Source organism: Lactuca virosa, chromosome 2 (genome assembly GCF_052849685.1).
Source record: "Lactuca virosa cultivar CGN04683 chromosome 2, Lactuca_virosa_CGN04683_v6, whole genome shotgun sequence".
NCBI lineage: Eukaryota > Viridiplantae > Streptophyta > Magnoliopsida > Asterales > Asteraceae > Lactuca > Lactuca virosa.
The window spans coordinates 233,628,449-233,700,537 of record NC_136427.1 but is presented as its reverse complement, the minus strand read 5'-3'; the positions used below and the strand labels follow the sequence as shown (position 1 = coordinate 233,700,537).

The following is a 72,089-nucleotide window of genomic DNA, read 5'->3' as shown; positions in this document are numbered from 1 at the left end:
TTTCTGTTGAGTTTGTGAAATCGCAACAAAATTTGGCAGATCACTTGACTAAAGGTCTGACAAGAGACTTAGTGCACAAGTCTGTAATCGGGATAGGATTAAAGTCCATTTAATTCTATAATGATGAGACACCCAATTCCCTCCTAATATAATGTTAGGAGTTGAATTCAATGTGGAAAGATCATACTTATAGATTGGAACACATGAAGTATTCATCCCAGGTATGTGTTCAGTTCTGCATGTTAGCCAGGTTGAAGTTTGACTTCTTAATAATTCCTTTGATAAATGTATGTGCAGATACATGGAAAGGAGTTACCTACGTGATTGTGAAGTGTAGCCGCATTTCAAGAGGTTGTGGACTTGACCTTGATACGATCATGAGAGGATTGGAACACACGACTTTATAATAGTGTCAAGTTGTAATTTGCTAGAAATTCAATAAACTAGTATGTATTTTACTTTCTGGTATTCAAATGGGTTGATGGGTTCAATTCTTAGAACACCTTGATTCTCGAGTATTTGCAAATGTATGATACTAAGTGGAAATTCAATCGTTTCGATATTTTCATTATGTAATAGTTTGGTTTGTTTGATAAAGGTTACGTTTGTTCAAGGGTTACACTAAAATAGGGGAGGATTGTTGGTGATTTTAGTGTCACCATGTCATTTTAAGTAACTGGAACTAACATGTGAGCTAAGGGGCTTCATAATTTGTACTCTATTATATGTACGGGGTTGTGCGGAGTGCACGCATGTATAAGATCGAATTAGAAGCCGGTTCGACGACTAGTCGGGGGTCCGTGGGCAGCGCCCCCGGGTCCGGGGTTTCCAAAGGGGCAGCGCCCCTTTGGCGGGGTCTAGGGGCAGCGCCCCTAGCGGGGTCCAAGGGGCAAAGAAACTCGTTAGTTTTGGTAACCCTATATCCTCATTAAATCCGGATTAACATTACTTGCTTCCAAAGCAACTAATGACGACCCAACCTAATAAAACCCTAATATCGTTTATTATATAAACGACTCTTCTTTTCAGAAGAGGGTTACGATCTTAAGCTCTCGTTTTTCATCATACTTTCACAGAATCCTCTAGCATTTTGGCTTACGATTTCTGTGCCTAGAATCGTAAGTGTCCACTTGGATTATCCTAGGCTGAATTTCTTGTAATCCAGGCATAGGGTAGAAATATCAGTTCGGAAAGTGATATCACGATCCAAGTCGGTATCCAGATCTCCACCACAAACCCTATTCTTCCCAACATATATATATATATATATATATATATATATATATATATATATATATATATATATATATATATATATATATATATATATATATATAGAGAGAGAGAGAGAGAGAGAGAGAGGAATAATCATTTGAGAACCTATAGTTTCCCGAGAACCCGAGAACTAAAAGTAAAGCGTTAGATCAAAACTTTTAATGGCCTTAATCAAAGATGACATATATATAATTATCAACAATTTCAATGGTATATATATATATATATATATATATATATATATATATATATATATATACATACATATATATATATACACACATATATATATATATATATATATATATATATATATATATATATATATATATATATATAGAGAGAGAGAGAGAGAGAGAAAGAGAGAGAAGAACGATCATTTGAGAACCTATAGTTTCCCGAGAACCCGAGAACTAAAAGTGGAGCGTTAGATCAAAACTTTTAATGGCCTTTATCAAATATGACATATATGTAATTATCAACAATTTCAATGGTATTTTAGGTTTTTACAAATAAACAACAAGGGTAAATCTGGTATAGAAAATAATCAACAAAAACTAATTTACCAATTAATAAAACTATCCCTAAATTACTCTTTTTCTCTCTATCCTCGTGTTCTTCACTGTATCTCTCCCTTTTCCATCCATCACCTCTCTCTCGCTGATCGACTTCAATTCCATCACCGCTCTCAATCATTCCACAAAAATAGGTGTTCTTCATCGATCGATCGATGTTAGTTGGAGGAGGCATTCAGTTTTATCGATTGATTCACCGTTCCAAACCCCTGATATATATCATACGTATGTCGCTGTAAGGATTCAATTTCAAAATCTAACTTGCTCTCATTGATCTCCTTCCTCCAAATCAATATAGTTTGATGAAATCAAAAACACATCAATCTAGTTTGGTGAAATCACTATCCATTACACCAATAAGGAGCAACCATAAGTTGTATGATTCGTTTCTGTTGACCTGATGCAAAACGTAGCCGATGAGAACAACAATCTATCTCACATACATGTCCGATGATAGTATGTATTTCGAAATTCATATCTCAATTAATCTTCCTTTTCTTTTGTCTCGATTCGTTTTTTGTTCATGGAATTCACGAGGTTCTTGCACTACCAAAGCGAGCAAAGGAATTAGGTGATGGCGACGGATTTGATGATATTTCAGTTGGTACTGTGCTAATTGGTACTGTTCCAGATCGATCTGAGTTTTAATCGAATCAACTTGTTGAGAAATTGATTCCAGGTAACACTCGTAGATTGATTCTAGTCATGACGTAAAGCTATATGTAGTGACCCAATTATGATGACATATGCGTAATAGTAAAGATCAAAGTGAATCAAACAATCACAAGGAACACAAAGTGTAAATAAAATCGTTTAAACTCCATTAGAATAGAAAGAGTTTACAAAGTGGGTCTTGTCATGGTTTCTCTCTCTAAATAATCTCACATAAAATGGGTTCCATAATGGTTCTTACATAAATGGGAGTCACTCACTTCCTATTTATAGGAAAGACTCAACCCATTACACATCACAAGAGGGTAAGCCACATCCAATGAGAACTTTGCACCCTAACATTCTCCCGCTCAAATTTATGATTGGATGTCCCGACTTCAATTTCCAAATGAGCTCCAAGCGATCAAGACCAACTCCCCCTCGAAGCAACATCGGTCTTCAAATCCGCTCTGAAAAAAGAATACCCGAAAATCTACGAATACCCATTTCCACATTCTCCCCTTTTTATAATCAACAAATGATTATAAACCCCAGAAAGGATTAGAAGCGCTCGAGGAATAAACGTGACGAAACTCCCCCTTGATGTGTGACAAAAATACAACCTCGAAAATCTTGCACGAAAAACAATCACGAAAAGCCGAGAAAAAATTCCAAATTTTGTGAAAATTTCGACTTTTGGGTGAGAGTTGCAAGAAATTGGAAAACTGGGTAATAACTGTCAATTTTGCAAATTCTGCAGGGACCCGTTGCGACAAATCAGCTTTAAATGCGAAACTTTACCCCAAATGCGAAACTAGTGTCAATTCGCATAAGGTTCAGGGACCAGTTCGAAAAATATTTCCACTTCACATAAAAATACCCCCAATTCGAAACTGGGTGTTTTCTGCCAAAATACTGAAAGATTAAGGACCAGATGCGAAATAGTGTTTTCTTCCCCAATTGGATCCCAGTACGCGAACACCAGTAGTCGAATTCAACCCCAAGAAAATACATGTTCGATTCCAAGGCGTTAGACTCCAAGGAACTCCATCTGCTTTCGAGTTATGTGAGTATCGATTTCTTTGACACTCGACTCGAATTACTCAACATGATACCGTCGAAATCGATTTCGACTCCAATATTATTTTTCATGTAGACTCAATAAAGTTTTGACTCCAAGCAACATCAGTCGAAAGCAATCCTCTTGAAATAAATCAAGTCTCGACGCGAAACCAAAACATCTCAGGTAACCAGTTGAAATACTCACTCTCGACTTGAAGCAATACCAGTCGATTTCGACTTTGACTCCAATTAAGGGCTTTCGACTATTAACCCAAAATACGTTCCTGATGTGAACGACAACAGTCGAATTCGACCTCAAACCATACCAGTCGAAATTGATTTTGTGTTCAAGCATAAGCTTTTGACTTCAAACAGCAAACATCAGTCAATTTAATCAAGACCAAAACAATCGAAATCATACTTTTGATCCTTAAGACTATCACTTTCGATTCCCAGTTCCAATTCCATCTTTCGATAATGAAGCTTTGATTTTCAACTCTTGAACTTTCGATTTCACAGTCAAACTTTTGACTAATCCAAATTCCTTTGTCGATTCAAACTTCATTAACCATCATCGATCTCAAACCTGCAACTTTTCGTTATTCCCTTCATAACAAACTCGAAATCCTCAATCAACTTTGAACGTTCGTTACAGATCGATTTCAATCAATTGCTTTTATATGATTTCGAATCCAAAATCAAATATGTTCAACTCCAAAATCATACGTTACACATTCAACTCTAAAATCATACATATCGAATACAACCTTGATTTCCAACCCAAGCAAATACGTTCGACTTGAAATCACGAATTAACAATGTTAGTCGAAATTGATTTCGATTTCAATCATATATGTTCAACTTCAAACAATAAGAATGCGAGATAAACGAATAGATGAGGAAATCGAATTCGGTTTGAGCTCAAGTTTTGAACAATATTCAAATAATTTTTGGCTCAATATAATAAAAGATGAACAGTAACAGATTTGGTTTGGGCTTTGAAGTTTGGATTAGATGAACAATACCAAACAAATTATTTTGGTTTTGGACTTGATCAAAATTTTTTTTATTGGATCATCAATGAGGCTTGAAACAAATTAGATCCAACGAATCAAAACGATCAAAAAATCAATAACGAAAAGCACAAATTGAAAATATAATTGAATTCGAATTTCAAGAAAACCTGAATTGTTCATCATTGGATCTTCAAGAACAATGTATCGATCTTAACATGAATTTTTCGGAATCCATTTGAGAATTTGAGAAATCTTCTTGATAATCCTTTTTCTATTTGCAATACTCGAATCGATCATGGAATATCTCGGTTCTTTGGTTGGAACAAGAAAATTCCAAATTTCACATTGTACAATCCATGTAATTTCTTCTCATTTTTCCAAGATCTAACTTGATCTTCATAACAATTTTGAGAATCTTAAACAATTTTGGGTTTGGAATTTGAATTCATTGCAACATTTGATGATTGTTGCTTTGGAACCCAAATTTGCTTCATTGATTTCGGCTTCAAGACAACATTTGAAGAATTTTGTTTAGAAACCCAAATGTTTTTGTTTTTGATCTTCTTTTTCTTCTTCTTCTTCTTCTTCTTCTTCTTCTTCTTCTTCTTCTTCTTCATCATCATCATCATCATCATCATCTTTTTGGATCTTGAAGTTTTGGATTCAAGAACAACATCATTCTTGACAACTTCAACTTTGCAATTTTGAATCAAATCTTTTGGAGTTTGATACATTTGAACTTCTTGGATTGAAGGCTTTCTATATGACACCATTCCTTCAAACGAATCATAAGAATTCAAGCAATCATCGGTTTGAACTCCAATTGAACGAAAAACTTTCACATATTCATGAAAATCACATTGAATTCCCTAGTCTTGAATATCAAGATCATGACCATGATGAAATTCTTCAAGAACATCTTCAACAAACTCAAGAGCATGAAGATCATTTGGGTCTTCAATAAGAGAAACATATTCCTTTTTGAATAATTCTCTTTCTTTTCCTTCCTTTTAATTACCACACCAACACAACATATTCATGGAAATTTGAACCAAACTTTCAATCTTACAAAGAGGTTGAAATATCAATTTTCCACGATCATCTTTTTGTCCCATAAGAAATCAAAGTTTCCCATGTAATAAACCTGCCTTTCAACAATAATCCATAAAATTGTTTCCCATTGACTTTGTATTTGACATCTTTAATCAACACGATACAAGAATCATAACCCAAATACACCATCTTTGATCAATTAACAACAAAGATCACAAAACTTGGATATTTCTAGAGAGAGAAAGTGATTATGAATGAAATCTCTAGAGAGAGAAAGTAATTTCTAACTTTCTAGAGAGAGAAAGCGAAATTGATTAAAATTTTAGAGAGAGAAAGTGATTTCGTGATGAATTCTAGAGAGAGAAATGAAAATCGCATGAATTTTAGAGAAAGAAAATCTAATTTGAATGAAGAATGAAGAACTAATTTGATTTCTAGAATCAAAACACTCTCAAAGATGAAGAACTTACAACCATTTGAGATTCACCAAATCATGTTGTCATCATGGATCAATTTCTTGAAGACTTTAAGCACACTTGAAGAACACCCGCTCTGATACCAATTGTAGTGACCCAATTATGATGACATATGTGGAATAGTAAATATCAAAGTGAATCAAACAATCACAAGTAACACAAAGTGTAAATAAAATCGTTTAAGCTCTATTAGAATAGAAAGAGTTTACAAAGTGGGTCTTGTAATGGTTTCTCTCTCTAAACTAAATCTCACATAAAATGGGTTCCATGATGGTTCTTACATAAATGTGAGTCACTCACTTCCTATTTATAGGAAATACTCAACTCATTACACATCACAAGAGGGTAAGCCACATCCAAGGAGAACTTTTCACCCTAACACTATATCGATTCATCTGGTATCAGTTCATATGTAGATGACTGTGAAGATAATTTTCTTCTAAACGTATGAATTTTCTAGTTTTTGTGTAGTATCAAGTTGCTAGTAATTATTTTCGTTGGTTTAAGTTATCTCATTTTTGCAATTAACTTTATTGTATATTTAACCACTCATTATCCAAGTTTTTTTCCAATTTGATTTGGAAGCCATGAAATCAATACAATTTATATAATCATGTTATATAGTATTATTTCGATTTCAGCAACAATTTTCTTTTTTTGCAATTAGTTGGTATTGTGGTACATGGTTGGGGACTTGAGGTGGATAAAGAGAGTTTGGGCAGATGCCATTGATACATGCCCTATCTATAAGTTGTAACTGCCATATACATTTGAGTTTCAAGTCTGACTCATGTTTAGAGAACTTAAAGCAGAAACCACATTTATCTATTTATCTGCACATTCTTTCAACGGATTATCTTTATAAAATATATTATATGATTATAACAGAATATATGTTAATAAACATTAAATCTCTAACATTAGTACAATGCTACCTGAAGGTTCTCATATCACAAATAGTTGGGTATCATGAATTGGGATATGTATGAATTTGGATTTGAATATGATGGTTGTAAGAGGTCAGGTTGCCTTGCTTTGCTTTGGGATTCTTCATTTTCTTTTAACTACTTCTTTGAGTAAGTGGTGATGACATGGCATGGCTCCCTTTTTTATTTATGGCTTTTCATTTAATCTTTTCTAATATTTATTTTCTAGGTACAAATATAATGGAACTTTTCTGGTGTGAGTAATTTTGGTTTTTTATTTTATAATGTAGTTTGTAGCTGCATCTCAACCGATGAATGCTATAACATTTGTTTTTGATGGGCTATACCATGGAGTTTTGGATTTTGGATATGCTTCATATTACATGGTATGATTCTATTTATTTACATTTATATGCAACCTCTCTTTGTATTTTTTTAATAGAATATTTTAGAGTAAACTACAAATTTGGTCCCTATGGTTAATAAAAAATTATGAATAAGATCTAAAAAAATTTAAACTTACACAAATATTCTAAAAACTGAAACTTTCCATGGGTTTAGTAATGTTTTTTATTTTAGTCAGACTCATATGTAATAACTTTGTTGTGTAAAATGATTGGATAGGTTCTAAAGTTCAATGTTGAACTCGAATAAAGAACATTCATCATATTGAATTCATATTCATTTGATGCACACACATATTTTCCTAGGAAGATGTATCTGATTTGTCAAGCAGGGTTGATTTCATAAAGGTAGGTAAGTTATTGTAATATATTTATTTGTTATTTTATCCCGAATACTCACATTTAGTCTCATATTGATATATTGGTATATGAATATACATGGTATTCACATGTGATTATTACATGGTATTCGACTATAAGTGTGTAGTGATTCATATGTAAATCAGAAGTGAATCACATATGAATTATATGTGATTCATATGTAATTCATATATGAATCACATATAATTCACATGTAAATCACACGTGAATCACATATGAATTACATGTGATTCACATGTAAATCACAAGTGAATCACATATGAATTACATGTCATTCACATGTAAATTATATGTAATTAACATATGAATAACATGTAACTCACATGCAAATCACATATGAATTACATGTGATCGACATGTAAATCACATCTAAATTATGTCTATATGCACACATGCATTTTGTGTGAGTGTTCTTCGTTAATTGTTTTTTTTATTTTCTTTTGAATTTCATATTTGAATTTTAAATCATATAATCACACGTGCGTATCACATTATATAATCAAATGTGCATGATATAATCACAAGTGAATCTTACATGATGTATATATGTATGTATTCTTGTGAGTGTTCTTGCATTAATCACATTTTTTATAAATATTTTTGTAGATTTGGAAGAATTTGTGGAAAATATTGAAGAGGTGAAAAGTGATAAATTGAAAAAAAATATGACAATCTTGACATGAGGAAATAAAAACACTTTGAAATTTTGTAGCATTTTTTGTTTTTTGTATCTTTTTTTTTTGTATCAAATAAAATACTCGTACTATTTTATTTATAGATTAGTAAATAAAGTGCATTTTTTTATGATTTACTTACACATATTATATTATAAGAAACATGCATATATGTACTTGAAAAAATATGCATATATGCACCTGAAACATTGGATTTTGGTTAAAAAAATTATAGTTTTTAATTATTCCAGTTTTTAAAAAAATTTATTGATTTTTAAAAATTTAATGTTTTTTTCAAAAAATTGAAGTTTTAAAAAAAAATTAATTTTTTTAAAAAAAAAATCATGCTTTCTAGAAAAAATTAAAAAATATGCATTTTTTTAAATCCGAAAATTATTCTTTGTATAAAAAAAATCCAAAATTTTGATTTATTATGTTATTTTTTTTGACTTTTTTTATTAATTTTTCCAATAACACAAAAAATTAAACATTAAGTGATATTCGTAAGATGACGATCATTCCCTTAATGAGTTAACTTTGATTTAATGTTCCACCTTTAGTTCTCGGGTTCTCGGGAAATTATGAGTTCTCAACGGATCTCACACACACACACACACACACACATATATATATATATATATATATATAGACACACACACACACACAATAGGAAGGTTCAATTGAAAATAAAAAAGGTTGAAAACGTGAGAATGAATCCGAGAACTAATCATGAGCATACAAATGTAAAGGTATTGGTGACCACAAAATGGGTTGTATATTTGTATTTTTAGACACCCAATCGAAAAAAATTAAATATACCAAAATTCACGATTGTTCGTCCTATTTAAATTAGATATCCATATTGATATATAAAAATATTTATTTTTTCTTTTTTTGTTACTTTGTACAACGATTTTAATCAAATTAACATGTGAATATGAACTCAATTAAATTTTTATAGAAGATAATTCACATATCAATTGTTATTGTATTTGGTTTTTTTTTCAACAATTAGTGATAATTCACTGATTACTAGTGATAATTCACTGATTACTCATTAATATATAATAATTTTCATGGTTAATATTCTATGTGAATGACCATCATGTAAAAACTTGTTAAAATCCATCGAATTCTTAGTCCACATTCACACTTTCAAAGATGAATATTACTTAATAATATCTATGTGAATGATTGTTAATATAGATATATCAAATTTACATGTGAATTTGAACAAAAATTCACATTCACATTTGAATGGCTTGTGCCACTAAGGGATTGCCGCTTATTTAAGTGACGGGGCAAACGCCCTATTAATTGAATCTAAGTCAAGCTTATCCTCTAATGCCTACGAAGCTATTCCATCTGTAGTATCGCTGGAGGAAAGCTAATAAGTACAGTTGCAGTCCACTTTAAGCAGTTGGTTAGCTATTATACAATTTGAAAAAGCTTATTAAAGTGTCCCCGTAGTTCGAGTGAGATTGTCATGGCACAAAAGCAGATATGGTCCGATATTCCCTTGTTCCCTGTATTGGTTATGTTCTTTATTTCTTGCCTAGCAGAAACTAATCGAGCTCCGTTTGATCTCCCAGATCTAACTAAATTAAATATAAATCTACATAAATTCACTTGATTTTTTTACGCTTTCAACATTTTAATCATACATACATAAATTTACTGATAATCATAGGTGAATTTACTCAAGTTCATTTATAATCATCAATATCTGTTGGAAAATCGCGTGCAATAAATATTTATATGTAGATTTTTTATAAAAATTCAATGTAGTTAAGATTCACATGTAAATTTGAACAAAAATTTTGAATTTCTTTTTTTATATCCATATGAATTTTGTGACATCTCCAAATTCACGGCCAAAAAAGACCGGTTTAATTTATGCTTTTAAAATAATTTCAGAGTAATCCTTTGATTAAAAGAGTTGCGAAATTTGTTCCCAAAACGAAATATGATAAAATAAGATTTACCAAAGCATTTCTTAAAGAAATGTATTTTCATTATATAACAAAACTCGGGATGTCATGTTCCGATACAGACCAAAAGCATAAACGACACATTATAAGCCTTACAACAGTTATATACACTACAGGCCTATAATCAAAATATCTTGATAAGTCGTCCAACTTATGCTCTCGCGTCACTACCTGTAATACAAAGAAAACTGAATGGGTCAGGCTTGGGAGCCTGGTGAGCATATAGGGTTTTCAACCCACAATAAATAATTATATTAATTTCATCAACCAACAATAACCTAATTCCCATTCCCGTTATCCTCACTTTACGTCCCTAAAACAACTATCACAAGGGACCTAGCCTATGGATTTTCATCGGGGCGACAACACATGCTTCGGGGTTTCCTCAGCAATATATGTCAAACAAGGCAACCATGTGGGGGATGGAGTACATCAATTGAACACCCAAGTTCAATAACACCTACAGGTGGCGAGCCTGCCAGCGTTCCACTAGACTGTCTAGAAGAGTCCGTGGTCGTCATCTAAACTCCGCTAGATGACTAAATCAGCAACAACATCGAGGCCTCTCATCATTTTATCACACGTCAACTATCTACCCATGTTTTACCCAACATTTTAGTAGATAACAATATACTTATACATTCTTATACAGCTTAAAACCTGTATAAAATATTCATTCAATACTCACTCCAAATACACAGATAATATATATACACATAGCACGTATTCTAAGAAGATACTTCATACCTATGTGTTAGAAGAAAGGGATTATACACTCTCTCAAAACGTATACTTAATACATTCAAACAATACTTGTATTAAAATCGTGTTTATGAAAGAGAATATGCACTCACTTGTTAAGACGATTGTCAGACAACACTACGGCTCTTCAAGTAGTAATTCTTCGATGAATCTGGGATATCTTCACCCACCGGGGTTCTCGCGGGTAGAGCTTCGACTCGAAAACTCTTTTCTTCTCGGGATCTTCGGAGCGTCGGAACTTGCTTCGGGTTTCGGGATGATATCGGGGATTCGGGGGTGCTTCAAGAGGGCTAGAGAGGGTATCGGGAGTGAGAGAGTGAAGGAATTAGCAACCATGGTCGGCTGCCCTTCGGTTTCTATTTATAGGGCCATTTTTCTGGATTCACATCGTGAATCTCAAATATTCACGTCGTGAATCTCAAATATTCACGTCGTGAGTTCAGTCGTCATCAGGTGCGTCATCGCAACTTGGGTCTGTCAGGCTCCAGGAGACGTCATTACTGAGTTCACGTTGATATGTGCATATTTAGCTATATATTTAGTATAGATTTTTATTATTTATTGGCTAATTATTTGCAATTTATGGACAAAAGATGCTTAATTGTGTTTAAATTGTATTTTCAGTCCAAAAGATATGCTCGGAAGCAAAAGGACGCATGAGATGCATTCGGAAGCTCGGGAATTGAAGAAAGAAGAAAAAAAGCCAAATTCATAAAGTACTCGGCGAGTAGGGACGTCTACTCGACGAGTAGGCACGAATGTTCGCGAAGCAATACACAAAGTCCTTGCCGCATACAGATTCTACGAAGGGACTCGGCGAGTCGGTGTGCTACTCGACGAGTAGCCTCTGTTTTCTGAAAACTATAAATAGAGGTGAATTCCGAACCAAAAACTCTCTCTGGATTTTGGGAAGATTACTTGGCGACTAAGGAGACTGCTATAGATCTGAAGAACGTGAGAAGAACCCTAATCCTCAATTCTAAGAAGATTAAGGCAACTTAGGTTTAATTTTCCACTTTACCTTTGAATATAACTATGTTAAGCTTGTTTGAATTCGTTTTTAGTTTTTTATCTACTGCAATTATGAACTAATTTCGTTAGTTTCTGTTTAGGATAGACAAGTTTGCTCCTATGGATTAATTTACTCTTTTGATTAATTGTTATGTGGTGAATCTTGTTAAATTAAGCTTGTTAAAGACCCTTATGCATTAACCATAACTATTTTCTGTTAATTGCTAAGTAATTAAGCTGCATGAACATCTCTTAATTGCTTATCTCATATGATTTATGTGAACACATTGCTATATGCCTAGGATTAGTGAATATGAAACTAGGATTAACTAGAGAATGGGTAAATTAATGTGTGAGCTTGTGTGATACACCATCAACAAGAGGTTAATTGAATCACCAATTTAATTAGCTAATTACAAGTCTTATTTAATCCGAATAATTAAACTAGGATATTTATTAGTTTAACCACTTGATCACTGCTTAAATTAATCTATTTTCTAAGGATTGGTAATAACGAATGTGAATCTAATCACTTTAGTCGGTAACCAATAACAATTAATTCATTACATTACTATAAAAATTAACCATAGGAGTAAATGAATCGAACCTAAACAGAAACCCTTTTGATCATTGAATTTAGTTGGTTTTTACGTGTTTTCAGCTGTTAGTTGATTAGTTAAGTTTTTAGTTAAGTTTCTAGTCTTGCAAAATTAGAGAAAACCCCTCTATTTTACTAATTGTTTAGATCATTCTAGTAGTTAGATTAATTTCCGTTCCCTGAGTTCGATACCCTACTTGCTAATTCATATTACCAATTGACAGGTCCACTGCCTTTTGTGTGTCAAATTCATAAATTAAAAGTAGGATAAAACTAGTTAGTTTAACACACATCACACGTCGTGAACCCTATATTCACGTCGTGACACAGTGTCGGGGTTCGTGCCCCGAACTTCAGAAATTCATATCTTTCGCATACGAGCTCCGTTTTCGACGTTCTTTATATGCACGCATAGGTGAGATTATGCTCTACAACTCTCGTTTAGTCTCCATCGGGAAATTTTGACTTTATTTTTTTATTATATTATTTTTAGTAGGCCGGGACAGGAAAACTCCGTTAGAAATTCACAACTCCTTCATCTGATGTCCATTTTCGTCTGTCTTTCTTCCATTGCACTACTATCGACGAGATCTTCGATTCTCGTTTAGATTGTTTCGGCTAGAAATCACTCGGTCTCATATTCGAACTTTGGGCTGCATACCGCTAAGTTGAAACTTCGAAAAATCATAACTTCCTCATACGAAGTCAGATTTAGACGTTCTTTTTATGCACGCTCTCGGTTTAGTGTATTCTACGACTTTCGTTTAGATCACTAAGGCTAAATATCGCTCTACCATAAATTCACTATTTACGTCACACAGTGTCGTACCGGTTCTGTCACGAAACTTCGACAGGTCATAACTTTCGGATTTCGGCATTCTTTATAATTTCGGAATCCTCATAACGACCACTACCTCTTCATGTATAGATATCGGGCTTATCTAATATTTTATTTTATCGCATATTTTTATCCTTAATTCATTTAAATCACACAATTAAGCAATAAACACATCATACTCAAATAATACATTCTTATTATTTCAAAACGAGTTACAAAGGTTAACCTACACTATTACATCGATATTAATTCTTAGCCTAGAAACACGGTCGTTACAATTCTCTCCCCCTTAGGATGATTCCTTCCCCGGAATCACACATCAACAAACAAATGCGGATAACGACTCATCATGTCACTCTCCGTCTCCTAGGTGAGATTTGTCCCATTCGTATGTTTCCAACGGACAAGAACTAGTTCGACCATCTTGCGTCGCAACTTCTTAGTTTTACGGTCAACGATTGCCTCTGCTTCTTCAATTAACCTCTTATTTTCATCAATTCTTAATTCCGAAAGTGGAATCATGTCGGGAACTTCTCCCGTGAACTTCCTCAGATAACACACATGAAAAGTGTTATGAATACCATTCAGTTCTTCGGGTAATTCGAGCTTGTAAGCTTGGTTCCCAATCCTCTGAAGAACTTTAAACGGTCCAATAAACCTTGGACTTAACTTTCCTCTTTTACCAAATCTTATAAGTCCCTTCCACGGTGAGACTTTAAGCAAAACCGAATCTCCAACTTCAAAAGTCATTGGTCTTCGCTTGTTGTCAGCATAGCTCTTTTGACGATCCTGAGCTGCTAACATTCTCTTCCTAATTATTTTCAGCTTTTCAGCAGTCTGATGGACTATCTCGGGTCCTATAAACTGCTTTTCCCCAGCCTCAAGCCAACAAGACGGCGTACGACACTTATGTCCATACAAAGCTTGATAAGGTGCCATCTTAATGCTCGAGTGGAAACTATTATTGTAGGAAAATTCTACCAAAGGCAAATGTTCATCCCAGTTGCCTTGGAATTCCAGGGTACATGCTCTCAGCATATCTTCAAGTGTTTGTATCGTCCGTTCGCTCTGACCATCAGTCTGTGGATGGTAAGCTGTACTCAAACACAACTTGGTACCCAATTCCTCTTGTAGACTTTTCCAAAACCTTGAGGTGAAACGGTTGTCACGATCCGATACAATCGTTAAGGGAACACCGTGAAGCCTCACAATTTCCTTCATGTAAGAATTCGCAAGCTTATCCATAGACCATTTCTCATTGGCAGCTATGAAGTGCGCACTCTTAGTGAAGCGATCCACGACTACCCAAATCATGTCGTGACCATTCTTTGTTCTGGGCAGTTTAGTGACAAATTCCATAACGACGTCTTCCCACTTACCCATAGGTACATGTAAAGGTTCTAAACTCCCATATGGTTTCTGATGTTGTTCCTTAACTCGAGCACATGTCACACACTCGGCCACATACTTTGCGATATCAAGCTTCATCGTCGGCCACCAGTAGTAGGGTTTTAGGTCCCTATACATTTTAGTGCTACCGGGATGAATCGAGTACATGGTTTTGTGAGCTTCTTCCATCAGAAGATCTCTTATTCCTCCTGACTTAGGCACCCAAATTCGATCTTGGAATACCTTCAGTCTGTGACTGTTTATACCGAACACTAACATTTTGCCCAAACGTTCTTCCTTTCAGTCATTCTTCTCAGAAGCTTCTTCTTGAGATTTCTTTATACTCTCCACAATTGTCGAGACAACTTCTATTCTCAACGCTCTTGGCCTTTTTCTCTCAAGATTGACTTTCCGACTGAGAGCATCAGCAACAACATTGGCTTTACCGAGGTGGTAAAGTATCTCGCAGTCGTAGTCCTTAAGTAACTCTAGCTAGCGTCTTTGCCTCATATTCAATTCTTTCTGATTAAAGAGATATTGGAGACTCTTATGATCAGTAAAAAGTTTGCGCTTCGTGCCATAGAGGTAATGCCTCCATATCTTTAGAGCAAATACTACCGCTGCCAACTCCAGATCATGAGTGGGGTAGTTCTTTTCATGCTCTTTCAGCTGTCGAGACGCATATGCTATCACCTTTTCTCTTTGGGTCAAAACACAACCCAACCCAACCCCAGACGCATCGCTATAGACAACGAAGTCCTCAACTCCATCGAGTAGAGAAAGAATCGGTGCTTCACATAGCTTCTTCTTTAGCAACTCGAATGCTTATTTGTGCTTATCACTCCAAGCATAAGTAGCTCCTTTGTGGGTCAAAGCTGTTAGTGGAGTAGCGATCGAAGAAAAGCCTTGGATAAACCTTCGGTAATATCCGGCTAATCCCAGAAATCTTCGGATCTCCGTGGGACTTTTCGGTTGTTCCCACTTCATCACAGCTTCAATCTTCGCTGGATCAACCATTATCCCTTCTTGGTTGACCACGTGACCCAAGAATTGGACTTATCGAATCCAAAAATCACATTTGGAGAACTTGGCATACAGCTTCTCCTTCTTCAGGACTTCCAACACTTCTTGCAAGTGTCTTCCATGCTCCTCTTGGCTTTTCGAGTAAATCAGAATGTCATCTATGAACACTATCATAGATTTATCAAGGAACGGTTTACAAACCCTGTTCATTAAATCCATGAATGCTGCTGGAGCATTGGTTAGTCCAAACGACATAACCAAAAACTCGTAGTGTCCATATCGTGTTCTGAATGCAGTCTTCTCGATATCCTGCTCTCTCACCTTCAGCTGATGATATCCTGACCTTAGGTCGATCTTTGAAAAATAACTTGAAACTTGTAGTTGATCGAACAGGTCATCAATCGTTGGCAATGGATATCTATTCTTTATCGTTGCCTTATTCAGCTCTCTGTAATCAATGCACATCCTCATACTCCCGTCCTTTTCTTTACGAATAACACCGGAGCTCCTCAGGGTGATGAACTTGGTCTAATGAAACCTTTGTCCAATAACTCCTGAAGTTGCATCATCAGCTCCTTCATCTCTGTTGGTGCTAATCGGTACGGTGCTTTTGCTATTGGCGTGGTTCCTGGAAACAAGTTGATACGGAATTCTACTTGTCGATCAGGCGGTAATCCAGGAAGATCTTCGGGAAATACTTCCGGATAATCACACACCACAGGAATGCTCTGCATCTCCTTTTTCTCCTTCTTTGCATCAATCACGAATGCCAAATATGATGTACATCCTTTGGCCAAACACTTTCTGGCTTTCATTAGAGAAATAATTCCAGAATTTATCTGCGTTTGTCCCCATACACCATAAATGACTCTTTCCCTGGCGGGTTTACTTTTACTATCTTCTTTCTGCACAATATTTCGGCATCATTGGCGCTAAGCCAATCCATTCCCAGCACGATGTCGAAACCGTTTAGTTCGATAGGCAATAATTCCTCGTGGAACTTATGCCCATTCAAGTCGATGAAGATGTTTTTCATAAGATGGCTAACAGGTACAAATTTTCCACTAGCAACTTCAACTAATAGAGCATTATCTAGTCTATCGACAGGCAAAGCTAGTTTTCTACCAAATTCATGTGAAATAAAGGAGTAGTTGGCTCCAGAATCAAATAAAATTTGGGCAGACAATTTGTTTACGAGAAAGGTACCTGAAGCGACATCAGCTTTATCTTTCGCAGCTTCAAGTGTCATCTGAAAGGCTCTCGCCTTCGGTTTTGGTGGAATGTTGGGTTTTGTTGCCTCCTTCTTTTTCGGACAATCTTTCAAAATGTGCCCTTCTTCGTTACATCCAAATCACATCCTCTTGTTGGACGGAAACTCGTTGGCATAATGCCCATTTTTTCCACATTTGTAGCAGGTCACCTCCTCATTACACTTCCCAGAGTGCTTTTTCTTGCACTTTTCACACCATTTACCTTCGCCTCTTCCTCCTCCTCCATACTTCTTCGAATTAGACTTCGAAAATTTTATTTTCTTGTTCGAACATGAAGTTCCTTCAAACCTTCTCTTTTCGCCAACTTCAACCTTGCTTACGGTTCTCCCCTTGATCATATCCTCAACAGACTTGGCAGCCCAAATAGTTGCCTCCAGAGTAGGTGCCTGTCGTATTGGCACTGCATACTCCCATGGGAGTCCCTTTGCGTACCGGTCAAATTTTGTCAGCTCGTCTGGGACGATGCGCAAAGCAAACTCCATTTTGTCTGTAAAGGCATTGGTGTATTCATCAACTGACATGCTGTCTTTCTTCAATGTCAGAAATTTGTTCTCCAACTCCAGTAGATTTTGGGCCGAACAGAACTTGCGCTTGAATTGCACCAAGAACTCTGCCCAAGTCAGTTGCAGTGGCTCATTAGGGCTTAGGGTCTTCCCCAGAGTGTTCCACTTCGAACAGCGCCGCCTCTGAACTGACGTACTGCGAATGTGGTCTGTAACTTGCCTCTGCAACCACACGTCATGAAGGCTAGCTCCATCTCCGAGATCCAATCCATAACTCCGATCGGATCTTCCTTTCCAGTGAAGTTCGATGGTTTTCAAGTAAAAAAATCTTTGTACTTGAATCCAAGTCCACCATTTCCTCCCTCTTGGTTGTTTTGTCTAATTATTGGTGGTTGGCTTGACCAACAACCCCACTGAAGTTTCCTTCATCCGAATGCCCTTCACTCAATTCGGGCTGTACGATTGGCATTGTAAGTTCTTCATGATTCTGCTGAAGCAGACGTCTAGTTTCTTCCATTTGACGATCCAACATTGTTTGAATCATCGCTTGTACACCAGCCATTGTTATTGGCTCAGGTGTTGCTGCTACAACAGGTACTTGCTCAATTACAGGTGGTTGATTCCTGTTTTCGTTCACGTTTCCAACTCCACTTCTAGTTCTTTCCATTCTTGATCTATACACCGAATAAGGTGAATTTAGATCCTTATTTACGATAGATATTTAAATTATCCACATCACTCTGAAACGTTTACATGCTAGTTCTAATACCGTAATCCTACGCTTAGAATTCTAAACACATAAGGTTTCCAGATCCGGTTGGCAACAAACCGTAGATCCGAACAAATAACATCATATATGGCAAACATATAACAATTAGCACATAAAAGCATTTTAGGCATCTTTCCTAAAATATACTAGTGCTCGTGTCTAAAATACAACATACACTCATCTCACAATCTTTACTTAGCATCCTAAGTTTAAGTCTAGAAATCCTACAAATTCCTAGTTCGCTTAAACTAATGCTCTGATACCAACTGTGACATCCCCAAATTCACGGCCAGAAAAGACCGGTTTAATTTATGCTTTTAAAATAACTTCAGAGTAATCCTTTGATTAAAAGAGTTGCGGAATTTGTTCCCAAAACGAAATATGATAAAATAAGATTTACCAAAGCATTTATTAAAGAAATGTATTTTCATTATATAACAAAACTCGGGATGTCATGTTCCGATATAGACCAAAAGCATAAACGGCATATTATAAGCCTTACAACAGATATATAAACTACAGGCCTATAATCAAAATATCTTGATAAATCGTCCAACTTATGCTCTCGCGCCACTACCTGTAATACAAAGAAAACTGAGTGGGTCAGACTTGGGAGCCTGGTGAGCATATAGGGTTTTCAACCCACAATAAATAATTATATTAATTTCATCAACCAACAATAACCTAATTACTCATTCCCGTTATCCTCACTTTACGTCCCTAAAACAACTATCACAAGGGACCTAACCTAAGGATTTTCATCGTGGCGACAACACATGCTTCGGGGTTTCCTCAGCAATATATGTCAAACAAGGCAACCATGTGGGGGATAGAGTACATCAATTGAACACCCAAGTTCAATAACACCTACAGGTGGCGAGCCTGCCAGCGTTCCGCTAGACTGTCTAGAAGAGTCCGTGGTCGTCATCTAAACTCCGCTAAATGACTGAATCAACAACAACATCGAGGCCTCTCATCATTTTATCACACGTCAACTATCTACCCATGTATTACCCAACATTTTAGTAGATAACAATATACTTATACATTCATATACAGCTTAAAACCTGTATAAAATATTCATTCAATACTCACTCCAAATACACAGATAATATATATACACATAGCACGTATTCTATAGAAGATACTTCATACCTATGTGTTAGAAGAAAGGGATTATACACTCTCTCAAAACGTATACTTAATACATTCAAACAATACTTGTATTAAAATCGTGTTTATCACAGAGACTATGCACTCACTTGTTAAGACGATTGTCGGACAACACTACGGCTCTTCAAGTAGTAATTCTTCGATGAATCCGGGATATCTTCATCCACCGGGGTTCCCGCGGGTAGAGCTTCGACTCGAAAACTCTTTTCTTCTCGGGATCTTCGGAGCGTCGGAACTTGCTTCGGGTTTCGGGATGATATCGGGGCTTCGGGGGTGCTTCAAGAGGGCTAGAGAGGGTATCGGGAGTGAGAGAGTGAAGGAATTAGCAACCATGGTCGGCTGCCCTTCGGTTTCTATTTATAGGGCCATTTTTCTGGATTCACGTCGTGAATCTCAAATATTCACGTCGTGAGTTCAGTCGTCATCAGGTGCGTCATCGCAACTTGGGTCTGTCAGGCTCCAGGAGACGTCATTACTGAGTTCACGTCGTGAACCCTATATTCACGTCGTGAACTCTGACACAGTGTCGGGGTTCGTGCCCCGAACTTCAGAAATTCATATCTTTCGCATACAAGCTCCGTTTTCGTTGTTCTTTATATGCACGCGTAGGTGAGATTATCCTCTACAACTCTCGTTTAGACTCCGTCGGCAAATTTTGACTTTATTTTTTTTATATTATTTTTAGTAGTCCGGGACAGGAAAACTCCGTTAGAAATTCACAACTCCTTCATCTCACGTCCGTTTTCGTCTGTCTTTCTTCCATTGCACTACTATCGAATAGATCTTCGATTCTTGTTTATATTGTTTCGGCTAGAAATCACTTGATCTCATATTCGAACTTTGGGTTGCATACTGCTAAGTTGAAACTTCGAAAAATCATAACTTCCTCATACGAAGTCAGATTTAGACGTTCGTTTTATGCACGCTCTCGGTTTAGCGTATTCTACGACTTTCGTTTAGATCACTAAGGCTAAATATTGCTCTACCATAAATTCACTATTTACGTCACACAGTGTCGTACCGGTTCTGTCGCGAAACTTCGACAGGTCATAACTTCTTCGTTATAACTCGGATTTCGGCATTCTTTATAATTTCAGAATCCTCATAATGACCACTACCTCTTCATGTATAGATATCGGGCTTATCTAATATTTTATTTTATCGCATATTTTTATCCTTAATTCATTTAAATCACACAATTAAGCAATAAACACATAATACTCAAATAATACATTCTTATTATTTCAAAACGAGTTACAAAGGTTAACCTAGACTATTACATCGATATTAATGCCTAGCCTAGAAACACGGACATTACGAATTTCTTTTTAAAGAGTATCTAATTAAAGAGGATGAAAAATTAGGGTTATTCACTATTTGGTTAAAACCAAATTGTCTAATCGGATAATTTTGGACTATTTAGTTCAGATATTCGGATTTTTGGATTGATTTTAAGCTAAACCGAATTATTATTTTGGATTCGGATTGGTTTTGATTTATAAAATAAGAACCGAATAGTCCAAAAAAACTGAATAACAACTTATTATTTTTGTTTTTAATATATATATATATATATATATATATATATATATATATATATATATATATATATATATATATATATATCCTTAATTATTTATAAATTTACTAAATTATTTTTTTAATTATTATAAACTTTCATCCAATATAATACCTTAATATGTATTTTTTATCAAATGTTTTTTGTCAATGGAATATTAAACTATAATCAGTTTTTCTTAATAGTTGTTCATAAATTATAATTCATACCTAAAAAAAATTGGTTATTTTTATAGAGTTGACTAAGATTTAAGTTATATATTTTTTAAAATATATTGCCTCTTAAAAGCGAATTATAAAACCAATCCAACGAATTGTAATTTGGTTGGATCGGATTGAATTTGAATTTAGTTTGGACTATTCAGATTCATTTTTTGAAAACCGAAATCTATTTGGATTACTTGATCGGATCGGATCAAACCGATCCATCCAAACGAACACCCCTACGAAAAATTATGAATTTTGATATATTTGTTTTTTTTTTCGATAAAAAATATAACCTAAAAAAATGAATTTCAACTTTTTTTTATGATCTGGTGCATGCACGTCCAAATAATAAATATACAACATTTCCTTCGGTCGTTAGTCATTTGGATTTCTCACGCTAATGATTGGTTCTTTGTTAATTATAGTTTTTCTATTGAACCTCTCTCTCTCTCTCTCTCTCTCTATATATATATATATATATATATATATATATATATATATATATATATATATATATATATATATTACCACCTCGCTTTTCTAACCAAAACTCTATATTTTGGTACATTGTGTCCTAATTCCATATATAAATCTTTTAAAGTATTTTAAAGCATACTCAAAACGTATTTTCTGCAAAAAATGAGATAATCTTTTTAATATAAAATCAATGATTTTATAATGACTTCTAAAACTACCCTACCGGGGGTGTTTTAATTTGGTATCAGAGAATTACTTTAAGTGACCTAGGTACTAGGTTTTGTTTAGACTTAAACTACAGGTGCGCTAAGTATATATATGAGAAATCTCTCTAAGTAGATATGAGAAATCTTAAGGAGTTGGCCATATTTTTAGAAAATAAGAGTTTAATTATTTAGGTTTTTAAATGTTTAATCTCTAAATATTATTAAAAGAGAACCTTAAATTCTCCATTTAAGAAATCAGGGCCATTCATTGCATTTCAATCCTATATTCTAGACCGTTGGATTATTTGCTGACATCATTGTTATACCCAAAAACCCGTTGCCTAATGTTGCCTTCCGTTCGTCATTTACTCTCTCGCTTCTTCCGATCTAACCTAAAGAAACAGAGAATCCATTCGCTTCTTCTTCAATCGGCCAAGATGACACATCTTCTAATCTCCACCCCAACCCGAAGGAGGTAATGAAAGCTCACAGAATCATGGAAATTGTTCAGCTGGAACAGAAGGTTCAGTACGGGATTAAAAACCCTAGACCTTTAATTTTTGTCACTCCAACTTACGTTCGAACTTTTCAAGCTTTACATCTAACCGGATTGATGCACAATTTGATGAATTTTCCCTACGAAGTCGTATGGATCGTGGTGGAAGCTGTTGGTACCACCAATGAAACGGCAGCGTTGCTGGCAAAATTGAAACTTCAAATCAAGCATATTGGGTTCAAGAAGAAGATGCCCATTTTCTGGAACGCTCGTCACAAGTTGGAATCCGAGATGCGATTGCAAGCTTTAAGGTAATCATAACATATCCTATTTGAATTCAGATCCAAGATCAAACTTTAATAGATGTAATTCTTAATGATCCAGAGTTGTGAGAGAAGAGAAACTTGATGGAATTGTTATGTTTGCCGATGATAGCAACATGCATAGTTTAGAACTCTTTGATGAGATCCAAAAAGTGGAATGGATTGGTACTGTTTCAGTAGGGATTCTTCTTCACTCCAGTCATTCTAACGAAGACCCTTTTGAGGTTCAAAAGAATTTAAACGAACCAAACAACAAGAAATCACCATTGGCAACTCAAGGTCCCGCTTGCAACTCATCTGATCATTCAATCGGGTGGCACACGTTTAATTTTTATGCATATGAACAAAAGAGTGCAAATTACATTGGTGATATGGCAATCGTATTGCCCCAAAAACTGGAATGGTCTGGATTTGTAATGAACTCAATATTAGTCTGGGAAGAATCTGAGTTCAAACCTGAGTGGATCAAGGATTTGAACGAAGTTGATGAAATTGAAAATCCTCTTTCTTTGCTTAAAGACTCATCAATGGTGGAACGTAGTTGTGATTTTACAGGTGGAAACTCTATATCCATTGTTGCACCGTGCTATTGTTGCTGCCTCAGCTGTTCCAGATCTTCAAGGTAGAAATGTTTGTTTTAATGTTTTATATATCAGATGATATGATTGTTAGTCAAGTAGGGCTTATTGAGGAAAAGGGCAGGAGTTGGAACATATGAAGGTGTTGTCATCATTATTATTGTTATTCTTTCAAAAGCAATAGTTTTGAAATCTGCTTTCTTTTTATTATATACATTTTATCTACCTTTTACAAAAAAGATATAACATATCAACCAATAGGTGTTAACATCTAATAGTTTTTAAGTTTCATTTCCGGTTGTTTACTTGATTGCTAGAAGGGTACAACAATACAATGCTATTTTTTACTTGATTAGCTTACTAGCTTAGTTGAGTTTTGCAATTATCCATGATTTTGAGTTTGATGATTCAATTTTATGCCCGATGCTACTGATTACTTGACTTAGAATTTATGTTTATATAAAACTGATATCCTACCATGATAACCGGTATATCAAATCTCGGCCCTTCACCGATATTTCATTTTTGACTGCGATAACTGCTTAGTGCCTGATAGAGTTGAATCAAATCTATTGCCATTTTCTTGTTCTGTAACCAGTGTATTCTATTTTATGTTTTTCATGCTTTTCGTGTTGTTAATGTTTTCTTTTATGCTATTCGTCAGATCGCTATTACTCGATGCCTGATAGCATAAAATCAAAGTTATTGCCATTTCAGCGAGACGGTGTCAGGTATGTAATATTATTGACTAATTTGTGTGTTATTTGGTCAGATACTCATCATCTAAATAATTCATGATCTTTTTATTGCGGGTTTATATTGCAGCATGGAGGGCGTGTTCTCCTGGCTGATAAAATGGGCCTTGGAAAAACTCTTCAGGTAATATGGATAAAAAAAACTCAGAATGGTCTGCAAAATCTTTAAGAAATCATGTAGATAAAATGGTCATTTAGATGCAACATTTTATTAAATGGGTAGTATTTAATTATTGATTATCTCTATATTATATGTAGATCTTGAAAAAACTTGAAGGTGTTCATATGATCAAAGGACCTAATCCAAGTTATAATGACATTTGCTTCTCGGGTGCTGGAAGGTAATGTTTATTATCTATTTAACATTAATCATTGTATAAAAGTAAATAATAATAATAATAATAATAATAATAATAATAATAATAATAATAATAATAATATGAAAATGATAAATCTTTTTATTTTCAGTGATGTTTCACAGCTATCGAAAATTTTCCCATCTGTTGATATGTTTTTTGGGAAGGGACAAAAGCTGTCATTATCCCCTGAAAACTACTTGTTCAGGGTAAGCATTTAATAATTATTTAATTATTATCAGTATCACCCCTTAATTATGCGTCATATTCCATATCCCAATGTATCCTTATCTAAAAAATCCAAAGTTTTTTTTTTCAATTTAATTACCATCTGTTTGTATGCACTTTTTATGCAGGTTGAAGTTGAATATGGAACATATTTCTTTGGACGAAGGTTTTCGATCTAAAGTTGAGAGATTTAATATTCTGATACATGTAAATACTGCCGGATATGGTCATTTGAAAACATGCAGTTGTCGATATAGAGGTTATATATAGACTGTGGTTGAAGCTGTTATGAATACTAACACAAGAAAGCAAGAAGGTTATAGACCATAGTACTTATACCACCAAAATATGTCTTGGTTGATTGTACTAACAATTCATTGCAATTGATAATTCAATTTACCAACTAATTTTTAAAATAGTAAAACTCTCTATTTCTGCTCATACTTCTTGGCGGAATTACAAAACATGATGCCAAAGACATTGTTATTAAAATACCGAGGGCAACTTCCTATTCTCATCTAGAAAAAGTTGTCCATCGTGATCTAAAGCAGAAGGTATCCCTTCTTTAGTATTTCTGCCATTTAATCTCTTTGAAACCATCAATGTTGGTTTTAGATATATTTTAACTTCAACCTACAATTTTTTTTTTGCAAAACTTTCGGTATGCGGCAAAAGTCAAAATATCTATCCTTAATGTTATGGATTTCGGCTTATCTTAGTTGTGACTCACAACCGGTAAGCTACCTTTTTACAGAGAAAACGTTTTTGATATAAACATTTGGTTAATCGATTCAAATGTATAACATGTTAGTACTTCTTGTTATATGTTAGTACTTCTTGTTATCTGGAAGCCAACCATTCTTGGGTTAAACTGACGAGATGGTATCGTTGAATAAATAACCAAGAAAAGAATGATAGCATCACTAGCCATATGTTTTGTCAAAATAATGTTGAATAAATAACCAAGAAAAAGAATGATAGCATCACTAGCGTTGAGTAAGATAATTCATTTAATAAAATTTATGTTCTTTAAAAACGTGTCGTAACATACCTGTGATATATTAAATTTAATATGAATCTTATCTGTGGCTTGAGGAAAAAACAAACTTTTCGATATCTTAAATTAGGTATGATTTTAGCTATATGTCCATCGTCATTGCAATCTATTTTTGTAATTATATTGCATATTTATTGAAAAATTATATATTTATTATATTTTTTTTCTTATTCTACAAACTTTTCAAATTTACAGTTTTTAATATGGTAATTATTATCTTAAATTAGGTATGATTTTATCTATTTTTGTAATTGTATTTGACATGTTATATTGATATTATTTTCGATATCATACCATACATAATACATATTTTAAGTATGGAAATGATATTACATTCCAAAATCTTTATGTCATATCAGCATTAACCAAATTTATATTTCCCTATAAATATAGTGTCTATGATTTTTCATTCCAAATCAAATTTCTCTCTAACTAATTATCTCCTTCATTGCAGATAATAGTATTCCATGGCAACTAACAATGCAGATCAGGTCGTGTTTGATAAGGTTGCTGAAATCGATGCATCCAAAGAGTCTTTGAACATACGTGTTAAAATCGTCTTGCTTTGGAAGCAGACCTACAAAAACAATCCTAATATGGTCGGGAGCCTAGACATGATTTTAATTGACCAGCAGATACTGTTTCTACAAACTTTATTTTTTAGATTGTCAAATTCTTATGTTATTCAAATTGCTTCAAATATGTGGCAGAAAAATATGGATTAAAATCGATTTATGTTCTTTTGTTTTATTTCTATTCAAATAATTTTAATAATCAACTTTAGTCTATGCAATGAAATCTCTTGTTATTCCTCTCTTTTTTTTATCAATCTGAGAAATTTACAATTATTAAAAATTTGGTGATTTTAGTTCCCGATCCCTTCACTCAATATTATTTTTATATAGCTTTATTAATTTTAATTATCAATTAAGTATGTCGATATCTTATTATTATTAATTGTGTAATGTTTCTACAAACTTTATTATTTAGATTGTCAGATTTTTATGTTATTACTTCAAATTTTATGTATTATTGCATAAAAAGGGTTCTTGATTGTATGTTTTACACCCTTAGATCAAATTCCTCGCTGGTTCCAAAACTCTTTAAGCATCTTTGGTTTTCCTTTTCTACTACATTCGATTTGTTCATTTTCTAAGCATATTTAAGATCAGGTACGTCGCCTTTATTTTCTTTTGAACATCCCGTCTTCAGCGACTTCACTTTATAGTCTGCATTCTTGAATCAGTAGCTTGTAAGTTTTAAGTGATAAAAAACAAAGATATGTGAAGGTTCCTAAAATATCTAGGGCTAATAGTGTATGCGTATGAAACATAAAATATTTTCATTTTTAATGTTAATTCATTAATATCATATTAAATATAAAGGTTTATATATGTTGTTTGTTTTTTAATTGATTTGTTTATCTTGATTAACGACCGAGTTTATGAAATAAATTTATATTTCATGTATAATGTTAAGTCTTTTTAATCTATATATATATATATATATATATATATATATATATATATATATATATATATTTTAAATTATCATTCTATGTTTAACTTATGATTTTATGTTTCCGTGTCGATATCTCTTTGTGTCGATTGTTATTACAATCTAAAATACAACTTTTGAAGTCTTTTAAATCAACCACGAATAGGGATGAACCTCTCATTGAATTTTCATCCAAATTACATGTTAATTCATTCAGAAGACTTCAAAATTGCAATATATTGATATAATGATTACTTTGACCCAAGTTGGTTGTTATTTTCTACCTAAATTAAAAATTGCAAATAGCTTTCTGTTTATGACTTAACTGTCGTCTGTGTGTTTGTAATTGTTGTTTCTGTATGAGTAGGGGTAGAATGGTCATTTTTTTACATTTTGACCATGTAGCATACTAAGATTATAAAATGTTAAATTATTAGCTAATAATCCACATGGTTTTTACTTGGACACATGAAAAAAATGAGACATTTTAGTTGGTACCAATGGTATTTTAAAAAGTTAAGTTTGACTCTATTTTTTTCCAAATTTCAAAATTTCATTCACAAATCTGATAACCGTGATATCCCAAAAATTGCATATTTAGCTATGTTGTTATTAATGGTTTAAAAGTAAAAAGACATTGCTATTTCATACCAGTATGCCATAATTCATAATAAATATTTTTATCTTTTTTTTTCTTTTTTTATTATGTAAATTTAGTATAAAACCTTCATAAATATTTTGTTCTTTTATAATAGTAAAAATACGACAAAATAAATATATATACCAACATTCCCAAATTGCCCATGTACTGTACATTTATTTTTACTACACATTTTATAACAAAAAATTTGCATTTATTTGCTTTGTACCTTTAATCATAAACCCATGATTGCAGAAAGTTTGATATATTTTTTTTATAAAAGTCCCGTTTAAGCATTATACTTAATAAACATTTAACTTCAAACAATCATTATTTTGTCCACAAACAGATAAATTGCTCAAACCACAATTGCTAATTGTAGCAACCCTTCGTCCTTGATCATCTACTCTGAAAATGAAGATTTCCTTCATAACTTTGATTTCCATAGTATTGCTGATCTTCAACAAGTACATCAGGTTTATATACATCACTTTCATTTACAATATATAAATTATGTGAAATTGGTTTTGTATTATTTATATCTTAATCCTTGATTATTATTATTTTATACTAAAAATTAAACTTCCATTAACATTTTTTAGGAAAAAATTTTAATTGGTTTCGGTACGATTAAGCAAGTATGTGCTGAAGGGGAATGATACTGTTTTACTTGTACTAGATGTCAACAGAAAGCCGTAAAACAAATTTTAATCCATGGTGATCAGTTTCAAGATAAAGAAGTTTTTTATTGTAACACTTCAAGCTGCATGAACAAAGTCATTTCTGTTGTTCCCAGGTTTTGAAACTTATTTTATAAATATTTTTATATTGTTATGTTAAATTATATAAATTTATATTACTAAATCTGTTTACATCAATGCTTTCAGTTTGAAAATCACCATTATAGTTGAAGATATTACTGGTTCGGTACCACTTACTAAATCTTGACATTGATTGGCTACCACATACTTGTACGATTTTAGCATCATCCTTGTGCGGACTCCTTCTTGCTGAATCCTATGATCCAAATGAATACATTTCAAAGATTTTATTTGTTATCAAACCAACGACTACAAATGCCAAATGGATATCGTTTCCGAGCTCTGAATACACTGCGGTAAAGTTTGCTTTGGTAGTTATCAGTTCGAACTCATTACATTTCAAGGTCATTCGATTGTCATACACAATGCCATCGTAAGAGTTTATACGTAGTATATTTTATGTTATTAATTTACTTTATTATTTACTTATATGTTATTTTATTTGTAGTGACCTCCTTAAGGAAAAAGTGGACTACAATTACTACAACATAGAATTGTTTTCATCTACTACATGGCAATGGAGGGAGTTTCAAAATATCTAGTTACCATCATCTGTTTATCATGATCCAGTTACAAGTGGCGGTGTCGTTTACTTCTTATTATCTAATGATACCATATTGCGATTTGATATTTATTCAGAAGAACATATACTCATATTTGCACCTTCTACTATTAATGACTTCAAACCGTATGCATCGAGACTGATCAAGTTTCACGGAAAATTGAGATATTTCTCTATAAGTGGAGATCGTTTGTGGGCTATTTGGGTTTTCATTAACAATCGGTGGGTTAAAGTAGATCTTAGTACTTACAATGAAGGTGCACATGAATGGTGGGATTATAGAAACAATACCCTATATTTCTTTAAAGGAAATACGATTGAGTATGTGGTTCCGGCACATCCTTCTTAACAAGTTTTTTCAATTCGTTCTGATTTTGATACAGTGACTATGCCAAGTAGATATTAGTGATTATATATATTTTAATTTGCATTCGAACATAGTTGTTTTTTATAATGAACTATTTAAATATTTTATATTACTCTATGATTTATTAGTTTTTTTTATTTATTCTTTTAATCATAAACTCATGTTTTATTTTCTATGTACAATACAAAATTATAATAATTCAGATAAAATTCAAGTATTTGGTCATTGTTATGTGTTAAAGCATTTTTTCACACACAAAAACATAAACATAATAGTTTTAGATCTCTTATAATACAATGTTGACTTACAACCGATTATGGACTAAATTGACCAAGTCTATTATTGTCAAGTTGTTTTAAGTTTAAATAACAAACTATGTTGACCAAGCCTATTATTGTCAATTTGTTTTAAGCTTAAAGGTAATTTCCTTAATCTTTGCCTTATTATTTTATTTGCAATAAATGTTTTGATTTCAACCGATTTAACAAAGATAGTGTTTGAATCGAAGATGTTGGAAGCAGCTAACATCAGAGATATGCCAAGATGAATTTTTAATTTCGTCTGCGATATTTTGTGGAAGTTTATTTAAACTATAATGGGAAAATAATGTTTGTGTTTATTGATTATGGTAATGTACTTTTAATTGTTATGAGGTTAAAATAGTTATTGTAATGTTTGTTAATGAATTTAAAATAGCTATGGTAATGTACTTTTAATTGTCATGCTTCCTATGATGTAATATATGTTTACAATTATGTGTTTTTTATGCGCTCCCCGCGTTTAACGCGGGTCATAATCTAGTTATTATATTAGAACCAATATGTAATTTTCTCAAAAAATGGTGTGAACTAAGAGCTAAAATTTCAAAAGATGGAAAAGAATGAAACGGAAGAGAACGATGAAATACAATATGTATGTTGGATGGGATTCAAATATGGTAGACTGAAATAATGTGGCTTCGTCCTTAGAGATTTAACAAAAAGATAGGAGTGATATTATGGTACAAATATATGTACCTTAGGTTAAGCATCTTCGATACTAATAAGTCGTATACCTTTCGCTAATTAAATTTTGAATGATTTAAAGGCGCATGATTTGTTAGATTAACAAACAAGGATCCTTCTATCCATGGTGAGCTTGAAAGGAGTAGTTGGTGGTAGGGGTGTGCAAAAAACCGCATAAACCGCACAAACCGCCCACACCGCACCAAACCGCACCGCATAATGCGGTTTAGAATTTCGCGATGCGGTCTGCGGTTCGTAATTTTGTCAAACCGCACTACGCGGCGCGGTTTGCGGTTTATAGTTACCAAACTGCGGTTCAAACCGCACCGCATTGTATTAATAAAAATTATATATATATATATATATATATATATATATATATATATATATATATATATATATATATATATATATCAAAAGTTTCCAATCACCAAATACTTCATACTGTCGAATAATTTTTTTCTATATCTGATGGTTAAATTTGATAATTAAAGACTTAAAAGACTATGATATCAATTTTATAAGTCACAACAACTTAGAAAAAGATTATATGGTTTTTTTGTTTGCAATATCTATGCATTTTAAAGGGCATGCAATATAATTAATAAAATTTGAAAGTGTTTAAATGGAATGATTAACAATAAAAGTTATAAATTGGAACAACTTATCAAACCGCATAAACCGCAAACAAACCGCACAAACCGCCCGCATGAAACCGCACCGCATAATGCGGTTTAGAGCTTTCGCGGTGCGGTTTGCGGTTTCCAAAAAACTCAAACCGCATGTGCGGTGCGGTTTGCGGTTTCAACTATAAACCGCACCAAACCGCACCGTGAACACTCCTAGTTGGTGGAGTGGAATTCCAAAAGAAGAATGAAGAGAAGAAGAAAAGATTATTTAGCTAAGTAATGTTCTACGATAAATCCATATATTCATGTTTCCAAAACTTTTCTTCATGTTAATTTCTCTAGTAAAAATGTTTCGTGATATCCTTAAGGTGTAATTCAAACGATTTAATGACTGCTTACTCTCTTAGTACAAATGATGTGGTAGAATATGTTTGCATGTTTTAGAAGTCATTAATTTTAAACCGGTAAATCTAATGTCATTCACGACATGAAAAATCAGGTGGTATCGATCCTTTTGTCCTTGTGATACTACTAAAGTATTCAACTTAAGTGAAAAGCGTGATGAAACAAAAGTATAAAATGTTGTATAATATCATAAAATTTCCTTGATATTTCAAGAAACATAAAAAAAATTAGTAATGATGAGAAAAATTACCATATATAAGAGTTGAGGAAATTTTATCTAGTTACAGAGGAATCATGTCAATCTGAGTTGTAGATTCTGAGTTATCACCCGAACACTAAAGAGGATCAGGGAAAGGAAATCCTTAAACATAGTAATAGAACGTATAATTATTATAAGTACTAGAGACTAAGTTGTATTCTTAAAACAAATTAGTGATAAGGTTTTATATGTCTATAGGATTTCCTTGACAACTTCAAGAGTACAAGACTTGAAGTAGGAGAAAACATGTAATGCAAAGATGAGTACGTAGTTTTCTGAATACACATCCCTTATAAAGGTTTGTATCAACCCCAAGTCCATAATGATTTCGAGCCCATACTAGCTCAATACATAAATCATATAGTCACATCATACAAAATCATAGGACAACATACAATTTTACTCATACAATATAGTGGGTCGGCCTTGGTGCCTTCGGCCCACTTATGGTGGTAAGAAGTCTCACCTCACAGATAGACGAAAAGCTGAAATGACACGCTGCTATGAAACCCATGCTACTGGTCACCTTTACGAATAATAGTAACCAAAACCTTAGACTACCACTCAAATACCTAAAATACCCCTAGGTCAAACCCTATTCAAAATCCAGGTAAGTTAACTGTGACATCCCCATTTTGACGGCCAGAAAAGACCGATTTGTCTATGCTTTATTTTGAAAATCAGAGTAACCTATTAAAGAAAAGTGTTGCAGAATTTCTTCCCAGAAAAACATGATAAATACGTTATTAAGCATTTCCGAAGAAATGTGTTTTATTCATTTTTAAAACATTGGGATGTCATCGTCAATACAGAAACATAAGAATAAACAAAACTTACATTCATTATCACTAGTGATTTACATCTCCTTAATCTCTCAGTGTAAAGTAGCTTCATATCGACACTTGCGATACAAATAAACTGAGTGGGTCAGGTTGGGAAACATGGTGAGTACATAGGGTTTTCAACCCACAATAATATAATTATTATGTCTAATCATCAAACAATTAACCCAATTACCCATCCACATTCTCTTCTTTACTCTTAAGGATCTACCAAAAGAGTCAGCTATTCTTCATTCATTCATTCCTAAGGATTCTCCTAAGGAATAGGCACGGAGTCCATCTTTGCCTATGACATAGCTGTCAAGCACATCTGCTAGTTCTATCACTTAGGCGTAGCTGCCAGAATTGTGACATTCTCTATGAGGCGCAGTTGCGGGTATTGTCCTTCGGGCACAACTGCCAGGGTTATCTCGTTTATTGACAATATCATTTTCGAGAGTCCACTCGCAATACATGTCAATGGGTTTTTAGAGTACACCGATGAACACATCGTTCACAACACCTATAGGTTGCGAGCCTGCTAGTGTTCCACTGGACTGTCTAGAATAGTCTGTGGTTGTCATCCTTACTCTGCTAGATGACGGGGCCAACATTTGGGTAAAAGGCTTCTCACATCGTCCACCTCTCACCCTCACCTCATGGTCTATTTCACCTCTCACCTCATCATCCGACTCATATTTCATCTACCCATGTTTACCCAGCATATTTTGTAGATATAAAATATATATACAGTTTAAATCATTTAAATCATGTATAAAATTGTTCATCCAGCATAGATAGAAGTATACAGATAGTATTCACACATAGCACGTAATTTATATTATATACTTCATATCTATGTGTAAGATGAAAGTAACTATGCACTCACCTGAAAATGTGGTGACTCAGTACTCGGACAACACTTCGTTATCTCAAAACAATTTTCCCTTGACAAAACCTAGTATCAATACCACTAGGGTTTAGTCTAACGTTAACCGCAACTAATTAATAGTCTAGCTATTATTACTATTATATAAGCGTTAAACAATACTCTTCACCCACTATGTACAGACAGGGGCCAGACATGGAACACCGGAGGGCAGGATCATTTTGGCATATAACACTTCTGAATCCAGCAACCCAAGCGGTCCTCCAAACCAGATTCCCCGTACCGCGAGTGGTTAAAAAGATATTATAACGACACTTATATAACTCATAATAATAAATAATTATTATAAGGTCCTAATAACGTTGCTCTAATTAATTAAAAGCTATATTAAAAATAGCGTAGGTGTAGCTCACTTACAACAGGTTTTCTCGAAAACCGGGCTTCGTTTGGAGCAGCGTTTCAGAGCCGAAAGACTCTTTTTCTCGGGGCTTCGGGAGCCTCGGGGCTTCCTTCGGGTGCTAGGGGGTTTACCTGGGCTTTAGGGGGGGGGGGGGGTTAGGGGGCTAGAGAGAGAAAGTAGAAGGATTTGGAGTGATTTCCTTGGCATCCCTCACATTCAATTTATAGGTGCCAGCCTCGGACGTACGCTGGGCGTAGTCCTCGGCTACGCTAGGCGTAAGCTCGGATAAGAACAACACGTGGCGCTCCTCGGATGGGGCGACGTGGAGCTTCCGAGACCAAGTGATTCCGAACACGGGGAGTACCTTCTACGCGGCGCTTATGCGAGGCCAGGTGTCTCCATCCGAAGTGAGTCCGTGATCAGCAAGCGACGGCCCAGATCGAGCCACATCATCACCCCCTCGCAGAATTCATAATTTTCGTTGCCGACTTCTAAAATTCATAACTTTCGCATACGAGCTCCGTTTTCGACGTTATTTATATCCACGCGTAGGCGGGACCGTACTCTACAACTTTCATTTAGACTCCGTCGGCTAATTTTGACTTTATTTTTTAGTTATATTATTAACAGGCCGGGACAAGATTGGTCCGTTAAAAATTCATAACTTCTTCATCCGACGTCCGTTTTCGTCTATCTTTTTATCGTTACGCTACTATTAACGAGATCTTCGATTCTCGTTTAGTTTGGGTCGGTTAAAAACCGCTCGATCTAATATTCGAACTTCGGGCTGTACACTGCTAAGCCGAAACTTCGAAAAATCATAACTTCCTCATACGAAATCAGATTTGGGCGTTCTTTTTATGGATGCTCTCGGTTTAATGTATTCTACGACTTTTGTTTAGATTGCTAAGGCTAAAAAGTCATCTATTGTAAATTCACTTTTTACGATTCTCGGTGTTGTGTCGGTTTTGCCGTAAAACTTCGACGTGCCATAACTTATTCGTTATAACTCGAATTTCGGAGTTCTTTATATGTACGGAACCCTTGTAACATATACTACAACTTGGTTAAGATTACTCATTCTAAATAATCTTCCATAAAAAACTCATTTTTTATGCTTATTGTCTCTAAATTGCCTAGCCCGGATCTGCGGGCGTTACATCAACTAAGTCAACCGGGTTGACTCAGTCAGTACGCGGGGCGTACTCCTTGTGTATGCGGGGCATACTTCGCAGTTAATTGAGGATCAGGGAGCTGACCTTGTACGCGTAGCGTACCCCTCGGTACACCCAGCGTACGCATCTGCTCACCACCCCTCTTATTATATGCTTAATCCCTTAAGCACTTACATCCAAATTTCAGATCTAGGCAACAAAAGATGTTCTTAACCATAAAGTTTCCAACTTTATGTTTTAGCATGGCTATTAAGACCTTATCTTCAAAAACTCTAGTCTCTTAACTTATTAAGACAATCTAACACTTGCATGGAGAGAAACTAACGACCAAAAACCTAACTAATGACAAAAAACCCAACTCAAATGCCTTGGAGTATCTTCTACTCACAAGGACCAAGTTTGGGACAAAAAGGGGAACAACTTTGTGCTAAAACTAGATCCATTAGATTTCTACACCAAGGTTGAATCTTTTTACCGCCACAAGGTGCACAAGGGAAACAAAATGCTGGATCCAAAGCCTTGAGTGAAACACCACAACCCCAATGCTCTTCCTTCTACTCCAAAAGCTTGAAATGGCACCAAAAATGGATCTACAAGCTTCACAATGCACTAACACTCTTTAGGATTTCGAAATGAGGAAGGATCCTGAAGATAATAAGGTGCATGTGGCCATAAATGTTTTTAAATAGGGTACAAACCCTAAAATTTAGGGTTTGCACCCTGGCTACGTATGCCCTGCGTACCAACATACGCGTAGCGTACTATTGCGAACTTGGGTACGCCATGCATACGAAGGAGTACGCCCCGCGTACCCAAGCTGACTCCGAATTTACGAAATTGCCACTGGGGACTAACCTTGCACATAAAGTACAACTCAAGGGTTAAAGCATCTCGCAAAATGGAATCTTTGTTTCATTTATGAATCGAAACAAGCATCTCGCAAAATTGAATCTTTGTTTCACTTACAAAATTCAAGGAATTTGAATTTCGAGATATGAAGGTGGACCATAAGGTATGTAAAGGCCAGTAAGAGAAATTGGGATCTGTGAGAATTCAAGGAGTTAGAATTTCAAGAAACAAAGATAAGTCATATATTTATCGATGCTAGTGGGAGCACTGTTGTCATCCATGTAATGTATATGGATAATATATAATTCATAGGAAAGAATGTTATAACTTAACAAGTGTAAAAGCTTGGCTTAGCTTGAGAATTGCTTAGCGTTGAAACGCATGGGAGAAGTAACAAACGTGCAATATTTAAGAAATATGGAAATAGACAGGGGTGGAGCCAGGATTTAGGAATAAGTGGGGCTGAGAGCCTTGCATCACAATAATATTTTAAAATATAATGTTATATACAAATAAAATAATAGGTCTATAATTTTAAAAGAAAAAATAATAAAAAATTAAAAATTTTCTCCATTAACCTAAATCTTCAAATGTATAGGCGGAAACAATTTGTTAATTGAAAATTAACCTCCTCAATGAATAAAAGTAACTATGAATGACAACATTGTATCATAATAATATATTAAAACTATAATGTTATATACGAATAAAGTAATAGGTCCCCAATTTTAAAATAAAAAATCACAAAGAATTAAAATTTTGTCTCTCTTAACCTAAATCTTCAAAAGTATAGCCGGAAATAATTTATTAACTGGAAATTAACCTCCTCAATGAATAAAAATAACTACGAATTGTCTTGAACTCTTGATGAATAATCGATTAACAAACATTATTTATAAACAAATGGGTACTTACTAATTGAAATTATTATGAATTACAAATTACTAAAAAAACTAGATGTAATAAATATTAAAAATTACCTTGATTAATTACCATAGTGTTAGCAAAAGCAAGAAACCAATCTTCAAACTCCTCGTTTAATTAAAAGAGGATATGTCATATGTATCTTTGTGGCTAGGTTTAATTCTAAACTCCACAGCCCCCGGTTATGCACTTATGCCAATTAAATAAAAATAAGATATTACTTGGGCTTTTTGTAGTTATAGTTTATTAGATTAACAAATCATAAAGGGGGCTTATCAATTTAGACACTTTATATTATTATATGGCCTTATAAATTAGATGGTGGTCTACTGGACTTTGAGTATATATATCAAACGAATATTTGTATTGGAGGGGGCTAGGCATCCGACAGCCCCTCCATTCCCTCCGCCACTGGAAATAGATATGGGTAATTCATTAGAGTAAGTTAAACTACATAAAATATCGAGGAAAACTCGAGTTACAGAACTCCAAGGGAGTTCATGCTTATAAAGTATGTCAAGACATTGCGCAACAATAATGTCATAGTTCTACTACTGAGCTAGAAGAAATGAGTCATGTCCCACATGCTTCTGCTTATGAGATCAATCATGTATGCCATGACATGTACTAGATTTGATGACTTGTATGCGTTAAGCAGGAAAGGTTAGATAAGATGGATTTGGAAAGAATCAACGAATCAAAATCAAGTACATTCCTTGTTTCATAGGAGGATAATAGAAATGATCTTAGTATGGAAGAGATCAATCTAAAGGAAACACATATGATAAATTCCACACTAATAAAGACAATTTCGTTCCTAGTCGAAATTCATGCTTTTACTGAATGGTGAAATATTAACTTGGAAGAGTACCATGTAATATACAACAGTGGATAAAATTAGAGTATATTGCAACCAGTTAGAATGCAAAGGAAGCTATTTGACTAAAAGAGATTCATAAGTGACATCATTGTTGAAATTCAATCATTGATGGTCCTTTTGAAGTTTCTTGGGATTGTTAAGGTGAACTTACCTCGTGTATAGATCCCAAAGTCACGCAAGCTCACAAAACATATACTTATTAAATACCATCACATTTGAGAGTTTTTCGAATGTGAAGAGATCATAGTCAATAGAATCTTATCGAAGAAAAATCTTGTCGATACATTCGCTAAGTCAATATCACTGACCAAGTCTAACAGTAAGACTTAGTTATGAGGCATTTGATTTGCAAATGATTTGTCCTGAGTAAACTTGGAATAGTTTGTTTTAAATCTGAGAACATAAGCCGTATAAGACTTTATATAATTTGGTGATCATTAAGTGGAGATCTTAATATATTATAGAGATCAGTCATTTCATTAGATTATCAGTGTGTTGTCTTTTTGCATGTTTTCAACCTTTCTTCCCGAGTATTAATTTATTCAAAACTCCACAGTCGATCGTGCTCTTGGAAATGAGTATAGGAATTAAGACTTTCATGAGGTTGGTAGACTGTCCATAGAGATTAGACATAGCATAGAGATTGTGCTAACACTCATGAGTAATTGAAATGAAGATTTTGTTAGATTAATGTGTCTAAGCTCATAACTAAATTTGTATATTCTTATAATTAGAAGCATACTCCTTTTTGGATTGCCCTCATGACCACAAATAGCTAGAAATGATATTAGGAGAGATATTATATTTTATTAGATTATTATATGCTTACAAAACTAATTGGAAATTATGGGGAAATAATTTGTTAATATATTATGTGATTAATATATTAATTGGAAATAGATAGTTGATTTTTTTATTTATTACGTGACTAATAAATTAATACGAGATCAATTGTTAAATAATTGATTTGTTAATTTATATGATTAATAAATTAATGTGAAATCAATTAGAATTGATTAATTATTAATCATAATTAATTCGGGATTAATTGGAATTAACTGAAGGTGCAATGTGTGAATTGTAATTTTTCAATAATTGAACAAAAGAAACAATTCTAGAACCCTCCATGCTATGGAAGATTTTGGAGGGTTTCCTAGGGTTTTTGGAAGCCTCCTGGTCGTATATAAGGAAATGATTTGAACCAGGATTAAATCTATTATTTAATCAATTCAAGTCTTGTTTTGCCTGCAATTTACCTAAATTATAAATAAGATCCAATGGCTTGCAAATTTCGTTCACCACATTACCTATAAGCATAGGAACGAAATTTGCTTCATATGTTCTCTCTCCTCCTCATTATAGGGTTTCTGGTTTTGGGTGTGAGCCATTAAAGGCATCATCCTTTTGATGATAGCTTTCCAAGACCAACAAACACAAGGGATTGAAGTGATTTGTTTACTACAACAAATCAAAGGTATGTAATGCTAATCCTATGTGTATTTCGATTATAATAGGTTTCCCTTAGGGTTCTTGATGTTCATAGTTTATTGCTATCAATTAGAGAAAACATAGATCCTTTATATGTTGCATGTGAACTTAAGGGTTAAGATTTTCGCTTCATATGTATTTTAATAACCTATAAACCCCTTCAGTGGTATCAGAGCTATTGTTTTATATTGATAGTGCATAATATGAATGGATCAAAAAATTAGGGTTTATCGAAAATAAACTATATCCCTTTGAAAATTTCGATTTGGCTAGGATTTCTTGAAACCATAGCCTCCACCCCGTGTTTTCGAAATTGTCTTAGGGTTTCCTAGGGTTTCTAGTTTCCTTAATTATTTTAAATTCCTTAAAATTTGAATAAATAAAACTTGGTAAACCTATCCCCTAATTTTCGAAAATTAGAAGGTTATAGGATTAAATTTAAATTATTTAATTGAAAATAATTATTTAACCCCTAAATGATTTAAATTAATCTAATTAAAAGTTTAATTAAAATATAAAGATTAAATCATAATTGGTTTAAATTTAATTAATTAAAAGTTAAGTAAATTTTAAACCTTGTATTTAGTTCTAAAATACATCTTTTATATATATATATATATATATATATATATATATATATATATATATATATATATATATATATTAAACGTTAACTACTATATGTATAAGAAAAAGTCAGTCGATCGAATCGCTAGTAAGCCTCATTCACGAAGTCATGCTATAAAGAGGGTATAAAGAAACGACTTATAAAATGACCGTTGAATGGGTGCTTCTTTCACCCACCGCTCTCCTGTGTGGTGGAGGGTCGTTAGCTGAACGGGTTCGATAGGACATAATCAAGATTAAAAGTATAATCTATAAAGTACTAGAACATTCTTTTAAAATCCCACTCTAGTTACTTAAGAAAAAATGTGAAATGTGTGCTAATCCATGAAAACGCACATCATTTCTTTATGAGTTGTTAGTGGAGCGTGTGTGGTTAACCGACACACTAATATGGGACTATAAAGATGAAATGATGAAGCTACTCATTTTTATAATTGTTGATGGAGCGTGTATGGTTAACCGACACATCAATGGGAGATGATAAATCGATCGAGGGTGTTTGAGTGGGTTTGCATGGTTATTCACATCTTAATTATGATCCTCGACATCCCATTCAAAATTAGTAAGAGCATAATCCAAGATTAAACATGCCATTGATGCTTCAATGAAAATATCAAAAGATATAGGAGTTTCATATGATTGAAATTGGTGAAATGTTTCTACGTACCTAAAATAGTTTCGTGATATGACTACGACATCCCTCTTCATATTACGAAATGAAAATATGGACCCTAGCCTTAATTTCACTTGTGGGTTAATAATTGAGGATTAAAATGAACCAACTTGAATTCTATCTTCTCTCAACTTTAGATGTCTTATGAAGATAAAAATGACCTTCCTTGTTCTTATGGAAATGGTTTTTCTCAATCTTCTGGATATGGTATTCCACATTCGAGTTAAGGTGAAAGTGTTTTCCCTTCCTTAGGAAATGGTGGAATTAAACGTCTTCCTCCTTCAACTCTTCCACTTCCTGCTCATGTGACTCTCACAACGTCATGAGATAAGAGATAGGAAACCACTCAAGCCCTATCGGCATGTAAAAACGAAGATGGAAATTCTGTGTGTGCACATGTTTCTAAAATGAAATCGTACATTGATAATTTGGAAAGAATGGGTATCATATTACCGAAGAAGCAAGCCATTGATTTGGTTCTTATCTCGCTTCCTAAGTCATATGGTCAGTTCGTGGAGAACTTTCATATGTGGAATCTCAATGTGATCCTAGTTGATTTGACCCAAATGTTGGTAGTTGCTGAAGAAGAAATGCTTAAGGACACAACTGAAGCATAAATTCTTATAGGGTCTAATCCCAAGGTTTCCATGGATATTGACAATGGTAACATTTGTGATCAAGAAAAGGTTTCTATTCCCAATCGAAAGGGATCGGCCAAGGCCAAACCGTTTGATCGTATGGTAAAGAGAAATGCTGATTCTGAGATCATTCCATATGTTGACCCCAATGAGTCCATTTGTTTCTAATTCTAATTGAAGGGACATTGGAAGCGAAGCTGCCCAAAATACCTGAAGGATCTTGAAGATGGTAAAGTCAATTCATGTGACTCTACTTTAGGTACATCCATTATCTAACTCCATTATAAGTTCTTATTCATAGACTCTTAATAAATGATGTGATGATCACATTTTGATGGTATTGCGGGATCTAAAATAAAGAAGGAAGCTTAAGCAAAAGTGAGCTAAATCTGATCAAGGGAAATAGACTTTTGTCGCATGGTTCAATGGTCAGAATTTGGAGCTACTACTAAGGAGTTTTAATGGTTTTAATAGATTGCTATTACTCTTCGGAGATGTCTATAAATATAGTTTTTCATTTTATGCATTGAAAGGACAAGTTCTAATTTTCTTTTTAGCAATAAAATGAAGTTTTGCTTTATGAAGTTGCTTTATTCGTATTTCCTTGAAATGAAATTTATGAAAGTGTTGGTTATGTTTCTAATATTAGCAATATTAATAGTGGATTTGATTCTTCTAGAACGTGCTTGTGGCACTGTCATAATTGATTAACTAAAAATAAATTTCATCACCAAGTTTCAATTGGACAGAAACTTGGAGTCATACAATTCGAATTGCATGATGCATGGGAATCTTCTTCATCGGAAAATTATGACTAATTCGTTGTTCATATGTTTATGTGATGCAAGAGAAGGACTAATGAATCTAGTATATGTTGATATGGAATCTTCAGATCCACTACAAGGGACGATAACTCTATTCGTCATGATTTACTGATGCTTCATCAAATATGATTATATTTATAAGATTAAACAAAATTCTAATACGTTTGAAAATGTTCAAAGAGTAGCAGAACGAATAAAAGAATCTATTAGGCAGAATGATAAAAGTTTCTCCAATCTAAAAGGAAAGGAGGGTACTTTAGTATCATGTTTTATGATCATATTAGTAATTATGGAGTTGAATCACAATAAATCCTCAAAGAACATCTTTGTGCAATTATATGACTAAGTAGAGGAATCAAACATTGTTAGAAATGGTTTGATCACAGATGATTCATAATTTGTTCCAATCAAGTTTTAGAGCCATGCTATAGTAAATGTAAATCGTATCTTGAAACTCATTTCAAAATAAAAAGGATGATAACACCTCGTAATATGTGGAGTAAACAACTCTTTCCTTACTCTAGCACATTTAGAAGTGGAGTTTTGATGTTTTCATTGATCGAGAAACAAAATATAAATTGAGTCCTAGAGAGAAAATTATATGTTAAGAAGTCAGTGGGAGTCGTATTTTTCTTGAGAGTTTCAAGAGTCAACCGACAATAAACCTTTTAGTTATCACTAGCACACAACCTGAGGTTGATAACATGTTGTGTTTAATTGAAATATTCATATTTATGTGCACTTCCAGTGGGTTGACAATGCTTATAAGTTCTATGTTCTTCATTTAACTACAAAGGGCAAAACACGTTGGCTAGTGAAAGTACACTGATCAATATGGACGAGCTGCTAACAACATGGAAGCATTGGTAGTCCCTTGTGCTGCTAGAAGGCAAGAAATTAAAATAGTGAAGTTCAGTCCATGAAGGAAAGCTGAATTTGATTTTGGTTTGTCCTGAACCTTATCTTATGACTGTAGGTTGGAAATGGAAGATCCACATGGATAGGAAGGTATGCACCTTGAAATCTAAGTGGCAAAGGTTTCTCTCTAATTCATGAAAATGATTATTAGGAAATACTTTCGCTAGTAGATTTTAAGATATGATAAAGATCAATATGGATATTGGTTGTGTTAGTTGCATTCTCAAATTCACAATATGAGTATGGCGTCCTTCTTCATATTTCGAATTGTAAGGAATAAAAAAGAATTGTTTGAACTTTCAAGAGATATATCTATCAGTCTTGAAGGGCTTGAACATACACTATCCAACTAAGGTGTATAAGCTTAAGAAGTCTAGTTGGAGACTTATCAAAGCATCATGTGAAAGAAATTTAAACTTCCTTAAGAAAGTCAAATGATATTGATTTCTAGTAGTCAAGTTGATTTATGGGTACATGTCAAACCTAGTGGGAACATAATGTTGGATTGGGTGTCTAAGCCCATAACTATAATTGGTATGTACTTGAATTGATAGCAGCACAGTCCTTTTGGGTTGCCCTCAAACCTAGCAACTGGACAAGGAAATTATGAAAGGAGAGATATTAATTTATAAGATTAATAAATTAACATAAATGATTTATTAATATGTTAAAAGATTAATATATTAATTAGAAATCATTATGTTTAATTAATAGTTATCCAGAAATTAATCAGAATTAATTTTGGGGTTAAAAGTATTAATTATAAAGTGCAGGGACTAGTTTGCAATTATCAGATAGTTGAGTGGAAGGCTCCAGAACCTCCTTGGAAGGAGGTGGACGAAATCTATAGGGGAAACCCTAAGGATTTCGTCCAAGGGGCTTTGGATAAGGCCTTTGGATTAGCTTAGGCCCCAAGCAAAGGAGTATTAGGGTTTTCCCTAAACCCTAGATCCCTCAGCTATATAAGGAGCCTCCCAGCTCCTAAATTCGGCCACTCCTACCTTGGAAGAAACCCTAGGCCGATTTTTGCATACCCTACCCTCTCTCCTTCAAGTTTCCTTCTTGCTAGTTCTTGGGTGTGATTCCATTAGAGGCATTACATTTGTGGTGCTAGGCTTCCAAGAAGATCAAGTTTAAGAGGATTATCAATTGTTTACTATAACAATTGAAAGGTATGTAACTCTTAAACCCTAGTTAGTTATTTTCGAAAATAGCCTCCTCCTCTAGGGTTCTTGTTTTGCAATTCAAAGTTATATGTTCAATAGTTAAAACAAAGATCCAAAGTAGGTTGCATGTGAACTTAGGAATTGTTTTCTAGTTTATTTGTTTTATATAAAAACCCATCGCATAATTGTTATGCTCGTATTGCATGTTAACAATAATGTTCATGGGAAAAAATGTCTGATATTTGCAAAGTTCGGGAATTGTTTCGCTATAGTGGACTTAAGGGATAGGCACTCATACTTCATTTTGAATCTAAAAGGTTTAGATTTTATGGATTAATAAAACTTAGTCAAAGATATATATTAATATCATGATGAAATATATCAAAATAAGAGATTCGATATATAAGAACATTATAGCAAGAGATTGAACATATATCAAATATTTATGTAGGACATAATGATTCGAGTCCCGTATGCTTCAGATATAGGATTGATAACATATGCTATAATATTCGCTTATTCTAATTTTTCAAATTCCTTTAGCATTGTGTGAAAAGGATTATAATTTCATGTGACTAAAGTTGTTAAACAACTGTCAAGAACATTCCGAGGTTTACCAAAGACTGGTTGCTTGTGGATAATTAGGATTATGATATTTTTAGGATGGACCGTAGTGACATGTTTTAGACTGAGATGGTTCTTAATCATAATTGATGTTCATATGGGAATATAGAAATGTTTCCATAATAGGAGATGCTTGTATAATCTACATATGATTTGGAAACTTTAACGCAAGAGAAGTGTTCAAGGAGTGTACCTTGAATTTGAGACTTCATAACCATGGAATTGTTTATAGTAACAAGTTTCAGTGGAACATTTTGTAATATCGAAGACTCAGTCTTTATGACTTTAGAACCTTGACATTACAGAAAGACAGTGCAGGCAAGCTGAAATTCCACTGCATCTTAGATAACGATAAGAATTTAGAATTGTGAAATGAGCATCATTGGAGTAATGTCCAATTGATCTGTTCACAAAGGAAGGACCATAGAGAGGCATAATATGCATGTTCATGACATAGCATGACTAATGTTATCTAATTCAAGTGGTTAGTTGATTACTATAAACATTATACAATGAATAAATTTGTAACTCTTAGGGTGATTAAATAATCGGGATTTATTTATATTCATTGGGTATGATACCATAGTTAATTAATTTATTATTGTGTTTCACTTTGCATGTTTAATTCCTGAATAATTTTATTATTCAAATTCCACATTCGTTCATACTTTTGGAAGTAAATAGTGAATTAAGACTGTCATGAATCGGTTGTCGATTGTCCATAGAGATTGGACATTGCATGGGGTTGCTACAATATTCATGAGTACTTGAAAATAGGGATTTTAAGTATTGGATAAACCCACTCTTAGAGATTATTTCATGGATTTAATCGCGAGTAATTCTAAGACGATAATATCTACTATTCTTCAAACGGGGATACATAAGTTGTAATTTGCAAGTCATTTGTGTATTGGTATTTCGTAAACACGTCAGTAACTTGATGTTATAAAACATAGTGTCATGTACGATTTGATGAGTAAAGGGTACAGTTATGTAGTCAAAGTTTGTTCGTTCATTTTTCCTTAACAAGAAACGCGATATCTTTGGGCCCCTTGATGATTTGAGTTGATCTATAAGAACCAGACCTGGTCCGGACTAAATTGATGTTTTTGATTTTGTAGTTTGAATTTGATCACAAATCGGGAAATAAGGAAACAGAAAAATGAGCATGAGGTTGATCATTTAATCCATGACTCTGTTCATACGATATCTTGTAGAACGAAGGAATAGTTGATCACTTATCTTAGTGCTAACATTTGATTCGAATCAGAGTTCGACAATGGCTTTGTAAAGCACTCTTTGTTGTTTAGTTCAAGGTTATACTTGCAATTGTAGTTATAGACTAATCTAAGTCGGAGACTATTGGATTAAGGTGTCTAAGCTCATAACCAAATTGGTATATTCTTGTAATTAGAAGCAAAGTCCTTTTTAGGTTGCTCCTATGACTAGAAATAGCTAGAAATGATATTAGGAGAGAGATGTACAATTTATTAGATTATTATATGATTAAAAAACTAATAGGAAATTATGGGAAATGATTTGTTAATATATTATGTGATTAATATATTAATTAGAAATAGATAGTTGATTTGTTGATTTATTATGTGATTAATAAATTAATATGAGATCAATTGTTAAATAATTGATTTTTTAATCTATATGATTAATAAATTAATATGAAATCAATTAGAATTGATTAATTATTAATCAGAATTAATTTGGAATGAATTCGGGATTAATTGGAATTAATTGAAGGTGCAAGGGCTGAATTGTAATTTTTCAATAGTTGAACAAAAGAAGCAATTTTAGAACCCTCCATGGTATGAACGGTTTTGGAGGGTTTCCTAGGGTTTTTGGAAGCCTCCTGGTTGTATATAAGGCTTAATATTTGAATTAGGATTAAATCTATTATTTAATCAATTCAAATCTTGTTTTGCCTACAAGTTACCTAAACTATGAATAAGACCCCTTGGCTTGAAAATTTCGTTCACCACATTACTTATAAGCATAGCGATGGAATTTTATCATATGTTCTCTCTCTCCTCCTCATTCTAGCGTTTATTGTTGTGGGTATGAGCCATTAGAGGCATCATCCTTTTGATGTTAGCTTTCCAAGACCAACAAACACAAGGGATTGAAGTGATTGTTTACTACAACAAATCAAATATATGTAACCCTAATCCTATGTATATTTCGATTATAATTGGTTTCCCTTAGGGTTCTTGATGTTCATAGTTTATTGTTATCAGTTAGAGAAAACATAGATCCTTTATAGGTTGCATGTGAACTTAAGGGTTAAGATTTTTGCTTCATATGTATTTTAATAACCTATAAAACCCTTTAGATTTAAGTATTGGAACAACCCTTACTTGGAAAGTACTTCATGGATCAAGTCACAAGTAATTCCAAGATGATAATATCTTTTATTATTCAAACTGAGATGTGTATAGGGTTTTGTTTGCGAAATCTATTGTGCATCAGTCTGCTCCAACATTATCTGTAACTGGTAGTCATATAGGGTATGTCCATGTATGATGACTGGTAGACAAAAAATATGTATTCAAAGTTTATTTGTTCAATCTTCCATAGCAAGAGAAGCAACAGTTGCATACGAATATCTAGAACAAAGGAATAACTAATCACTTATCTAAGGGTTGAATCCTAATTCTATCAAGAGTTCGACATTTGCATTAGATAACTAACTCTTTATTGATTGTTTTGAGAAGTATTAGATCTCGTATAGTTGATGACCTGTGTCAATGGGAGACTGTTGGAAATAGTGTCCAATGTTATTAACTATTAATAATATTTCTAAATAATAACATGAGTCATTTTGGGCTTCCCTCATGACACAAATGAGAAATCAAAAGAAATCAAATTAAGGAGAAAATAAGTTTATTAATTTATTATGTTTAATAGATTAATCAAAAACTATTTTGGAAATAATTAATTCAAGGGGTTGAATATTAATTAGTTAAAAGATTGAAAAAATGGAATATTCCATAACGCTTTAGGGAATAAGGGAAAATCGAAATATCCATCACACATTGGATGGGAGATGATTTTGAAATTATCTCCATTCCACATAGGATGGGAGATGAAACCTAGCAAGGGCTTTAAGGCTATAAATCGGGTGCTAAGAGTTTCATTCCTCCTTTCACCTTGGCTTGAAATTTTCGTCAACTTCTTCCCTTTCTTTCCATGAGACGAATTTCTTAACCCTTCCTGGGGTTTATAGTAATTCGAGACTTAATACGCGTTCGCGAAATGTAAGTTGTACTTAGACCAACAAGTGACCCAAAATGTCGAGATGATTGGCAAACTGACTTGTTCATCCCCTGTATGTCTTTGGCCATGGACGTCTCCCCCATATGGTTTTGAAGCGATGAGTTTGTGCCATGTACTGAAGAGGACGAGGCAGAGTGTAAAACAAGTGTATATGATTTTATATGATTAAATGTTGAACTAGCTTTTTTTATGTTATGTTACTTCAAAACTATATATGTATGTATGGGTCAAATCGTTATATATCTCATTAGGTTCTCCAACCTAACACGTTGTTTTGATGTGTGTATCAGGTGTGTGATAGTGTGTTGAGGAGTGCTTGGAACGTACTTACCCTGTCTTTTGGATATTGGATATAAAATGTTGGGTGTTAAAATAACGAGGGGAACAACAACGAGGAGGCGATGATAGTGATGTGTACGAGTGGTTTTATGTTTGGTAGATGTTTTTGTACAACAAATAACTTTAATATTATATTTTTTGTCTTAGTTTATGCGTTTTTATAAAGTTGTCGTTTTCTGCATTTTTGATTGTATTTTTTGCATTTAAAACATTTTCCGTGTGTTAGAAGAATAATATTTTAAATATTGAAAAAAACTAGAAATAATGACTATATTAAGAACGATTCAATAGCGGCGGCATGTCATTGATAAAATCAATATCGTGGACATTTTTAAATATTAAGGGCTACATTTGTCGCCCCTGTTACCCTATAATCTTGTAGTGTCATGGCTCAACCTTTGACCTAAGAAGGGTTGTTGTTTATAATACCATAGAGGCATAGAATAACCCCCCACATCATATTAACAATACAGAATAGAGTTATAGCTCTAAAAGACTTACATAATGTGAATTTGGGAGATGATAAGCATGTAGATGAGAAATAGGAAAATGGCCCCTACACCTTTTAATCTCTTTATCAATTCTTGACCCTACCCTCCCACAAATGACATTGCATATTCAATACGATTGGATGGTAGCACCAAAGCCATGGCATATGTAGCCTTTACCTTTGTTGGTGTTTCTAGTTGGCTTCTTATACTAAAATGGTAATTTTTAACAAGTCCTTGGTTGAATAATTTCAACCAAAAGATTTGATGATTATGTACACTTGTTTTGCCTTTTCAAGCATGTAAATAAATAATATTTTGTATCGTTTATGTCATGTGTCTTTAAGATAATATTTTAATTTTGTTTGGATTAACTTATTTTCTTTTTAGGAATGTCTAGTGTTAATTTACATACGCCCAAAGTATAACATGTCTATTAACGAATCCTTAGCTCGCTTTAGGCCATTTAAGTCTTGAAAACGCATAAGTAGCATACTTAAACTCATGCAAGTCAAGAAACACATAAATAACATAGAAACTCAGTAAACATGTGGCTTTGACCTAGTGGTATTAATGGATTTTTTATTTTTATTTTTTGTGTGGTAAGTTCAAATCTCTTTAAAGATAATTAGCGTCGGTTTTTAATTGTTTACAAAAAGCATACAAACGTATTTCATCGGTGTTTTTTTTAAACCTTGCATAATTATAATTATAGTAATGTTATATGATCTTAAATATCCTCTTAACAACACTATACCAATTTTTTGAAGATGTTTCAGGTTAAAATTGCATGTAGCCATATAATATATTTAAATAATTAATAAGTAGTCATGTAATTTAGTTAAATATCACACATGAAGTCAGAAATTTTAATATTTACGAGACACATGAAGTACTTAGATTCTCAAGTAAGTAACTAAAGTTCACAAGCTTTGAGTTTATAACGGCTTACATTTTTTTTTGGGTGGGGGGTGGGGGGTTATTCAGTTTAGTTAATATTTTATAAATTGTAGATAAATAAAAAAAAGAGAAAATACATATATAAAAGCCATTTTATATAAGTTAGAGACCAACCTCATAAAAAATAAAAACCATATGGATCGGAGTCAAGAAAAAATTGAAGATGATCTTATAATTTTTTGTAAAGCACAAGGATAATTTGTATAATTTAGTCTAAAAATACTTATATTGTTTTTAATGACTTTTACTATCTATATTTATCCCATCTATGTCGCTGACAATTCTTTCCTGCCCATCTCTCTCCTCCAGTGTGCAGTTGCCAGTGTAAACTGCAGGACCAAGTATATAAACAGAATCTCCCCCACCTTTCATACTTGTTCTTCCTCTCAAAATTCCCACAAACTTAATTCAAACATTTTTTTTTTTGTAAAATAAAAACCAAGAAAAATGGGAAGATCGCCGTGCTGTGATAAGGTGGGGTTGAAGAAAGGACCATGGACTCCTGAAGAAGATGAGAAGCTCTTGGCTTACATTCAAGAACATGGTCATGGAAGCTGGAGAGCTTTGCCTTCAAAAGCTGGTACGTATGAACTAATAATTGTCTCATATTCTTTTATGAATTAATCATTGAAATTATAACAGAAACTGTGTTCTTGCTTATGATATTCAAGAAAATTACACATACTACAGGGCTGCAAAGATGTGGGAAAAGTTGCAGGTTGAGGTGGATAAACTATCTTAGACCTGATATAAAGAGAGGAAAATTCACTCTTCAAGAAGAACAGACCATAATTCAGCTTCATGCTCTCTTGGGTAACAGGTAATTTTATTTTTATTTAATTTAAACCATTTTTTAAGACATTGAAAAACAGAACTTGATCTTGAAATTCAATTATATTTCATTTTAAGTTATAATCTTTCAAACTTTTTTTTTTGTTCCAAAAAGAATATAACCCTAAACTTAAAAAATGATTCCCTTGATATTTGTACTTTGTTATTTTTGTTACTAAAAAAATATTTTTTTTAATGCCATAAGAGAAAAATATAAACACAATTTAACTTTTTGTATCATAATCTTTTGTTGTTTTACAAGATATATGGTATATAGAAGCCAAATTTTGGTACATTGATCTTGCAATTATGTTTTGATGTTTCTTAGGAATATGATTTGTTTGTTTCAATTTTCTTCAATTCTATATGTCGTGTGTTTTTGTAATACAAAGATGTTTTATGTTTTGGTTTGATTGTCTTTTTTTAAGATGGTCGGCCATTGCCACTCACTTATCAAAAAGAACGGATAATGAAATCAAGAATTACTGGAATACCCATCTCAAAAAACGGCTGATAAAAATGGGGATTGATCCTGTTAGCCACAAGCCCAAAAATGATACCCTTTTGTCCAACGATGGTCATTTCAAGAGCACAGCTAATTTGAGCCACATGGCTCAGTGGGAGAGTGCAAGGCTCGAAGCTGAAGCCAGATTGGTGAAACAATCTAAGGTATGTTCACTCAACTCTACATTTGGGCCACCTTCGAGCTCGAGGCACCTTGATATACATAATAAGGCCTGGAATGGGATTCTTGATAACGGGAATGGAATTGGAGATTCCGAATCATCATCATCCACACTTTCTATCAACAGACTCAAAGATAACCCCACAAGTTTTTACGAGTTAGTTGTTGGGGGTAGCAATGAGGACACTTTACATGAAGAATACGAGGTAGTTCCGGAATACAAAGATCACAAGAATGGAATGGGTCAAGGAGTTAATGACATGACCATACCTACCATAGATAACACATGGACGACTGAGCCGTTGCAATCAAGCAACGATAATGACCAACATGTGCCGAATGGAAATTTCTTGGAACATTTTACAGATCTTTTGTTATGCAGTAAGAACAGTTTCAGTGATCGTTGCAGTTTAACCAGATCTGACAACAATTCAGATATTGATCTTGTTTGCAATGACAAAAACGATAGACCTACTCATGAAATTATCAATGACTGTTATGAAGACAAGAACAAGATTTATTGGGATAACATTCTTAATATGGCAAATGCTTCACCATCTAATCCTCTTATGTTTTAGGAAAGAATTCCTTTTATGATTGTGCTTGTCTTTTTTTTTTTTTTTTTATAATTTCTTAAGAGGTTAAAGAGTTGTAAAATGTTTGCAAGTGTGTATTGCAATAAACGTGTAGATTTGTAGGGCTTTTAAAATTTTAACGTGCTTTTGCTTTTTCTGATTATTTTAGACTTAAATGATTTAAAAACTTGCTTATTATATAAAAATATAAAAATACAAATGAAAATGACATTATTATTTGGAATTTAATGCCTCTATATATGTGTTGTAGTTATATTTATTTTTCCTCAATCTTCACATGGCTTTCCATAATGTTGTCACATCAAAAATGGACAGTAAAAATAGACATTAATATTTAAAACGACTTGTCAATAAAAATTTCTCATTCTTAATAATAATAATGTGTGGTTGATATTTAATATGCAAGTAATATAAGTAATGATTCATTTGCTGATGTAATCACTAGTGACATTATTGTCATCGAACGATTTTATAGTCTTTGGAATTTGAGGAAATTCAAATTAGTTTATAAAAATGAGACCAATTAATTAGCAAAATTTATCGTTTTGTGGTGAGGTGGGGTGTTTTTTCTTAACCATTCATGATTGTTTAGATATTCAAAATGAAGTTATTTATTTATTTATTTATTTTTTTCGATTTTATGATTTTTTTTTCTTTTTTGTTATTATTGATTTGGACAGTTGATTAGAGATCTTATCCGAGTCATTTTCAATTTGCTACGATTATAAATAGAAACTTATCATCTTATTCTATAAATATTAGGATGTTATTTAGGGAGTTAGATTTTATTAATAAATATTTGTATTAGATTTCTCTTATTTTGTTCTTTTTGTTTGTATTTGTGATTTAGTCTTATTTTTTGGGCTTTATTTGGTATAGAGCACACATATGACTCACTGAAAACGAAGTTCACCAAATTCTTTCTAGGCATGAAAGACATTGTAGGCAGTACAAACAACTTACGAGGTAGTGGGTATCTTGCATGACTGACATAGTCGATCTATATGATGCACATGGTCTGGAGATTGAACGCTATAACGACATATCCAAGAACTCGAGCTCTTGCAACAAGACTCACTAGACAAAGATATTGAATCAGAACAAAGAGTCCAAAATGACAACTATGGGGAGGTAAATCATTTTCCTGAAATTAGACGAGATCATTGCAGAGGAGGATATTGTAATGATCTGTCGAGGGAAATTGGTTTGAATGTCGAGATTCCTAATTCACGGGACATGCTTATCCTGATAACACTCATTTATAAGTATACCTCTAAAGTTTGCCTTAAGCCAAACCAATCATATATGATGATGAGTATGAAGATGAGACACGTCAATTTTGTGGCATCGACTCCATCTATGATACAAAACCCATCTATGACTCTGATGATGTAGATGAAGTTGTTATAGAAATTCCAATATAATTTTTGAAAGTTCGTCGTTACGAGAACCAATAACTATAATGTAGATGCGCATTTGGGATTTTTTATAAATATCAAACTTGTCATTCACCCTAAGGCTACTCAATTAATCAGATGTGAAGAAACCGGTGGGTACATCGATGTGATCTCTAATTATGAATGTTGTCTTGGTACATTTGTAATCATTTTAAAGTATGGAAATCGTTTACCCTTTTGGAAACTGTAAGCAAGAGGTATTACAGATGAATACTTGAGGATTAGTCTTTTTTTTAAGGGAGAATTTCATATAGGCCCTTTTTAAACTTCAAAATATCATATTTGTCCAACTTAATTTCTTAATATTATATTTACCCTTCATAAACCTTCAAAATATCATATTTGCCCAAATCCTTTTTATAATGTTTTTAATATTTTATAATCATTTTTTATACCTTAGAATTATTATAATAATTAAAAATTTTAACCACATTATCCTTACGTCTATGATAATCGAATGTGAACTTCTAAATTGTTGGAATGTCACCCTCTTGACAAACAACAAGATTCATTTGCAACCCTCTCTATAGAATGTATATTTTGATTGTTTAGTTTTTGTTGTTGTTGATTACTATCATGTTGTAGATGGAAGATATTTTAGATATTACCATTGATATTTTGATGTTTAAAAAGTGTATATACAATATTTTGATATTTAAGAAGGGCATATATGATATTTTGATGTTTAAAAAGGAAATATATGATATTTTGAAATTTTATGAAGGGTACATATGATATTTAGAAATTAAGTTGGGTAAACATGATATTTTGATGTTTAAGAAGGGCATATATGAAATTCTCCTTTTTTTTTTTAAAAAGAGGGATGATGATCCAGGGGGATACAAGGTTTTATTCATTTGATGATGTCATCACCATAGGAATAAAAGTTCAATGACATCATTGCCAAATGTGCCAATTTATAGTCTTGGAATTTGACGAGATTCAATTAGTTTATAGGAAACAATGTGAATTAGCAAAACTTATCAATTTTCCGTGAAGTAAGGTGTCTTTTGACCATTCGAGATTGTTTAGGTGATCAAAATGATGTTTTCTATTTTTACGATTTTATGAATCTTTGGTATCTCAATTTATTTCAATAATTGATTAAGGATCTTATCCTAATTAATTTTGATTTTTTAGGATTATGGAAAGAAGTTTATCTTCTTCTCCTATAAGTATTTCGATTTTCTATGTTATTTGGGGAGTTGACTATTATTAATAAAGATCCATATTGGATTTATCCTATTTTGTTCTTTATGTTTGTATTAACCATTCAATCCAATCAACATCAATTATAAAATATCATCAAAGTTTTCTTTGGTTTTACAAGGTCTTATTTTGGCACCATGTGAAACATATTCAAGATCTGACATAAGGTTCTTGTTTTAAACATTAACTTGTTGCAGTTAAATTATTACTAAGTACATGTTAGGTCCATAAAAACTATGATGAATTTTTATGCTAGGTCCATAAAAATGATGATGAATTTTGTCCCATAATAGGAAAGCAATTGAATGTGCAACACTTTAAAGACCAAGGATTTTGACTCACAATAAGATTACTTCATCATGTACGATAGCCATGTTTTCAAGCTAACTTCCAATGATATTTCATTGGTTGACTATTCTTGTTGTTGTCGTAAAGTTTGGAAAAAGATCGCGATTAGAACCGAACTCATAAACTGTCAAATTTTGTCTTGAAAAACACTTGACAAATGCATCATTTTGAGAAACATACAACATGAAGAAAATATATATTTCAAAATTATCTCATATGTCTTTTAAACGATGGGTAATATCATAAATAGCAAAACTAGCAAGAAGCTAGAATGTAGAAAGTCCATAAAGATAAGATAATAAATGCATACACAATAAACCCAAATTACAAAAGATTAGTACATTCACGGATAAGATTTCAACTCCATTTGGTCCACTTAAGATAACTCTCCTTCTTTTTATGTGATTTTACCTACAGCTATGATAGGATTTTTAATTCAAATATCATTGCATTTTTGCAATTTTAGATCTTGTGTGTATGTCTTGAGGTTTCGGTAACTCCAAAAACCTAAAGGAAGACCATCATGATAGCTTTCTAAAATTTCTTTATACAAAAGCAAGAGATCATAATTAGGTTCCACTATGCTAGTATTTTACTCCAAACATCCAAGGCTATTGTGCCCTCCAAGAAGGCATGATTTTCATCTTCGAGGATAGAATTATTTAGTTCACACATGTTATAGAGGCTCCAATACAAAATTCCAAAAGGTTAGCCAAGGTTGGGAACTTCTCATATTTGGTTGTCTATGCCAAGATATTGATATTTCTAGGGACAAACTTATTCCACACCCAATAATTGATTGATTAAGGGAAGGATATGTCATTTATGTAGAGACTGAGGAATAAATCGAAAAAGGACTGACTTTTTTTTCTAAACTCCAACACTAATTATCTTTATTACCTTCTGTAAGGTCACACCTTATGATATGCTGATTCAAACACTCCTACACGCTATCTGTCAACGTCAGCGTTTATACCGTCAGTGCCAGCGTATCAAGCCTATCAACGTCAGTGCTTAATATAGTTATTCTATGTAATCTTTTGTATAGTAGGTAATGATATATATATATATATATATATATAGAAGATCCGATATCCTTGTGATAAGGATCGGTTCTTAGTATAGATAAGATACAATCCCTTCAATCAACGAGTACACTTGTATAGATTATTATATATTGAACATTAGGGTGAAACCCTAATGTTAACACGGCTTGGTTTCGTAATCGTCTTTCTGACAAACCGTCTTCTTGGTGAAGACAAAATCCTTTCTTGGTGAAATAACAATTTGGAGATCTCCTTGTGTTAATTTACTTTTTGTTCTTTGTTTTTCATAGATTAAATTTACTTCGTTATTTATACTTTAAGTGTATCCGATCGATACAAACCTTTAATTGGTATCAGAGCTGGTTTTTGATACACTCAAGTAATCATGTCGACTTCCAATAATCCCAAATCCTTTGGTCTCAACAAAATTCCTTCCCTCGATGACCACAACTTTGCTATGTGGAAAACAAAGGCCATGGTTGCTCTAGAAACCATGGACTATGAAATATGCAAGATGTAACGACCCAAAAATCAAGGTAAAAATTTCATTTTTAATTTAGCTAAAACATTGATACCATTTATTTCAAATCATTGTTAAGTAAATCATTTATCAGAGTTCATCCCAAAATCATTCATTGCGGAAATCATAGGTGTGTGCACTGCGATCAATCCGAACTCTTCTTTTCCAAATCGATGATACCTGAAACCAATACTGTAAACCATAAGCACAAAGCTTAGTGAGTCCCCCAGAGCATACCCCACACACAATCCACATAACACATATCACATTAGCTATACAAGTTATCTCTACCACATATCACATATCATATTAGCTATACAAGCTATCTCTACCACATATCGCATATCATATTAGCTATACAAGCTATCTCTACCACATATCGCATATCATATTAGCTATACAAGCTATCTCTACCACATATCATTAGCTATAAAAGTTATCTCTAACACATAACATTAGCTATAAAAGCTATATCTACCATATATCACTGCATAAGGACGTCATGGGCTCCCCCACATGGTCTTACACCTAAGTGCCATGGGCTCCCCTCATGATCTTTCCCTGCCAGACAGCCATGGGCTCCCCCATATGGTCTTACATCCAAGTTCCATGGGCTCCCCGCATGGTCTTTCATGCAAATATCACATAATCACTAGCATACAACTTAGCATAAAGCTAACTATTATACCACATATCTCTACTACAGCTAGTGTACCACATATCATAAAATGGGTCGGCCTTGGTGCCTTAGACCTATTGGTATGGTGAGAAGACTCACCTGACACTGCTGAAGTCCCGCGGATAAAACTCTAGCTGCTCGTTGACAGGTTCCCGAACTGTCAATCATCAAAACGACACCCAATTAATAATTGGGTTCCAATACACAACCATAATCTACACTTGGGGTAGAGGGACCATTTTACCCCTAACCTAGCTTGGTTCAAAACCAAGGCCCAAACTTACACCCTGAAGGCCCAAAAGCCCAATAGTCAACCAAGGCCCAACATATGGCCCAATTTTCCAAATTGGGCCCACACCTCTACATGGACTTATTTTAAGGCCCAACCAATTATTCTAGTCTAAACAATTGGCATTCTGATGGGCCAATAGCTAATAATCCTCAAGGCCCAATTACGGCCCACTTATGGTCTAATTTTCCAAATTGGGCCCAAGCCTCTCTAATAGGTCTTATCCTAAGGCCCAATAATTTCCTTGGTCCATAATATGTTCCCAATTGGCCCACAAAGGCCCAACAAGCATCCAAACCCAATTAGGGTTTTTCACATAAAATGACGATTAGGGTTAAGTGTTCCTACTTAATCATTTAAGGACTTAATCATTTAAGGACTTAATCCATTAAGTTGAAACATACAATGAAATCAGGCTTGAGTCATAACTCCACTCCAATGGTCCAAAAATGCGGGTCCCGATAAGCCCAAACCAATAATCCCAAAATTAGGGTTTTCTAAACCCTAATTAGGGTTTTCAATCCAATAATAGCCCAATAAGCTCAAAACTAAGTCCTTAGATCAATTAGGGCTTCATTAGGCCCACTAGGGTCTCATAAAGCCCATTAGGGTTTCATAAGGCGGGCACCACCCACTACCACCTCGGGTAGTGGTGGTCAACGGCGGCTCACGGCGGCGGCCACCACCTCACGGTGGTGGTTACAAGTTTCTTTTATTATTTTCGCATCGGTTACAATATTACAAAGAAAAACCCGAATAACACACACACTAATACAAACACACACACATGCACCCTAGTGGTGGCCGACGGTGGCACATGGTGGCAGCCACCACCACACGGTGGTGGCGGTGGCCTTTCCCGGTTTTCCGGCCAAACAAACCACACACACAACACACCCTACGATAGAAATACACACACCCATACATTTTCTTGCTTGCAAATGGATCCAGCCACCCACCTGGTGGCGTTTGGCGACGGCAGCAGCACCCCAAGCGGCATAACAACGGCAGTCATGGCGGTATTGTGATGGTGGGACGTGGCTGACGACGGGACTGGAGAGGAGGCGAAAAGTGACACTAGGAGGCGGCCATTGCAACGGTTCACAGCAGCAACGGGGGCCTAGTGTCTGGCGACGGCTTGGTCTTCAACGGAACTGGGCAACGGCGGCACCAACGAAGCTGAGACGCGGCGATGACGAACAGAAGAAGGAGGAGGAGGTGATGACCCCCCACCGAAACAGCAGCAATGACGTCCGCGGACGTTCTTCCGGCGGCCTACAGCCGCTATGTCCCAAGCACGCCTCGGTCTTCAACTGTGGTGTAGGTAGCGGGGAAGTGGAGGTCGCCTCCACCGGACAACGGTAGAAACGACTTCGTCTTCACCAACCTTCAAACAACAGCGGTTGCGACGCTCTACATGACGGTGGCTACAGTGGTCAAAGGAGCGAGAGGGTAGGATGGCGGCCGGTGGTGGGAGGCATAAGGGTGGAGGTGGCGGTTGAGATTATACAATAGGGTTAGGGTTATGAGAGCAATAGAACAGTTAAATACCCGTGCCCTATCAAACTTCATCCCATAATGACAGGAATGGCCCCTCTCCATAAAATTCTTTTCGAAACAGATCCCATATTTACCCATTACACCCCTGATCCTATAATTCCTTTCATTTTAAGACCAACAGTTACCTAACAGCCCCTTAGCCTCTGAAATCTTTTCAAATTAAGTCCCAATACTTACCGAACACACCCTAACTTCTAAAAATCTTTACGAAATACATCCTGAAATTACACTTTGACCCCTGAAAGTCTAAAATATATCATTTGGCTCACCGAAACCAACTCTCCGCTAAATATTATTGGTTTTAGGGCCATTATAAAATAATATAAATCATAAATTTACATCCTGAGGTTCTGGGTTTATTATTTAATTACTCTATTTCAAACAGGATGTTACACAAGATTTTTGAAAAAGATCCTCACGTTCCTAGGTATCAATCCATGGTCAATAATGCTCCCATTGGCTCCTTGAAGCAAAAGCCAGAGACGAGTTATGATGATGATGACAAAAGACTGCTTAGTCTTGATGTGAAAGCCAGGGCTGCTATTGGAAACTTTATTCCCTATCACATGTATCTTTTCGTACATAATTGTGAGTCGGCTCAAGAGATGACGGATATGCTGACAGTGGCTTATGAAGGAACCGTAAAAGTCTAGGCCACAACCATTAACAAACTCAATCGGAGATATGAGCATTTCTTTTCTCAACAAGGTGGGTCGCTTATTCAAAGAAAACTGCTTAGTTAATGATATGCGCAGGCTGGGAATCGTCAAGCATTCATCTCGGTTGGTTCTGAAGTTTCTCGACTCTCTTAGGAAAAGTTTGGAACATCATGTTGATGTCCATAAGAATGGTGAAAAGATCGATGCCATGGATATGAACTCCTTGTTCGGTAATTTGCGAAATTATGAAGAGACCAAAGCTCTTTGTAAAGAATCATGAAGGAATCAATCAAGGAAAATTATGTTGCTCGATGTCTCTAAAGGAAGCAATGAAGCACATCAGTGACTTAGATAACTCAGATCAGGGTGAAGAGAGTGATGAAGACCTCACTGATGAACTTCTTGCCAGCGCTGCTCTTATTGTCAAACGTTATGAAGAAAACAGATCAAACGGGGCTCGAAGAACTCAGTTTAGTGGAAGCAGTTCAGCAAGGAGATCCACTTCAGGGAAGAGAAACTCTGGTAGTTGCTTTAATTGTGGAAGCCCTGATCATTTTGCCAAGGACTGCAAGGAGAAGAAATAAGCTCAAAGTCCGGAGAATTATGAAGCCTTGTACAAGAAGCAGGTGGCCCATATGAAAAAGGAAAACATCTCTCTGCAAAAATCTTTCATTGCAAAACAAGAGGATCGTGAAGAATGGGTGGAAGAAGAGGAGACATATGAAGATAAGGGGCTGAATGTTAAGGATCTAATGGCTCTTATCAATGATTCCCCTGATGGCATGTGTGATGCTGATGATTCTCATGCTGTCAAAGGATCAAGTCTAAATCTAGGACAAACTTGGTACCTAGACAGTGGAATTTCTAGACACATTAATGGTTTCAAGTCCCTCTTAACAGACTTTGAAGAAAAGGATGGTCCAATGGTGCTCTTTGGTGACAATAGTGGAAGAGCTGTTACGAGTGTTGGAACTTTTGAATACAGGACGATTAAGCTGGAGGATGTGTTTTATGTCGAGGGTCTAAATGGAAATTTTATTTCCATCAGCCAACTTTGCGAAACTAGTTATAAAGTTCTTTTCAAACGTCATGAGGGAAAGGTGTTTGATTATGAGAACAAAATTGTGAATTCTGAACTCAAGGACAACGATATTTATATGGTTTGATTTTTTTGGTTTAGACATTGATACTTTATTTTGTTTTTGTTTCATGCTCCGCTACTTTTAAAATTTTGAATATAAGTTGCTAGATATTTACTTCATTTACTATAACTTTTGCTTTTAAATTTATTTTAAACTATTACTTTACCAAAAGAGTATACATTGTACATACACATTTTGCTACTAACATTGCCAATGTTCGTTCTTCTCTTTCCTATGTATGTGTCAGGACCTTCTGTCTCCATCTCGACATTGATCTTAAATTTTTAGATCAGCGTGTCACTCCTTGAATGCATCACCTTCCCTGTAAGAGCTAGTTGACGTGGACTCTACATCTTTTCTTCAGTACCAATTGCCCTCTCACTGACGTTGATACTCATGCTGATGAGACCGGATGGGGGATAACTGTGCCACTAAGTGTTCTTCTGGACACATATTTCTTCTGTCATGAATAACCTATTTCGGTTGTAGTGAGATGAAGTGGAGTTTGGTGTCATAGCATGTCTAATTTCCATTGACATTGTCACTACCTCTCCATCACCTCAAAGATCCAAAGGCGTCTTCAACAAGACAGCGGTCCCACCTCTTCCTTCATGGATCATAATGATTAGAACCTTCGAGTATTGTCTTGGTGACTCTCATAACTCGAAGGTTACAATGATTGGATCCCTTTAACTCGTTGGTTACAAAGACCGGTTCATGCTATTCTCTTGTTCTTGGTGAACATGAAGCTTGAAATCGATCTGCAGTATCTCAATGATTAAAGGCATTCTCTCTAGTTGCTTACTATGAATTGTGTTTTTGTGTGATATGGTTGATCTTGTTTGCTCTCTTTTATATCCATAATTCAAGGAGTAGATATCTCGGAAAATGGAAGTACATTTATGATCATTCAATTCAAAAGATTGATGGAACGAGTATTTATCACCTTTCTGAAAAAGATGCACATATTTCGCTATTTAGACTATTTTCTTGTTTGACTAACTCTTTTTGTTTTATTCTTATTTCTTATTTTGTACCATTTTTTAAAGGGACCTGGCGGTGGAAATTCTAAGCCTAGTATGCAACTTTTGACAAATCATCATTCTTAGAAGCATGTTGTTGTATGTGACTAAATCTCTCTAAGTTTCTCATCAGCGAGACCATCTGCTATGAACATTGAGTCACCCCCTCACGCTGACTGTCTAGCATTGTCTAAACTTTCTAAGTGAGATTGTCTGGTCCAAATATATAAAAAAAATGATAGAAAGGCTTGGGTGTTTATTCTTAGTTAACTATCTTACCTGACCTTGTCCCTAGAAGCATGTTTAGCGTATGCATCAAGTCTCATGTTCTGCTGAAACATTGAGTATAACCCACTGGCTTACACTAATTGCACAATTATCAACCTAAGAGATACTTGTTTGGTCCTTAAATGACAAAGGGTTATTCATGTCCCTAACCTCCTAGTCTGAGGTATGACGTGGTACCTTTATAAATTAACGAAGAATCTTTGATTCTAGACTGCAACTAAAGCTCTATGATGCAAGAATTAAACCATTTATTGTTGATGGGTTATATGTGTTAATGATTTACATTGATTTCACCTTAGCGTAACTGAGACAATCTGTTGATACGATCTTACCTAATTGTTCCTTATCAGTTATAAGTCAATATTCTTTTGGGATTATTGACAAATCTGAGAAAAAACGAATAACCTTTATAAATAAGGACAAATACTAAGGCTTGGTAATATTCGTGTTTAGGTCGTTTTAAAGTGGAATTTGAAGTGTCAGTCGAAGAACTAACTTTCCCTCGAGTCTTGCACCTATATAAGGTGATTGCATACTTACTTTTATGAACATGATTTTAATACAAGTATTTATTAAAAGTATTAAATATATATGTTGAAAGTTTATACATGAATCAATTGTGTATTTTCTAGAATATGTGTTAAATTTATATGTGATAACATACATTGTTTGAGCCAAATATGGTTATATATGTGATAAAGTGTATATATAGTATTAGTACATGATAATCTTAAGAAAGGTATTATAACAAAAAAGAATAATGTGTATTAAATACTTCATATTTTGTTTTAAATATATATACACTAATTTATGATAGTGTTGTTTGAATAGGGTCGTTATTGAAAGTTGATTTCAAGGATTATAGCCTAGTTAAGTTTCAAACTAAGACGTCTAAAAGATTTTTAGATCCCATTAATTTGAATGGATGTATTTATACCTTGTATTGTAAAGATATTACATAGGTAGGAAGTTTGTGTTGGAGGTTTATTACGGATATTGTAATATAGTCTACTTATACACCAAGACTTAAAGGGGATGCTTAGTTCAATTAAGTTTGGATATTGGGTAGCATCATATTAAGCATGTGAGTGAGATTAGAACGAAAAGTGGAACTCTGTTCAATGGCATTGATGATTTGGTAGGGTAAGGGTAAGTACATGAGTTAGTATCCCCCCTCCTCTTTTTAGACAGTCGGAAATGGTATGTTTGTTTTAGACAATCGGATGGGGTGTGTATGTATCAGACCACTACTAGGTATGTCTGAGTCATTTAGCGGAGTATTGATGACCACCCTTGATTTAACTTTCTTGTGATATTAATGAATGAAACTGATCCGAGGATACAAGATTATATGTTCATTAGAGTACTCAGGGGCGGCTCAACCTTATATTTTGATAAGCTAGGGCTTAGGACCCCCAATTCTAAAGGGCCAGATATTCTCCAAACTTAACCTAATATTAATATATATCAAATCTCAGTTAGTCCATTACTCATTGTTCGATATGCCACATCACAGTGAACGATCTTGATTCTTGAAGACGAAATGCATACGGCACATCAGTGCAATCTTGAAAACTTAAACTCTGCATTTATCTTCTATTCTTCTATCTTGATTCTAAATTGTTGAAATCCTCAATGCCAAACTGTATGTGTTTCACTTTTTTTTACAATTTTCCATTATCTATTAGGGTTAGCCGATTAGGGTTAATTATTTTTAGTTATCGAATGATTACATAATACAAATTTTCAATTGTCAACTCTTGGATACTTCTGTGTGGATTTTGCCTTTGGAATTTATGAACTTGGGTTGGAACGAACTCAAGGAAGCAGTCAACAAGTCAAGGCTATCAACAGCAGTATATTCTGAAGCAGTTTATTCATCTCGTTGCTGATAATGATCCATCAGGATCGCTGTCATAAGATCACTGTGATTAGTATGTAAGGTTCGACGGGACAGGTAACTAAGGGTAGATTATCTTATAAGATATCTAGGTTATATGGTATTGTTTGGTATCAGTTAGGTTTGCAAGTTTGATAATTATAAATTACTATCATAATAATATTGTGGGATTGAAAACCATATGTGTCTCACTAGGTTTCCCAACATGACCCACTTAATTTATATGCATCACAGGTAGCGGTGTTAAGCCTGTTGGAGACTTGAATAGGATGCAGAGTGATTAATATAGGAGGATACCTACAATAGTGTTTAGGACTGTTAGGTCTTTACTATGTAGCATAGGTTGTGTGTTAATTATGACATCCTTAGAGCTTTCTATTTTGAAATAACATCTTTACTCAAGATATTTTAATAAAACGACACAGTTTCCACAAAAATGTTTTATTGTACTGAGATTTTCCACAAACAAAGATTTTCCACAAGCTTCATTCATTATAATTGTGCTTCCTTCTTGTTCTTTGGTGGGCTTTGGAACGAATATTTTTTCATAGGTGAAAGGTATATTTTCCAGTATATTGAAATAGATAGAAAAGTCATGTACTTATAGACTTTGGAAAGTCGCATTGCAAGTATATAAAATGTCACGGTGCTAAGTGTGATGTCTCCTAATTGTTATCGAATTCTAATGCTTCATCGCGCCGCTATCTTGATTCTTTGCATCGCCAAACCTAGATTTTATGGAAAATCTTATTTTGATCTTTATCAGCTCTATTCTTGTACCAATCTTCTCATTTTTCTTCTCGACTCCAATTTTAAATGTGTTTATCATTTTAAAAGCATATTAAGTATAATTTATCTTTAAAATTCAACATATAGGATTAATTTGTTAAGATAGTTGCCCAAAATATGTGACTAATTAAGGCAATATCAGTGGGTGACTCGTGATGTTACCCAAAAACCTCTATGTATAACTTGATTTGATCTTTTATAATGTTATCCAGACTCATCCATTCATTGTACTTTTTTTGTCATCCGTAAAATTAAGACCCCACAAGTTTCTTAAAGATTTCCATGTTGTGTGTTGCGAGATGAACTCGGATAACATTATAAAAGATCAAATCAAGTTAAGGACATTCCCATTTCCTCTCCAAGATGCAAAAAATAAAATATAAAAATAATGGATGTACTACTAGTAACACCCTATATCTAATACATTTTAAAACATGTATTTTATCAAAATCTTGTGACGTTAAATCACAGTTTAAAATTTTGGTCCCAAATAAAAACAAAACATTTTAAAAATGTTTACACAATTTAAGGGTTACAACTTCATATCAAATAAAACCATAGTAAAGCAAATCATAAATGCAAACTAAACTCAAAAATAGGTAGTGCAACTACCAAGATTCACTTCGTCTAAGTACAAAGATTATCTTCAAGTCATAAATGGTGATGGCAGAAAGAATGAACTCCAGTAACATTAAAGATGTAATCAAAACTGAAATCCGATGAACTATAATAGATTCTTATGTGTGTGCGTGTTTTTTTCAACTGGTAATTTGGTTAATGGTGTCGACCACGAATTTCCCGATCTACAAGTTGTGTATGTTGGTAATGACGATCCTACCCTTTGAGACACCACTTGCAAAAGATTCTTGTACACCCCTGTTTCATCATGTATGACATGGAAATTGGAGTATAAATGTATAATCATGTATGGTTTATAAGTGAAGTATGAAGAACATCGTGTTTACTTACTAGTATTTTAGTAGCCAACGAATTAGAGGGGCCATAGATAGCAAGTGAAATCAAATATGGAAATATAGATATGTGGGTTTTGGTTTTCTTACTTTGAGCTCTCAAGAACAAAACTCAAAATCAAATATGTGTCTTCTTGAGCTATTTTCTCTCTCTTCAGATGAAAATGTAGTTGTGTGTGTATGTGTGAAATTCAATATAAAATTCCATGTGTTCATATGATCTGGAAAGTGTATGTGTGTTCATCAGTTATGGATTGAGGAAGAAGAAGAAGTGGGTGACTGTTTGACTTTCTTTTTTATTGAGAGAGAGAGAGAGAGAGTGAGAGAGAGAGAGAGATGGATAGAGCGAGAGAAAAAGACCCTTTGTATATTAAATAATATAATTTTTTTTTCTAATAAGACAAAACTTCGTAAATTGTCCATGTTGTAGTGAAATGACGGAAATACCATTGTGTTATTTTAGTCAAGTGATAGTTAACGGCCAAAAGCTAGCCGAAGTGAGCAAAAAGGACCGTTTGTTAAAAGTTTGAAACCACGGGGACCATCTGGGAGGTTTTTTGAACTTAAGGACTATATTTCAAACTTCTAGAAAGCACAAGGACCATTTATGAAGTCCTGTCTTAATTGGTTGATATATATAGGGGTGAAATTGGTACGGTACCAATTCATTTTTCTCTAAACTGTGTACCGTACCAAGTATAATTGGTATAAAAAAATTTCTACCGATACCGTACCAAGTATACTTGGTACCAATATATTTGGCTACCAACAAGTTTGGTTGGTACAAATTGGTAATGGTATATACCAAATTCTTTTAATTTTCTACTGTAAGATTTAAAAATAAGCAATGACATCGGGTAATTTTTGTGTTTAGTATAAAAATTAGTTACATAGTTCTTTTAGTTTACAAAAGAATTCTATTGAAATAACGTTAAAGTAACGTTTTAATTTTTTTGTCTTAACATGGAAATAACTATTGACTAATACGACCAAATGACTTATATAATGTTCTTAAAACTATACATACTAAAAACAGTTACAAGTTAAAATATTTGATTTCATATATATATATATATATATATATATATATATATATATGAATTGGTTGGTACGGTATTACCATGGTATTCAAACTTTTGTATCATTATCGTGGCAACATTGCTCAATTGGTACGGTACTACCAACCAAACATGTTGGTTACCAAATATGTTGGCTACCAACTTTTTTGGTTCGGTTGGTAGCATGTTGGTTGGTTTTCTGTGGTACAATTTTGCCAGCCCTATATATATATATATATATATATACATATATATATATATATATATATATATATATATATATATATATATATATATATATATATATATATATATATATATATCCCTAATAAAAACCTCTCTAAGGTGCCACATGGCCTTTTTCTACAACTCCAAATTGCCACGTGTCATATTGTGGTAGAGTCTTCCCTCTAATTCCCGCCTATACATTTCCTTCATCGTTAATCTTTAGTCTTTAATGCGATCCTACAAAATAGGATTCTCATTGAAACAAAATCACCTATTATCCCTCTGATTGAGGTGATGGGTTACACATTCAATTTTAAATCCCTGATATTTCTCCTCCTTTCCTTATCAGATTCAATTTTGAATCCGGATTTTCTCCGTCTCGACATCTATCTCTCAAAACTCCCCCCTCGTCTATATCTGATGTCTTATGAACTTTTCTACTTCTCTGCTTCAACGTCGCAGGCTCCATCGACAAATCGCAACTTCCTTACACGTATCTCAGTTTCGCTTCTGAACGGCTTCAAGCGATTTTGTATTTTATAATTTTCATAGTGTCGCTGATTTTTATTCTACTCAATCTCCATATTATGTGAAGGTAATTTTTGTTCACTTTTAGGATTTAAGCAAATTGATATTAGGTTTGATGTTAATTTTTTGGGGTTTTATTTGCTATCTTTGTGATTTATATCTTTGCTTATTAAATATCTGTTTGCATAAAAATTGCTTGATGTCATCATTTTAATTTGAATATTACTTTTAGGGTTCATGTTTCATTTAGTTATATGTGTTAGCATAAAAAAATGCTCGATGCCATCATTGTTGTTACAATGAGTTTTGAATAATAAAAAGGCTATAGTTGACCAGGTTAAATTGTTTTCAAGTTTTTTTTATATGCTCATGTGTTCTTAATCGGTATTTCTTTATGGATAAAATAAAGTTACATCATCATAGACAAGAGAGTTTAATTGGTTTTTCACCTACATAAATGCTCGGGTTAAATGGAAATGGCATCATAAAAGAAATGTTGATATGGTAAAAGATACTAATTATATCATGTGTTAATATTATGAAGTGAATTTGTGGAGTCTGTAATATTGCTAAAATCCATATAAATTACTTCTCCTTGTAATGAAATTTACAATATTTTTACTTAATTAATAGAGGTTTTGGTTATAATTTGATGGACTAAAATATCCTTAATTATCATTTTCAAAGTACACTAAACAATTTTTGTTTTGGATGTTCCGATATCAATATAACAAGTTCCATTTTTGGCATAATTTCTATCAAGAGTTTTCTCCTCGCTCATTAATAATCCTTTGAATGTATCAATGACATTTATTTTAATCCAAAACATTATCTGTTTTTATCTTTGTTGAGGAGGATCGTTTATGTGATTGAGTAATAGTTGATTTTTGAAAATAGATTTACCGCTTTTTGTTTCATATTATTTTGTCACAAATCTCACCATTTGTGTTATTAAGCAGAGATATCAAGCATGAAGTAGGCTCCATGTGTGAGTATCCAATCCCTCCATCTTCTTCTTTTACTCAATGCAAAAACGACTCTATAGAGAGTAACATAAATGATGCATTTCATGCCAAGTTTGTAACTTTTTACAATTTTTTTCATTTATTTTTTCCTTCCGATTTCCAAAGTCTGGTATCATTTCTTCATAATAATTTTTGAATATCACTTATTCGGACAACACTTTATTCACAGAAACAATTTGTGTGAAAAAGGAACCGGTTTGATATTATAGAAATAATTAGAATATTTCTTTAGTACCTGATAGCACTAGCCTATCACCAATTGCTGGAAAGAAGTCATAAACTTATAAGACACCTATTTCCTGTTCTTAAGATGCAGATAAACGAAATTGTTCGGAGTTTTTGGTTTGAAGGTCTTAAACAGTCGCAAACGATGATCAGAAACTTGGTTGAAATATGGAGGTACTATTTATTTTACTTTAATATCCATATTATCGTTCAAATTACATATTATTGTTCAGATTTCATCTAATAGAAGAAATGACATAAAGATGATAATCATGATACATTTATTTCTTTTCACTTTTAATAATAATCCTATTTTCATTCTTTTAAAGTTGTAGTTTTCATATTATCCTTCAATTTCCGTAAGTAAACGTTTGTTGAAACCAAAATTATATGCTTGAAAGTTTATATCACTGATTTGTGTATGTAAATATTGTTATATGTATCTTAATTTTAATATATTTTTTTTCTTTTTTTGTGCATGCTTCATGTTCTCTTTAATATGCTATGTTGGACAGGGGTAAAATTGTCAAAATTACCATCAACACTCTAAATGGATAACTGGATAAGCAACAAAGCTTCGACTTGTGTTTGTTGATATGTGTTTCGATAAGGATGGTACACTATCAAATAAAACATTCAATATTGTGTATAAACAAGTTTTATTATAAGACCTTTGTATATATTTATTATTTATATAGATTTCAGTTTCTGTTGTTATTTATATTTATATTGCATTCTACAAAATTATGATTTTCTAACATGTCTATATATACAAAATGCCAATTGGATATTCAAACCAATATCATTTTCTAATATCAACCAATAATTATGTCATTGTGATATTAATGACAAAAAATATATATTTATTATTTATAAAGTTTTTATTATCAATTATTAATAATTAAGTTATAATTTAATTAAAATTATATTTAAATTATTCATCCATGGTGCCCACGGGTTATAACCTAGTATATATATATATATATATATATATATATATATATATATATATATATATATATATATATATATATATAGCTGATGGAGATAGATTATGTTGCTAGGATTTTCAATTTGGTTTGTTTGATTGATGATCAAATATGGTTTATATGTTTTTATATAGTATACAAAGTTTTTGAAGATTAAAAGGTTAATGCATATCTAAAAATTTTATTTTCAGATTTATTATTTTTCGTTGATATTTAAAGCTTTTAACATTTTCATTATAATCATATCAATTTAATGTATTTACATGTGTTTTGTGGGGTCAAATAAAAAGTCATATTGAAAAGTTGATATGTGTAGGATAGTTAAAAACTTATTATTTAGTTCTATATTGCCATATTTGATATTGTATAAAATTTTACTTTTTGATTCTATTTATGTTTTTGTTTTTAGTTTAGCTATATGACTTTATGCTTTGTTTTTATTGTTCGGTATAATATTAATTAAAATATCATTCAAATTAAATTAATTGTTAAACTTTATAAATTAAATTTTGATGTGAAGAAATATTCGATAGTAATTTAGTTTTTTTTTTTTTTTAATTTCATTTGGAACCTACAAAGAAAACCCTTATAGATCTTTACGTATGTTGCCTCCGTATTAATATACAGACATTCAGTTAATCATAAAAATGATACTCTATCAACCTTACGAAAATAAGAAGAGCAAATCAACTTATTAATGTATCCCTGCACATCGACTTTGTGATGAGGTGTACGGTCCAAGTAGTTTCTTCTATTATCCTGTTTTTGGGATATCATGATTGTCCGGACATTATTTTATATACGCAATCAAATTCATTGTATTGTTGATCACCACTTTTCTTATATGCAAGTCTATCACACAAATTCCATGAAATATACCTGTGTATAAATAACTATGTCTAACATGAAAAATATTCACATTTTATAATTTATATCGTGGAAAAATAACTTGGACTTACAAACAATTACCAATTAGAATGATTTGCTTTTAATAACAATTTGCAAACAAACTACTTATTCTAAAACGAGTATGTAAGCAAAACTCTAACCACGCTTAAATATCATTTTCACAGCACTATTACGATAAATTCATTTTACATCCATGCATCCCAAACTGAAAAATCCACATAGACTCATTTTTAGTAGTTCTTCCATAAAATTGAATTAAAGCTTCAAGAAAAATTATCTTACCCAAGATACCACTAACACAAGATGTTTAGTTAGGGAACTACTCAAAATCTTAGAATGAACAAACATATATCAAAGAAGAAATGACAAATCATTTATGGATACCCATAGGAGTTACACGCAGTGAGTAAGTCATGCCCACGGGTCGTGTAAGTTGATCAAACAAAACTTGGGTCGCATAAGCATTACCGTTACACAGTGTGTGTTTCTCAAGGCCTAATTTACACGGGTCGTATAATGTTGCCAAGTTTCCAATGGGTAATAATATACTATGGCGACTTTTAGTTCTTACAAAAAATTTCCCGTCTTTTACAAGGTAGAGCCAAAAGAAATGGAAACATTAATGGATGACTTGTTTTGAATGGATGTTCTAAATTATGTCTCCTTGAACATTATTAAATGGATCACTTGTTTTGAATTTATATTCTAAATTATGTCTCGTTGAACATTATTAAATGGATGACTTGTCTTGAATGGACATTCTAAATTATGCCCATTGAACATTATTAAATAGATAATGACTTGTTTTGAATGGACTTTCTAAATATGTCCAGTTAAACATTATTTTAAGAAAAATTAAATATTATCCTATTTTTCTTTCAAATTATCTTTATATCCAT

At 33.5% G+C, this 72,089-nt stretch overlaps 1 protein-coding gene across 2 annotated transcripts; it reads left to right on the top strand.

The window, feature by feature from the left end:
- The first annotated feature begins 50,501 nt into the window (after positions 1 to 50,501).
- LOC145160468 (transcription factor MYB16-like) lies at positions 50,502 to 52,491 on the top strand. 2 transcript variants are annotated; one of them, XM_079079664.1, is made up of 3 exons: positions 50,502 to 50,817; positions 50,928 to 51,057; positions 51,497 to 52,491. In XM_079079664.1, the coding sequence occupies exons 1-3, from the start codon at positions 50,685 to 50,687 to the stop codon at positions 52,329 to 52,331; spliced, it is 1,098 nt and encodes a 365-aa protein (XP_078935790.1). In that variant the 5' UTR covers positions 50,502 to 50,684; the 3' UTR covers positions 52,332 to 52,491. The 2 variants fall into 2 exon arrangements, with proteins under 2 accessions (XP_078935790.1, XP_078935791.1); XM_079079665.1 differs by having other exon boundaries at positions 50,705 to 50,817; positions 50,909 to 51,057.
- The last annotated feature ends 19,598 nt before the right edge of the window (positions 52,492 to 72,089 follow it).

Coding starts and splice junctions, on each gene's coding strand:
- LOC145160468 (XM_079079664.1), top strand. CDS start 50,685: ATGGGAAGATCGCCGTGCTGTGATAAGGTGGGGTTGAAGAAAGGACCA. Junction 50,818..50,927: donor AGCTTTGCCTTCAAAAGCTG/GTACGTATGAAC, acceptor CACATACTACAG/GGCTGCAAAGATGTGGGAAA. Junction 51,058..51,496: donor CATGCTCTCTTGGGTAACAG/GTAATTTTATTT, acceptor TCTTTTTTTAAG/ATGGTCGGCCATTGCCACTC.